The sequence below is a fragment of the Bidens hawaiensis genome, unplaced genomic scaffold (assembly GCF_021521415.1).
Source record: "Bidens hawaiensis isolate Kalapana, Puna unplaced genomic scaffold, B.hawaiensis_p1.1 tig00007858_1, whole genome shotgun sequence".
NCBI lineage: Eukaryota > Viridiplantae > Streptophyta > Magnoliopsida > Asterales > Asteraceae > Bidens > Bidens hawaiensis.
In genome coordinates this window covers 929,592-1,001,680 of record NW_027491545.1, presented here as the reverse complement: position 1 = coordinate 1,001,680, position 72,089 = coordinate 929,592, and the positions used below count along the sequence as shown (strand labels likewise).

Here is a 72,089-nt window from a genome sequence, read left to right as displayed (position 1 = left end):
ACTTTTTGATCAGGAGGATCCAGGATCCTTGATTGTCCGAGGATAATGGATCCCAAAGTACAATCTGATTATCCCTTTTGTTATTTCCCCAACTTCTTGCTCTCCTATTGCTGGCGAGAGTATGTGAATAATTGAGATCTTCGTATTTTCTGGTATTTTCAGGGATGAGGCTAAATTTGCTAAGGCGTCTACCCCAGCATTTTCCTCTCTTGGTACATGTACTATACTAAACACTTCGAATGATTTTGCTAATTCCTTCACAATTTCTAAATATTTGATCATATTTTCACCTTTTACGGTATAAGAACAGTTAAAGTGGTTAGTAATGAGTAAATAATCCATATAAACTTTAAGATACCTGATCCTCATATTTATGGCTAAAAGTAAACCTGCTATAAGTGCTTCGTACTCTGCTTCATTGTTGGTAGCTTGGAATGCACATGCAATGGACTGGGGTATTATGTCCCCCTGTGGCGATTTCAGTAGTATGTCCAATCCCGTTCCTCTTACGTTGGATGCTCCATCTGTGAAGAGGATCCAAGGATCCTTGATCTTTTCCAGTTGTTGGACCTCCAAGTCAGCTTCTTTTTGTAGATCACTAGTGAAATCAGCCACAAAGTCCGCCAGTGCTTGAGACTTGATTGCTGTTCTCGGCTCGTACTGGATATCATATGCACTTAACTTCACTGCCCATTTGGCCATTCTTCCTGATAACTCTGGTTTTCTAAGAACATTCTTCACAGGATAATTAGTTCTCAAAATAATAGGATGAGTTTCAAAATAATGTCTCAATTTAGTAGAAGCCATAATTAAAGCAAGAATTAATTTTTCAAGATGAGAGTACCTGGCTTCTGCATCTAACAGACTCTTACTTACATAATATACGGTGTGTTGTTCACCTTCATGATCCTTAACGAGAACAGCACTTACTGCATTACCTGAAACTGCTAAGTATAAATACAAGGATTCTCCATCCACAGGCTTCATTAAGGATGGTGCTGAGGATAAGTAGTCCTTCAACGACTTGAGTGATGCCTCATGTTTTTCTGTCAATTCAAACTTCTTATTCTTTATAAGAATATCGTAGAAGTCTTTACATTTCTCGGAGGATCTTGAGATGAATCGGTTGAGAGCGGCTATTCTTCCTGTGAGCCTTTGGACATCCTTTGTATTTGTAGGAGATTTCAAATTGAGGATAACTTCAATCTGCTCGGGGCTTGCTTCAATTCCTCTCTTAGTCACCATATATCCCAGAAATTTTCCAGCGTTAACACCAAAGTGGCATTTTGACGGATTCAGTTTCATGTTATATTGGTTAAGGATGTTGAATGCTTCCTCGAGGTCTCTAAGGTGATCCTCAGCTTTCTTTGATTTTACCACCATATCATCTATGTAGACCTCCATAGTCTTACCCAACTGATCCTTGAACATCATGTTGACTAATCTTTGGTATGTTGCCCTTGCATTTCTTAGTCCAAACGACATAGCAGTATAACAGTATATGCCGGTAGGAGTCATGAATGGTGTATCCTCTTGATCAGATGGTTCCATCTGAATTTGTTGAAATCCAGAGGAAGCATCCATAAAGGTAAGAATTTCATGTCCTGTCGTTGCATCCACCATGGAATCTATATGTGGTAATGGGAAAGGATCCTTGGGCATGCCTTGTTTAAATCAGTAAAATCGACACACACCCTCCACTTTCCATTCTTTTTTGAAACAACGACCACATTAGCTAGCCATCGAGGATACTGAACCTCTCTTATCATACCGGCCTTAAGAAGTTTTTCAACTTCTTCTTGTATGATCTTGTTCCTCTCAGGAGCGAATTTCCTTCGCTTCTGATGGACGGGTTTAACAGATAAATCAAGGCCGAGTTTATGAGTGATTACCTCTTTTGTAATACCTGTCATGTCCGAGTGATTGAAGGTAAAGGTAGATCTTCTTCGCCCTAAGAAGGATATTATATCCTCCTCAATCTTACTTGGGATACTAGATCCTAGGAACACCTTTATTTCAGGATCCTCGGGGTCCAATGATACTCTTTAAGGTCTTTCTCCCGAGCTTCCATCACGTCCCTAGGATGTTGCTGTAGTTGCTATGCTATGGTCGGCTTGGCTGTTGCCTTCATTGATGATGAATAATAATTCTTGGCCTCCGCTTGGTCACCTACTATCTTTACAACTCCCCAAGGAGTAGGTAACTTGATGCACTGGTGGTAAGTTGAGGCTACAGCCTTCATTCCATGGAGCCACGGCCTACCTAAAATAACATTGCAACAGGAAAGGTTATCTATAACACAAAATTTCTGGTATGAATTTAACCCTTCGATGTAAATTGGGAGGTTGATATCCCCCAATGTCTTCTTGGTTTCGCCACTGAAACCAACTAGCACCGATGTTCTAGGGATGATTTCTGAATCCGGGATGTTCATTTTCTTAAAGACATCATGTTGGATAATGTTGACCGAGCTGCCGCCATCTGCTAGGATCCTGCGTACATAATGGTTAGGATAAATAAAGTAATAATCAAACCGTCATGATGAGGATCATGAATGTTCATTTTGTCTTCCTCATCGAAGAAGATTCTCTTGTCTGTTGTTAGGGTGGTTGACACTATTGGTTGATCTCCGTTATCCATCTTTATCTCTTTAGCGAGTCTTTTTGCTGCAGAGAAAGAAGTTCCACATATGTCTGAACCTCCTGAAATGAAATTGACCGTTCGCACATCCAGCTTGTCCTGGTGAGGATCCTGGATCCTTGAATTGAAGAAGATTCTCTGATCAGTCATTCGAGTAGTGGGGATGAGCGGTCTTCTCTCGTCGTCCAGTTCGAATTCTGCTACGGGATCTTCTCTTATGGCACAAGAATCTTGAAATAATTCATAGTTTCTGGAGACAAAGTTGATCACATGAGCATCTGGTGGTGGCGGTGTTTCTTTCTGTGGAAGGTCTTCAGGATCTTGGATCTTGGATTTCTTCCTTCCCAAGAGTTCTTTAAAGTGACCCTTGCTTAGGAGGTAACCAATTTCCCTCCTTAAGCCGATGCATTCGTCTGTTGCGTGGCCAAAATTTTCATGGAAAGCGCACCACTTAGACTTGTCCTTGAAGCCGACAACCTTCTCATTTTTTCTGGGCCACCTTGCTTTTTCTCCCAGATCCTTCATGGCACAGATCAAGCCATGAGTATCCACAGAGAAACAATAATCAGAGATGCAAGGATAGTCTTCATCGTCATCTCCTTCTTCAACTGCCCGCACGTTGTGATTATTGGGCTTGGCGAACGGCTTTGAATTGTTGTTTCTATTCCAGGATCCTTTATTTTTCTCGGGAGTTTCTTGTTTCATTTGTCCTCCAATACGATCTTGGATCCTTTTGTCTTCTTCCAATCGGATGTATCTTAACGCCCTGTTTCTGACTTCGTCTAATGTCCTGCATGGAGTCATCATTAAATCATCATAAAAGGGGGAGCTCTTCTGAATTCCCATCTTGAATGCTTCAACAGCAGTAGTCATGTCAAGATTTGGGATTTCTAGAGCTTCCTTGCCAAATCTGGTGACGAAGTCCCTAAGGGATTCATCACTAGGTTGGACAACATGGTATAAATCACTGGTTAACCTCTCAAATTTCCGACTACAGGAAAATTGAGTGTTAAACAAGTTAACTAAGTGAGAGAAATAAGTAATTGAAAAGGGAAGAAGACTTAGCAGTCATTTCAGAGCGGCTCCCGTTAGTGTGGATCCAAAGCCCTTGCATAGGCAAGCTTCTTTGAGTCTCTCAGGAATAGGATTGATCTCCATCCTTTCCCTATACTGTGCTACATGTTCTTCATGATCAGTGGTTCCGGCGTAAGTCTTCATATTCGGAGTCTGGAACCGCTTCGGGATTTCAGCATCACAGATAGGCGGAGCGAATCTGGATACTCTGTGACTTCCCTCAGGTATCTCGGGAATTGGTCTTATGACCCCGGGAACACTGGATATCATATATTTGAGCTTCTGCAGCTCCTTGGCCATAGCTTGGTTGATACCTACATCCTGAATGGAACCACGGTTAGCATCTAAGGATAAAGGATCGTACAAGTTACCTCTTTGATGAGTGAAAGTTGGCATCTCGGATGAGTAGATGCGATAGGAGGAGTCTGCGATAAGAGTTGGTCCTCCAAAGGCTATAGTCTGCATGGGGATTATGTCTCCTTCATGGACTTCGGAGGATCGTTGATGTTGGACGCCTGAGGATCCTTGATTCAGAAAGAAGGATCCTTGATTCGGGATGAAAGATCCTTGAGGTTGGGTACCATAGGATCCTTGTGGAAGGATGACTGATCCTTGCTGATAATATAAGGATCCTTGATTCTGCTGACCCATGGATCCCTGTTGAAGGATAGATGATCCTGGCTGAAATAGCGAGGATCCTTGAGTCTGTTGACCCATGGACCCCTGTTGAAGGATAGATGATCCTGGCTGAATTAGCGAGGATCCTCGAGTCTGTTGACCCATGGACCCCTGTTGAAGGATGGATGATCCTGGCTGAAATAGCGAGGATCCTTGAGTCTGTTGACTCATGAACCCCTGTTGAAGGATGGATGATCCTTGAGAGAACTGAGCCATGGATTCTGGACTGGTGAAATCTAGCATCCTTGGCATCAGGGGGGGTGAGATCCTCTGCTGGCCTCTTGTTCTTCTTGAGATCCTATATCTCACGGAGGATCCTCTGATTAGTCTTGTTCTGCTGCTCCATGTATGCTTTAACCTGCGAAAACATAGATGAAACATCACTGTTAGTATTAATCATCGGGGAAGCAGCAACGGTCCTTGAGCTATGGAAGACTGGTAGTTGCGTCTTGCTCCCAGCAGCAGCAGGCCGTTGCGTTCCCGTGATTGGCGGAGGAATCTGTGGCAAAGTCCTCGATGAGAGAGGAGCCGTGGCCGGCATGGTTGATGAAGCAGAGGTTGATTGAGAGGCCATTGATAGTGATATGGGTATGAAAATGTTGAGAATGATAAGAATAATATGGATTACAGCACCAATTGCCCCACGGTGGGCGCCAAATTGTTTTGGATAAAAATCTGCTAAGGATAATGTATCCAAATATGTTATGTGAGGTTTTAGTGCTAAAATGATAACAACGAATGTATATATGAAATCTTTATGAACACAGCGATTATATGAACGAAATGGCGATAAACACCGTGATATGATTACGAGGGAAAAAACCCTTGAATACGATAATCTCACTTCGGTCAAAACTTAACAAGGTAATCTTTGATCGAATCACTTCAGTCAAGGATCAAAGAGGTAACCTTTGGTCAGATAGTGCGTGATTATAGTAATCTCCGGCACAAAAAAACACCGGACGGTGAAAACTATCACTGTCGATTATATTGATAATATAAGGTGGTTACAAGTGTTGTGGAGTTGTTGATCAACGATTACAAACGAGCTAAGTTTGTGTGAGATTACAGAGAATTTGTGAGCTAAAATCTGCAGTAGTAAAGCTAGTGAACCGTGTGTGTCCTAGGGTTGATCGCAACTCAAATATTTATAAAGAAAAAGTAAAATAACTAACTAACAATAACTCCTAAAAATCCGCAAGTCCTCCACTAGCCACTTCCATCACTTTGACCACATGCCATAGAAGTCCAGCAGCCAAATAAGTGGACGAATAAGTCTAGGAGCCGTTGTACTTATTAAATAACAGCCTGCACACAAGAAACAATTGTTGATAATACCAATTACTGAGGATCCTTGATCCTGACAGGATTTGTCTAAGGATAACTGATTTTAGAACATATGTCAGGATAACGTATTCACACTGTCAAATTTCCGTGCCCTAACAATAATAGATCAAAATAATTAATTATACCTTATTATATATTAGCTTAGTAATTGTTGATGGACCATATTACTCTTAATAGCTAATAAAGGGTTTCCCCTTGGGTGTATATATAGAGAGAATAAATTAACATCATAACCTAATCTCACACACATAAGAAAAATCATGTGTCTCCTCTCTCTTCTAAACCGGGTTCCTCTCAAGAACCCTAACCATCCTTAACTATACATCCTAAAGGGGAACTCGATCAAGATGACATGCATGTCGACTGCATCATACCCTGCTGCATGCGGTTACTACTCTCCCTGCTGTTACAGGTTCATAAGTTTAATATTTATTATGTTTTCTATTACTTACATGAAGAACTGATCAACATGTGGTATCAGAGCGATGTTGTTTAATCAGTTCTTCATGTTTTCCATAAATCCGGAATTAAAGTTGGAAAAGTGTTTTGATTAAAAGCCTGATTCAAATTCACATAGAAAAATGATTATAAGCTTTAGTGTTTTGGTTCATACGGTGTTTTATATTAATAAAACAAGTTTTCATCTCATTATATTCGAGATCATATAAAAATTGTTCTTTAAAATTTCAATTAAAAAAAAAATCAATCTGTTCATCAAAGTTTTTCGACCTGTTCCATCATTTGATGCTAATTAGTTTTGGATGCATGTGATCTATTTTCTAAACTTGTGTAATGTCGACTAAATTTGTTTTATTAATTTTTTATTTAAACTTTGAAAATTAGATAACATATTTAGAAATTAGATTTTAAATCCCTTGATAATAGGATTTGATTATATTTCTTAAAAGTGTGTATCTTCATAGGTAAGTTTTGATTATTATTATTATTATTATTATTATTATTATTATTATTATTAGGTTATTGACCCGCGAATGTCGCGGGTGTAAATATAAAAATGATATAATAAACATATTAAAATTTAAAACGCCAACATATTTGATAATATGGTTATTTGGATAACAATATGGTATGTAATTGCAATTCATATTGGTACGAAAACAAAATACTAAAAAAATTACAAAACATTGATACGGAAACAAAGTACTGAAAAACACAGAGTTGCAAAAAAATAAACTATCAAATGTTTCCTTGAAAACCATATTTATTGTATTGTTTGTAACTTTTCTTAGTTATCCAAAATAAGCATTTTAATACCGTCTCTACTATTTACTTTTGATAAAACCACATATAGTTGACTTTGTGTAAAAACCAGGTCTCTCAAATATATTTCAACCCTTGCTAGAGATTAACTTGACTTTTATTCATGGTCATTTTGTTATTTGAAGGTGTTACACCACTATGTGTAAAAGTTAAAATAAGAGTCACTTGCTCACATGTCATATGTTGGGGTTGAAAAATCCAATAAATAATACAATACATATATAAATGTTGTAGGACGACTTTTGAACAAATATAATTTAATGTTTAAACAAAATACCTAAAAAGTATTTGACTTGGTAGAATTGAAATCTGAGTTTGAAGCACCGATTAAAGACTCATTTTCATCAGGCTTAGCATGAAACATAACATCCCACATTTATTACCAAATAGATGCAATAAACAATATGAAGATATATAATGTGTTGTATATTAAATATGAACACCTGACCAAGTGCAGCTTTCTTCTTGAGTTCATAAACAACAACCTCATCATTTGTTAGCTTAGTTACACCATAAACCTCATAGAAATTTTTCATGTTGTAATCACTAACATCTATTATGAATGCAAACTTCCTATCCAGTATGACCCTGAGTTCTTTATGAGAACTTTGCATAAGATCAAACTACATTGAAATGTAAATGTGAATGGTTAGTAATTAATATAGATAGATAAATCAGAATTTGAGATTTTTATATTTAATTTAATATAATAATTAAATGAGTATTACCTCCTCATCACCAAAAACTAAGTCGACTACAGACTTATTCAACAATTGTTTGGCATCACGATCAAAAAAAGTGAGAGATGCAACACCTGTTGTGTCTTGAAAGCGAATTGAAATCTTGAATCTAAGTAAACATTATTTATCAAAGTTATAACATGTCATTATCAACACTAAATTTTAATATTTAGAAACATAACAACAGATTACCTAGGACCAATGGTTACTCTTTGATAATTATAGTTAAAGTTTTTGCATTGATAAACTTTATATCCAATGATTATGGAAGATACCTTACGACTACAACGTTTGCAACCAATGTAATATCATTCTTTGTTACTCATTATTTCTTTGACAGTTTCAAGTACTATCACATTCTTTGGCTATATATGTATACTAAAAGTTTATTACACTTTTATCATTGAATCATATTTTTTTATAATTTAGGGAATATAGAAATTTGTTACTACTATACTTATAAAGTTAAACTTACTTCTAGAATAGAATGGTACAAAGTTCTCCAATGGTATAGAATGGAACGTTCTTCAAATTCTCATCATTAACTGTCAACACCATAGACGCTGTCACACCCCAATCAACGGCGGAAATGTCGGGGCGCGAACTGATTGTCACAGCTCTTAAGGTTACTATCATGCACAATATAAGTTTCAATATCTATTTAATAATTTCAAATAATTCAAGTACAAAAATACAACTTATTAAACAAACAACAATTACAAATTAAATTCTTGATTGTATCATTTCTAACATAAATTCTTCACTAAGTCTTCACCAACCTGCATTAAATTTCTACGATAACCTGCATATACGTTTAAAATAGAATTTTGTCAACAACACATGTTGAGTGAGCAACACACCAGTTTAGTTGTACATATAGTATATATAACAAAATACGTAGCTGCAATAAGTCATATGAGAATAACAAATTAACCAAATGAGCATGTATAACTGAGATGTCAAGAAGCACAAATGCTATAACGACTGACGTATGATCATACTATTATGAGATTATGTTGGACCTCTCCAAATGCGGTTCACGTAAAGCATGTAAGCACATAAACAAGTAAGGTATAAGTTGTTAACACATAAGACAATAGTTGCAGTTTTTGAGTATAAATATATACAAGAAATATTATTTACGCATATGTCCCCAAAACATGAGAAAAACAAGTAAAATAGGGGAATGTGGTACTCACCTGATCAAATAAGCAAGGCGGATGAATACGACAAGAAAGCCGTAAACCACGTTCGGCGAGGTATATCAACAAACGAATTTCCTAAGTAATAATAATTACGGAAATTAAATAAGAATTCAACAACGAAACTAAAACTAGATAGAGATTCGAGATTTGATGATGATCGGGTGAAATCTTACAAAAGTTATTTATCACTTAAATTTGTCAAGTTTATTAACTAATATCTTTAAATATAATAAATTACATTAATAAATAAAATACTTAAATTCATAATTTTCAAATCGATTATATAAAGAGATTGTTTTAACATATTTATTTAGACTAATATACTTTCAATACATACTTTCGTTATTAATAAAATTTCCCTTAAATTAATCGTGTAAATATAAATTAATTGATAATAAATGATAATAATGAATAAACGAGATAGATTTTAGATATCTTACAAATTAAACTTTTTAGCAAATTTTAATAACTAAAATATATACGTATATATTTGGTTAAACCAATGTTTCGAAAGACTAGTTATGGTGTCGGTTTTTCTTTAGTTAAAACACAAATTAATTATGAGTTTTTAAATATTTATAAGATTAGTATTAATATATATGTATAACCCTTTAAGTAAAAAGGCGAGAACGCAAACAAGAGTTAAACGGGTATTACAAACCGGTTTTTATTAAATTAATCTTTATTAGTTATTAATATTATTATTATACTTGTTTAATTATTTAAAAAGAATAAACAAGAAAAAATCCAAGAAAAACGGGGTGCAGAGAGTCGAACCCGCGACCTTAAGTCAAGTGAAATAACCAGCTGGCCTAACCAGTTACATGCAAACTAGGATCAAAAGAAAATAGATATAAACAGAGGCAAGGTATGCAGCGTTTGATTATGAACCCTAACAATACAATCAGGTTAAATTCGATTTCGATAATCAATTAAGCCTTAGGGATTTTGTTCAGCATAGGAACGCGATCATAAACATGTATTCAATTACCTTGAAAGATGACCAGAAGTGGGTGAACAAGAGAAGAACAGGGCCGGCGATGTTAGTTGATGAACGGGCTACCAAACGGCTACTATAGATCAATTGAGTAGAGGTTTAAGGTTCGCTAGGATTAGGAGATTGTACAGGTGCGTTTAATTGATTTACAATGATCGAAATAAGGTATATTCATGAACGGCTTAGGGCGGTTATACCAAATAACAATACGCGTTAATTGATCTTGTTTCCCAAATACGATTGTCGGTGAAGGTCGTTTATACTTAAGGAATGATTCGCACAACTAAATTCCAATAATAGGATGAGAATTAAGCCTCAAGAAGTCAAAACGGGTATACGGGGTTGGGTATTCGGGTCTGATAGATGGGTAATTGGGTTAAAGGGTTACAATATAATAGATATTGCAGTTTAGTCCTTATAGATTAGATATGGAAACATTTAGAGGTAAAAGTATAGATAAGGGTACAAATTGCATATCCTTGAAAGTTATTTATATGTATATTTTAATATTAAATAAATATGATAAAAATTAATAATAGAAAATAATTATTCGATAAACGCGATATTTTATTGGTAAAATTTATCGAACGTAAAAACAGGTCGGGTAACATAAATTGGAAAAATCCGAGTTGTTACAGACATCATAGACGTAACACTGGTTTAGATATTTCAGTAGGTTGTTAAGATGAGCTTTCAATGAGCCTAATAAAAACAAAAATTAAACAATAGTCAAATCAAAGAGACAAACTGAAGATATTAAATAAATATAAGGTTCATGAGAAGTAGATTAACATACTTATTTTGGTAGTCAACAATTCGTATATGTAGTCATTAATAAGTAGCATCGCTACAATGTTACCAAACAAATTATTAATGTACGCCTTTTCTGTGTCGCCATACATTAGTTTTACTTTATTAACCGTACAATAACCTCAGTTAACTATTAATGTTATTACTGAATATAAATTAATCTGGATAATAAAAATTACCTCCCACTAAGTAAGGAACACAGTCTTACCCTTATAAATGAAAATATTGTTAGTAATACATTTTAACTACGAAAAAGACTGTGTTCAAACTCCTTGTTCAAACGCCACATATTTAAATACGAACCTTCATAATACAATCTTACTTAAGAACACCCAAGTCATTCAACATGGTTATGTTTTGTGGCTCCATTGTACTGTTTGTAAAATCAGAAATATGCATAAACAATTAATATTATTCATATTGATGAAAACGTATGCATATTAACAATAATAGATATGATTGAAACAATTTAATAAAAAAAAAACCCTTACAATCAAGGTGAATTCACTTCTTGAATGGATTGCATAGATGTTCTTCTGAAAAGACAATGGTGAAACTGTAATTATATGTAGGGAGGTAAGAAAATAGATTATTATGGTTAGTTGATTAAACATGGAATGTTAGCTGAAATTTATCCATTTTGTAGGAAACTTTGAAATGAAATAGTTGAAAGCATTATAAGAAAGTATTTAAATTTTGAATGGTAAGAATAACGATCACATTTAAATGTTAATGAAGACAAAAGATTGAAAACTTAATGCGTATTCTAAAAATATTTACAATAATAAAAGGAATTGTCAAACAAAGAATTGACCAACTTAAATATTTTAAATACTCATAATCGAACACTAACTGAATAACCGTTTTTTTATAACAATAATGCACACACAATGGTTATAGATGAGAATTATTTGTGGGTTATGGGTTATACTATATTCGGAATTAGTCCTTATAACAGGAGGTCGTTTTTTATTTAATTTTGAATTATTAAAATATAAAGAAATTTTTATGGATGATTTGTATTTTTAGAAAATAATCAATAGAACCAATAAAAATGAGCCATGTGAACATAGAAAGTATTGCTTTAATAGTATAAGTAGATTTCAATTTAAATCCGTAATAACATCTTAGGTTGTTATGATATATCTCAATTGTTCCAATCAATTACAATACATCTAAAAATAAACCCAATTATGATTAATTTAAAATTCAAATTGTAATCACTATGTAGGATCTTTTAAATTAAATATATCAAACATATAATTAAACATTAAACATATTAAACATAAAATTAAACATAACATTAAACATATTAAACATATAATTGACATTTGGAATCAATTAAACATACTAACCTAAGTTACTAATTTAAATTACTTATCAACAAAACATACGGACATCTGGTGTAACACCTGGTGTGCGGCAAAAACAAATTATGAAACCCTAAAAAAAATTAGTTTGTTGTCAAACCTGATTGTTTAGTGAACCGAGGTAACGTGATAGACGGTTGAAGACATGCATGAATAGGACGACATGAGTAACTGTAAAGTTCCAGATGGTGAACTGGTACATCGATGTTGAAGTTTGATTCGCCGGATCTAATGAAATAAACAGCCAAATCGGTGTAAAATAATGGAAGATGGCAAATAGGAAAAGTTTAATTCGACGATACGGACGGATCTAATGGAACCCTTGAATTGGGTGATTAATGAAGCTTGATTCGCCAGATCTAATAAAATCAACAGCAAAATCGGTGTAAAATAATGGACGATGGCAAATACGAAAAGCTTGATTCGACGATACGGACGGATCTAATGGAATCCTTGAATTAGGTGATTAGGTTAAAAGGGTGTAAATATTAGAGAGATACATAATAATGGAATACTGATGAGGAAACCGTCCATATTTCAAATTTTATCTTAATATTAATAATACATTAATTAATAATACATTAATTATTAGTAATTGATTTTCTTTTTGATTTATTTTATTGTTAAGAAAATCAAAAAAGTGAATGATAAATTTGAAAACATAGGAAATAGACCAATAGGAAAGGGTCTTGTGGACTCAATCTCAATTGTTTTAATAGTGTAGATATCAATCAATCAATCAATCATGCCCAGTAAAATCCCACCGACAGCAAAACTATAAGTAGGGTCTGGGGAGGGTGGGATGTAGGCACACCGTACCTCTATCCAAAGGAATAAAGAGGTGGCTTCCAGAGAGACCCTCGGCTCTAAGTACATGTGTATGAAGCAAAATAAAGGAAATCAAAGTTTAACAGTTATATAAAAACTACTACTAATTATAATAATATTAATAATAAGATCACAGTTTTAATAGTGTAGATAGATTATTATTATTATTATTATTATTATTATTATTATTATTATTGATTGATTGATTGATTGCATCAATCTTGTAGGATTAGGTTAATGGTTTCACGGTTTGTTTACGCGTTATTTATTGTTTATGGGTTAATTAAATTTACGGGTTTTCCAATTAATTTATGGGATTCTAACTATTTACGAGCTAAAGCGTAAACCTTACTCAACCGTAAATCGTTTACTACATGTTTTGTAAATAATAAAATCTTATAAAATTTTACAAAACATAAAAATGCTTAACTTGAATGATTTTTTTATGTATCACTTCTGCCCAAAGGTGATGTGTTACATCTACCCTATCATTCAAGTCTAACTAAAGCTTTTGTTAGTTTTGCCTAACGTGATCAAAATGTATCACTTCTGCCCAAAGGTGATGTGTTACATTTTAATATAGCAAAACTAGCCCGTGCATAATTAAAATAGTTGTCTCAGTTCTGCCCAAAGGTGATTTGTTACAATTGTTTTGCACACATACTTAAATAAATTTTAATTCTGCCCAAAGGTGATTTATTTTTTGTTTAAGTAGAACTTTTAGTTATAGTCTATTAGTTTGATGTTAATAATAGACATATCACATCTTCAATAAAATATAATGATCCTCACATTAATGATCCTTCATTAATCTAATGATTACAAATTTTAATCTGTATTATTTTAATATCCCATAATATTACTCACTATAACATTCTTCTACAAATAACGATCGCATCCAAATCATCCACTCTGATATTAAAACATAATATAAGTTTTACATCATAAAGAGTTTCAATAACATTTAACTCTTCTTAGTTTTAATTATCCGTTAAGACATGATATGACTATCCTATTGCTCTTTCTAATAACAATCATTCCATTGAAAACTGGAGCATAACAAATACAATGAGTCAATCATAATGTCTCTTAAGATAATGATAATCAAGAACTTATATAAATAAATGCTATCACTAGAGTTATTCTAGATTTAGTTTTTCCTAAGACTAATCAAAATAACTCTAAGATTCATGCACTCATTAAAAGTTCTAACTATAAGGTTAAATGACATTACTGAATACATCATAATGTACAATACCATGACCCATAAAGTTAAGGGCTTACACATGGAAATAAGTACACTTTTCTAATGCATTACATACAAAAAATTTCTATTATTATAATTTGTTGCCTTAAGTATCAACTATAACACTCATAAGTACAAAAGGAAAATGAGTATGTTGATTAGCAACACATGTAAAAGAAAAGAATATGGCAGTGGAACATAAGATGTTATTCAACTCACCACCATTAAAACCTTAAAGGGGATAATTTTAAGGTTCATAGACAAAATACAAGTATTACTTCCAGCTTTAAGTTCTATAAGGAGAAGTCTCGTTGTAAAAATATGTCATTATATTAGGCATAAGTAACAAAGCTACCCATAATTCAAAAGAATATCTGGCTAAAACAGTAGGCGTATATTAATAATATTTAAGTCTACTAATCCTAATATTTCAATTAACACATGATAGGTTGAGTTTAGTTCTATAAGTTTCTTTACTCATATCAACAAATAACTAACATGAGTGTTGGCGACAAAATTTAAATGTTAAGGCTATTATAACCATGAAAAACTGTCTTCTAATTACGTTTTATGATACCTTAAATATTCTGGAGATTAATCAGAATTTAGTATCAATACTTAAGCTACATTATAACAGTTGTGAGGTTTGCATAGCCAACATAAAGTCACTCTAACTCTCATATTATTTGTTATCAATATCTTGATTGAAACATTTATAAAATAGAATTAGATGATACTACATACTTTCACAACTTTTGTTATCATGCAAATAAGAATTTAACAAAAGACAAATGAGACTTATAAAATCCATCCATTAAAACCAAATTTCATGAGAAATCGTGACATGGTTTATGAGAGTGATATTTCATCTAATCTCATTCTTAGTAATTTTAATCATGTGTTAGATGCCCTAAACATCACTTGGCTTAATGAATAAGTATGGGTCCACCATAAGTTATATTTTATTGACATTCGTGGAACTTATTCAAAACGGAATATTCAGACATAATTCCTTTATCATTTAAAAGGTTGTTTACTTGTATCTAATCTGACTTCTATGGTCCATGGTTTTAAAGAGATCCATTCATATATACCTAATACGATTTCTTCTAAATATGTCCCTAAGTTTATTATGATATCTGGACGTTAATGAAATCAAATCAAGTCTAACGTTAGTATGAGAAATTACCACATCACGTACATCAATGAAACTCCTTATGTAGTTTTTCTAGAGATATTAAAGATCAGTGGGAGCCTTAAGTGTCTCAATCATAACTTACAAGATTTGCAAGAGGTGGAGGAGTGAAAACTTGTTATTATCTCAAATACACCTCTTGTGCAAGACACTGCTCCATCATAACACTATTCCATCAAAACTCATCTCTTTAGAATTTACTACTACTCTTACAAAAGTTTCATTGTGATTAAACGTGAACAAATTCAGATTTCTTACTAAATTAATCCTCACCAAGAGAAACTGCAACAACTTATATTATTAACTTGTTTCTCTGTTAGAATCTATTTGTCTTTAAATATTGACCCTAAGTATGCTAATTTCCTAAAGATTTCTAAGGTTAGTGGGAGCAGTAAAAGTCCTTTTAATGACTTGTTAAAAGTACAAGAGGCGGGGGGGGGGGGGGGGAGTCATTAAATTTTACTCCAAATTTAACTCTAGTTACACCTCTTGTACACCATACCGCATCAACTCTTACACACTTAGAATACTGAAAATGATAGCAACCTAACCAAGAGCTAATCTATAAAACCGAGACTTTTAAAATTACCCAATAATCAACTCAGGAGGCCATCTAGGTTTTAAAACCTACTAACATTGATGATTATGTAACCTCCATAATTAAAGTTAAAATGGATGTTGGAAAGCTTACTAATCAGACTTCTTCTAATTAAACCATTAATATCAATCAACATTCTAAATGGAATAAAGCTATTATTAGCAAAATTGACTCCATAAGTCATAATAACATTTGAGGTTTTGTTGAAACACATAAGAGTGTTCATAACTAAACTAAATCCTAACACCAATGTTAAGACACTAAGAAGAATGATTGATTATTAAAAGTTATATTCAAGAGGGAATAAATCATCAAAGAATTTTCTTACCTACATTACAAAATATTTCTTTGAGGATCGTCATTGTTCAAGTAGCTTATAATAGTTAAGAGCTACATTAGATGAACATTAAAACAACTTTCTCTAACAATCGGCTTACATATTTATATGTTCATAAAACAACCTAAAAGTTTTAAACTGAAGGTCAAAGAACATTTAGTCTATAAGACAATATAATCCATATATGGGTTAATGCAAATGTAACATCCCCAAAATTTCGATCCAAATTTAACAACTAAGGAAAGTTGAGAGATCAAAAATAATTTCAAGATAAGTAATGGGAAAATTAAATAAAGAATTATAAGAAAAATAAGGAAATAAAAATATTTCATAAGTTAAGTATTCTTATATGAAGGAAAATAATAAAACTCCATCCCACATTGGAAGTGGTAAAGAAATAGAAGCTCTTTACAAGAGATAGAATTTCCATAGTTATATTCTTTTATGAATATCATGAACCAAGTGGTCCTAGCGGAGGGTGCGAAGCAATGGGCATTGGGCGCAATGTGGCGCTTTGATGGTGCACTTTGCACTTCGCACGCTCGCGTCGCCAAGAGCCGCCTTAGTATTTTTGGACAACGAGAATTAGCCTAGAAATGACAAGCTATCAAAGACAAGGGGCTAAAAGTGAAAAATAATATTCAGGGACCCATCGCGCTACGCGATGAGTCCAAGAAGACGGCCATCGCGTATCGCGATGGGCCGTGATGACTCATCAACACGTGTCACACTCTTGTGACACGTGGCAGCAGGGCATGACACGTGGCAGACATGTCAGGCCACGTGGCGGGCATGCAGAAAGGTACCCGTCGCGATACGCGACGGTGTTGAAAATGGAACCCATCGCGTATCGCGATAGGATCCAAAATGGGCTATAAATAGGGCAGGTCACGGCATTTCTCATGCACACCTCCCACTCTCTACCTCGGTTTGTGTGCCGAACATCGTTTTGCGTGCCACCGACCCGACAATCAATACATCATAATCCGTACCATAAACTCGGCATTTTCCTCGAAGTTCGTGCCACTCGAAAGTAACCCAACATTCTGTCTCGAAGTACGTCCACGACCCGGCGACCGAACGTTTCCTCGATTTGTGTGCCAAGAATAGGTGGATCAAGGACGCCTCGATAAACGTGCATAGAGTAGAAGTGCTGCCCATATAAACTTAGGAATATCTAACTCCGAATACCCGTGTGAGGTAAGGGGTTCTGCCTAAGTTATTATTTTAATTATAAACGGCTTAGACCATAGTCGAAGTTATAGCTAAACCTTGATTACGATTAAGAATAATATAACTTTTCTTGAGCAAAGGTTAAAGTCAAAATAGTATTTCTTTATGACTAAGAAATATAATACAAGAGATTATAGTATGAAATTAATGTTTATTCTTGAAGAAGAAACTCAGTATAGACGTTTATTCTTGAAGAAGAACGTAGAATATAATTGGTAAATGAAGCAAAGGACTAAAGGGCCAAATGTTTTAAAGAAACAAATGCTTTTATCAAGGTTAAAGCTATACAAAACAGACTAACGGTCTGAAGCTAGATCGTTGATCTAGTTATTTATACAAAGGTTATTCTCGTACTATAGGTCCGAGGTAACATAACAAGAAGAAGAGAATCAGAAAACAGGAATCAGTAAAAGAAACTGATTACAAACAGACAAGGTGAATACGCCCCAAACCTTTTATAATGAGTCTGAATGTTTGCGTAGGATTGACGAATCCTTAAAACTTTGTGTACAATAATAAGAAACGGACACTCTGATTAAGAGTATACATGTGTCTGGATCCAAACATACATGGTGACTCGGACTTTCCCCGAGGCCATGCATATCATCAACATGCCTCTGAAGGTCTACGGGACTGTTCAGAGAAATGATATTGTGTATATAATTAATTGTACATGGTACTTAGGGTAATTTGATCCCAATTTAGTTGGGTGTTTAATGAGTAGTCACAAAGGTATTATTGTTGGTTTCACAAAGGTATTGAAAAAGAGATTTTAGAGTCAGCGTTATTCACCAGGTTTGTGCTGACGTATTTTTCCCCCATGTTACAGGGAAACAAGAAAGGTTAGACTATACAAGCAAAGATGAATAGAAGATTGGAGTTATAGTCATTAGATGCTATCTGATGGCTCAAATATTTTATTTCAAAATATTATAAAAGAAATATGTTTTTGAAAGAAATGTATTTGAAACATTGAACGAGTATTTAAACCCGACCTTTTAATAAGTTTTCAAAGTAATAAAATTTTATTAAAGACTTCCGCTGAAATAAAACCCGCAACTCTGATTTATTTACAAAACAGGTACCAACTTGTGGTCACACGCCTAGGCCCTAAAATGGGGGTGTGACATGTTGGTATCAGAGCCATCAATCTTAGCGAATTAGGTACTTAATTATACCTAGGCTTTGATTAAGGATAAGTTTTGAAACTTATTTTATTGATTTTGATTCAAGCAACATAGATACTTAGTTGAAAAGTATCTAGAAATCATTCAAAACTAAATATGGATAAGATATAACAAATAAGATAGGAGCGTCTTCCTATCCTTAAAATCTAACTTCACGCAGATGTCCGATTGTCAATCTAGCCAAGGATCATGTCAGCCTCGATTTGGAAAAGGAAAAGGATTTATGGGAACGTCTTTTCTCCCAATTCCTATATCTAGCGATGAAAGTACATGCCAAACAAAAATGGAGGAAATTTCAGATTCATTTGATTCCAACATTCCACTAGCTCGGATTATTCAAGATCAAAATACGTATAGAGACGTATCAAGTAGATCCAAGAAACCAATGATGCCAAAGGAAAAAGAAGTAATGACTTATCCGGAAGAATATTCTCACGAACAAGAATATTTTAATTTTCCGACAACTCAAGATCCTTACTTTGTTAACATTCAAAATGAAGAAACAATGAAGGAAATAGAGGTGGAAGAAAAAGAAAAGGAGACTATCAAGAAAGATAGCAAGATTAAGAAATTTATCATCCTTTGGAAGAAATAGAACCTTAGTAAATGTAGAGAGTATAATTGTAACAAATAATATGCACTCTTGTAACTATAATAAGATGAATAAAAGATATGTTCTAAGTTCTTCGAATATTGGACTTATCTTTTAAAATTTATTGTAGTATGTCAAGAGAAGAAAGTGCAAACTCTCACAACAGTCCTCCCAAGAAATCGGGAAACGAAGAAAACATTAATAATAAGATAATAAAATTCCCGCCCAATATAAAGAAGAAATTCAAAAGATGATTAAGGAAGCTATGAAGGACTTTTCTACAAGTCAAAGTCAACCAAAATCTAACAAAAGGAGTCGAAGTAAATCTGTTTCTTCAAGAAAGGAAGAAACTTGTGATAGCTCTACAGCTAATAATAACCCAAGGAACAAGAAAAGAAAGAAGCGAAAAATTCAAAAAGGATGTAACTTTAAGAACTTTAAAGTTTACAATCCTAAAGAATTTCATGGAGACTCGAATGGTATAGCCGCTATGAGATGGCTAGAAGAACAAAAATCAATCGTCACCATAAGCAAATGTATTGGTGTATCCAGTATTCTTCACAAATGTTCAAGGGAGAAGCTCTTAAATGGTGGAACACCCTAATTCAAAACAAGGGTCGAGAAACAATGTATAACTTAAGTTGGGAAACATTCAAAGGTCTCATATTAAAGAAATTTTTCCCAACTCATGAGATGGATCGAATTCAAATCGAGTTATGGAATCACAAGGTTATTGGCACAAATCTTAGGGAATATAGCACTAAATTCCTAGAGTACTGCCGATTGGTTTCACATCTAGTAACTCCGGAATATAATAAAGTAACTCGTTATATATATGGGTTACCAAGAGAAATAAGAGACATGGTACAATCCCATATGCCAGAAACAGTTGATTCAGCTATGGAATTGGCCGGATACTTAATCAACAGTATGATAAGGAATCAAGAAGAAGAAAAGAAGGAAAACCAAGAAACCAAGAAAGCTAAAGATTCCGAGAAGTTAGGAAAAGAAGAAAGTACTCCCAAGTCAGCTTGTAAGACTTGTGGAAGGAAACATACTGGGAAGTGTCGACTAGAAAATTCAAACAATTGTGCATACTGCAAGAGAGTAGGACACACAATAGATGAATGTCGTAAGAAGCTAGGAGTATGTTTCACATGTGGAGAAACGGGTCACTTTAAGACTGAATGCCCGAAAAGAAAAGCTAATCAAGATTAATGAATGACATGATCATATCAAAGAAATGTCAAGATATATTAGCTAACTTTTGTATATTTGTAACTCGTTCTTAAACGAGAAGTTTTGTAATCAAAGAAGGGTATTTAATTCTCTAAGTTATAAATGAAATATTAGCATATAGATCGTGTTAATACACAAGAATGCTTATATTTGTTACCTCTAGAGAAAAATCAAGAGGTTCAATTATTGAAAAGTTCATGCGAAACTTAGAACAAGAAAACGTTGAGAAAAGTTATCATCTAGGAGGATGATATACCAAACGTTACAAGATATTTAAGCAATACAACTGATGGAATATTATTACCTACCTAGAAAGGTTGATCAAAAAGTCAAAGAAAAAGAGCTCGAAGATATTCAAGAAATACGATCGCTAAGTATAGCAAATAAGTCAAAGTACAAAAGTACTGTTACAATATAGAGAACGTCATTGATCAAGATCAAGGATAGAATGGATTCGATAGACTGAATCAAAACAACAACTTAGTGGAATAGATTCAACAGATTGAATCAAAACAACAATGTAGTTAACATCAGTAAATGTTTAGAATACATAACGGTAAGGTAAATAGTTAAACACAACTGATCAATGTGTTTAGCAATTTATATTTACTAATGATATTCTGAACTATTGACTGGTTACATCATTCAAGGATGTAAGTTAGCAACAAAATAAAGACCCTAGTCATTCTACATACAGATTGTAACAATAACGACCGGATTAGATAAAATCTAATCGACAATCAAAGGTAAGAACCATTCACTCTTAAACCAACGAATCTCGAGGACGAGATTCATTTTAAGGTGGGGAGGATGTAACATCCCAAAATTTTCGATCCATATTTAACAACTTAGGAAAGTTGAGAGATCAAAAATAATTTCAAGATAAGTAATGAGAAAATTAAATAAAGAATTATAAAAAAAATAAGGAAATAAAAATATTTCCTAAGTTAAGTATTCTTATATGAAGGAAAATAATAAAACTCCATCCCACATTGGAAGTGGTAAAGAAATGGAAGCTCTTTATAAGAGATAGAATTTCCATAGTTATATTCTTTTATGAAAATCATGCATCAAGTGGTCCTAGCGGAGGGTGCATAGCACCCGACGCGCACGGGCACGGGCTCGGGCGAGGACGATGGCGATGGCGATGGGCACAATGTGGCGCTTTGATGGCGCACTTTGCACTTCGCACGCTCGCATCGCCGCGAGCCGCTTTAAGAGCCGCCTTAGTATTTTTGGACAACGAGAATTAGCCTAGAAATTACAAGCTATCAAAGACAAGGGGCTAAAAGTGAAAAATAATATTTAGGGACCCATCGCGCTACGCGATGAGTCCAAGATAACGGCCATCGCGTATCGCGATGGGCCGTGATGACTCATCAACACGTGTCACACTCTGGTGACATGTGGCAGCAGGGCATGACACGTGTCAGGCCACGTGGCGGGCATGCAGAAAGGTACCTGTCGCGATACGCGATGGTGTTGAAAATGGAACCCATCGCGTATCGCGATAGGATCCAAAATGGGCTATAAATAGGGCAGGTCACGACATTTCTCATGCACACCTCCCACTCTCTCTACCTCGGTTTGCGTGCCGAACATCGTTTTGCGTGCCACCGACCCGGCAATCAATACATCGTAATCCGTACCATAAACCCGGCGTTTTCCTTGAAGTTCGTGCCACTCAAAAGTAACCCGACATTCTGTCTCGAAGTACGTGCACGACCCGGCGACCGAACGTTTCCTCGATTTGCGTGCCAAGAATAGGTGGATCAAGGACGCCTCGATAAACGTGTATAGAGTAGAAGTTCTGCCCATATAAACTTAGGAATATCTAACTCCGAATACCGTGTGAGGTAAGGGGTTCTGCCGAAGTTATTATTTTAATTATAAACGGCTTAGACCATAGTCGAAATTAAAGCTAAACCTTGATTACGATTAAGAATAATATAACTTTTCTTGAGCAAAGGTTATAGTCAAAATACTATTTCTTTATGACTAAGAAATATAATACAGGAGATTATAGTTATGAAATTAATGTTTCTTCTTGAAGAAGAAACTCAGTATAGACGTTTCTTCTTGAAGAAGAAACGTAGCATATAATTGGTAAATGAAGCAAAGGACTAAAGGTCCAAATGTTTTAAAGAAACAAATGCTTTTATCAAGGTTAAAGCTATACAAAACAGACTAAAGGTCTGAAGCTAGATCGTTGATCTAGTTATTTATACAAAGGTTATTCTCGTACTATAGGTACGAGGTAACATAACAAGAGGAAGAGAATCAGAAAACAGGAATCAGTAAAAGAAACTGATTACAAACAGACAAGGTGAATACGCCCCAAACCTTTTATAATGAGTCTGAATGTTTGCATAGGATTTACGAATCCTTAAAACTTTGTGTACAATAATAAGAAACGGACACTCTGATTAAGAGTATACATGTGTCTGGATCCAAACATACATGGTGACTCGGCATTTCCCCGAGGCCATGCATATCATCAACATGCCTCTGAAGGTCTACGGGACTGTTCAGAGAAATGATATTGTGTATATAATTAATTGTACATGGTACTTAGGGTAATTTGATCCCAATTTAGTTGGGTGCCTAATGAGTAGTCACAAAGATATTATTGTTGGTTTCACAAAGGTATTGAAAAAGAGATTTTAGAGTCAGCGTTATTTACCAGCTTTGTGCTGACGTATTTTTCCCCCATGTTACAAGGAAACAAGAAAGGTTAGACTATACAAGCAAAGAGGAATAGAAGATTGGAGTTATAGTCATTAGATGCTATCTGATGGCTCAGATATTTTATTTCAAAATATTATAAAATAAATATGTTTTCGAAAGAAATGTATTTGAAACATTAAACGGGTATTTAAACCCGACTTTTTAATAAGTTTTCAAAGTAATAAAATTTTATTAAAGACTTCCGCTGAAATAAAACTCGCAACTCTGGTTTATTTACAAAACATGTACCAACTTGTGGTCACACGCCTAGGCCCTAAAATGGGGGTGTGACAGCAAACATCAAAATGTGATGAAATCTTTATTCAATTATTTTCATTAAATACCAAGTGGATTAATGTACCTACCTCAAGATGAGTTGGAGCAACTAAAAAGAAACTTGTTTTAATATAGATGGCATTCTTCTGACTAGTATATGTTACATATGTCAAAGCATTGTTCACACATACTTTGATATTATAGATCTCAGAGATATTCCTTACACGTGTAACATACAATACTGCTCTACTTTAGAGGATAATAGGATCACATAGAATATATCCTTATGCTTCATTAAGTAGAATCCTTATATAAGTTCAAGTCTATACTCGTTTAGATATTACTCAAAATTGCAACACACTAGATATGTCTAGTTAATGTGAAGCATCTAAAAGAGTACTAAGATATCTTTAAAGGAAACGAAAGACTATAATTTAAAAGAAGAAGTGAGAATTCAAACCGGTAGATTACTCTAAACTTTGTCATATTCAGAGATAAGAAAATGTAATTTTCGGGATATATTTTTATGGCAGTAGATAAATCTATCTCATGAAGGAGTCATAATGAACTGATAATAACAACCTAAGTCATAACGACATAATATGTTGATTAATTACAACATTGTTGTCAGTTGTTGAAAATTTATCAGTGGACTCATAAGTTTATTAACTCCAAATAAATTATATATTGAAGACTTACTGTGATAAAGTCAGCTACCATGTTTTCTCAAATAGTAACACTTTGAGAGGTGCTGCATTAAATTTCAATATGAAACTAATTAATTATTCGTTTATGAACGAATTAAGGAATCTAAATTTTCATATCGAATGCATTCATGATATGATTAAGGATCCTATAACTAAAGGTCTACCCGTAAGTATTATGAAAGCGCTTATAATCATGAGGGGTTTATTGATGACCATTTACAACTCGATATCGTACTATGAATGACTAACTATTAATATTTCCTCACTAGTTTTGATTTTGTATGTCTCTTAATATGTTCTGCATGCATAATGACATATAGGCAAATTATTATACAAATCAAACTTTTGAAGGGCTTACTTGAAAATTTTGATCATAACTACTTGGGTTTTAAATAAGGATTGCAGTATGATTAATGGGGTTCTTGAGCTGATGTTCAATTCAATGACTGTATTTCTCTGATCCAGTTTGAGTTTAAAACTAAAATGAGTGTTAACTCCTGATCAGGCTTATCTAATACTCATAATAAATGATTATTCGGCCAAGTGGAAGAATGTAAGAATAAATATATTTTATATATTTATTTATATGGCCATCATTATCATTTATATAATAATAGATCAAAATAATTAATTATACCTTATTATATATTAGCTTAGTAATTGTTGATGGACCATATTACTCTTAATAGCTAATAAAGGGTTTCCCCTTGGGTGTATATATAGAGAGAATAAATTAACATCATAACCTAATATCACACACATAAGAAAATCATGTGTCTCCTCTCTCTTCTAAACCGGGTTCCTCTCAAGAACCCTAACCATCCTTAACTATACATCCTAAAGGGGAACTCGATCAAGATGACATGCATGTCGACTACATCATACCCTGCTGCATGCGATTACTACTCTCCCTGCTGTAACAGGTTCATAAGTTTAATATTTATCATGTTTTCTAATTACTTACATGAAGAACTGATCAACATGACTTTCTTTAGGAAATGTCATTCGTTTGAACCTTGTTCTTGTCAAAATGTAACGCGAGCCGTAAGTTTTACCATAATGGGTCTACGGGCGACGAGTTTCCCCTTGAATTGGTGATGGGCCGGGTCCACCATTACTGTCTGCGATTGTGCGCGTGGATGACCTTTTCCTAATGGATGCCCGTGTACCCAGTAGCGAAAACCGGAAAGCTTGAATTTTCGGATAAAAACAGATACATTTACATTACTGCACAAATATGAGAGTGGGGGAGGAAGATCATCACTATCCCTTACCCTTTTATGTATCTAGTTGGTCGGACATTGTTTGTCGTAAAAAAGAAAAAGAAAAAGAAAAAGAAAAAAGTAATGCAATTTAAAGGGTATCATTTCTTATATCTACCATACGCCCCCAACCAAAGTAAAATCGTAGAACAAAAATGGCGACGTCTCTCCGTCGTCTGGGAACCCATACAACTGCCAATCGATCTGTTCTTCCTCAATTACTCAATCGATTCGCGACAGATGCTTTGTCCGTCGAGTACAAACCAGGTGAAATCGGCATCGTCTCCGGTATCCCTGAAGAACATCTTCGTAGAAGGGTAACATCCGATCCATCCTTCATTTCCTTCGATTCCCACTTACTATTTCCAACTAAAACATAAATTTGTGTTTGTTAATTGACGGATTTTGAATCTATGGTTTTCTTCGTTACGATGTCGTTTTGTATCCGATAATTAATTTGATGCTTGATTGATAAAATTAGGCATAAGTTACAATAACACTAAGTTACCCGAATTAGGGTTTGCGTTGATACCGTAATAATAATAATATAATTTTTATTAATGTCAGGTTATTATCTATTCGCCTGCGCGAACAGCTTCTCAGCAAGGTGCTGGTAAAGTTGGAAAATGGAAGATTAATTTCATGTCCACACAAAAGTATGGTTTTTTGTTATCTACTTTACGGTTATTATTTCATAAAATCACAATGTGAGCAAGTATAGCGGGCTTAATGTTGCTCTGTTTTATGTAGATGGGAAAATCCATTGATGGGTTGGACATCAACAGGGGACCCGTATGCGAATGTTGGTGACTCAGCACTTAGTTTTAAAACTGAAGAAGATGCAAAAGCGTTTGCAGAAAGGCACGGTTGGGACTATACGGTGAGAATTATATATCATGATGTATTGTAATAATTATAACTTTGTGTTTGCTGTATATTGTTCTTCATTTTGTTTGTGCTTAGCTGTTTAAGTGATTTGTTATTTGCAGGTGAAGAAGCACCAGACACCCTTGTTGAAGGTTTGTCACTCGTCTTTAATCTATGTACTTGTTTAATTATTTTACACCTAAGAGGGTAGATTTGTTTCGTAGTGCATAATCATATGGTATGCTTTATGCAAAATGGTTAAATAGAAATTAAAAACTTGACTAGAAAAATATCATTAATTTTTAAAGATTAGACTAGAATATTTATTGATACATCTTTATATTCACACATAGTACATCAATTAGTTATAGCCTGTTTTGACCTGCTACCGAATCTGCATGGCTTGCCACCTTTGTACTAGCCCAAAGGATAGAGACTATATGCACTGCTGTCACATAGGCCTGCAAACGAGTCGAACGAAAACGAACGGAGCAGTTTTGCATTCGTTCGTTTAGCTTTAACTGCACAAATAAATGAACCGAGTTTTCTTGTTCGTGCTCAATTGTTAATTAAATGGACATGCTCGTGTCCGTTTTTATTCATTAAAAGTTCAAATGAATAGTTCATGTTCATGAATGTAATAGAACGTGCATGATTCAACATAGATAAACCAACATAACTGATCTAAAACCAATTAAAGGAATATGAATAATGTGTTGGGCTTAAGATGTTATAAAAGTTATACTAAATAGTTAAAACTACACTACGTTAGTAATGGGTCTAAATATTAAATAAATATATAAATGACCATAAAAGATTGAACTGAAACAAACATAGCCTGACAAACATAAATGAACGAACGGGACGTATGTTCACGTCTATGCAGTTTATGCGGTAAAAATCTCGGATATCGGTCAAGGACCGATATTTGAGATATAGGTTATTTCGGTGGATTATCGGTTATTTTAGTATCATGTAGAATTTATATATATAGCAATTTAACACTAACAATTCAGCATACTCTCCCATCATTAACAAATTAACCTTTTGCAACTTGCAAAACACATTGTAGCAAGCAGGATCTGATTAAGACTTAAAACACTAACATTAAATACTAACAATTGAAAATTAAGACTTAAAACACTAATAGCTTCAATAAGAAGAAAGACAAATGGATGAACTAAGAAGGTACTGACATAGGGAGAATCAGTGCTATATGGGTCAAATGTTGGTCAAATATATGTCTAGCGCCGATATTACCGGTACCGATATTTTACACGGGGACCGATTTCCAAACTAAAGAATTTTTTCACTGATATTGACTGCGTAGGTTCATGTTCGTTCATTTAAATAAACAAAATAAAGAATTTTTTCACGCACATTCATTTTTTAAATAAACGAACTTTCCGTCGCACAGCGCACTAAACATCTGGTTTGTTTGCGGGTCTACTGTCACACCTTGTTGCTCAAAACGTTGTCTCTATACTGTTTGGTTCTAAACACTAATTACCAATCCACTGCATAATTGCATAATTTATCTTCTTTGTTCTTGAAAGTTTTTATCTTATTGGCAAATGCAGGCAAAAGCATATGCAGATAACTTCAAATGGAAGGGACTCCCGAAATCAGCCTGAGAATTAATGGATAAATCAAGTCTGAGGTTGCCGCTTGTTTCATTTGAATAAGTCAGACTGTCTGGTGTACTTTCTCTCAATTTTTTTCCGCTGCTTTGTGTGATTAATGAAGATGATTCTAGTGCTGGTTGAAACATTTGATTTACATTACAACCCCCCCGAGTCAAATATATATTTGAACCTACAACAAATAAATCAACTCAAAAAGACGTTTCATATTGTGTTTTAAGAAGCATGTCTATGCATGACGAGATAGTGGCTGTAATATAATCTCGAGCTCATCTAAGCTCAACTTGATTTGAGTTTGAAGTAAGCCAATCTTGAGTAGCTTAGAAACAACTTTACACCACATTTCATGTTAATGTAACAGAGAACACCAGAACAAGTAGAACGAAACCGATTTAATCACACCCTTAGGTTTCCTAGCTTCGAAGTAGGCTAGCCTTAAAAAGGGCCTGAGTTTCTCTAATATTAGATTATAAGCAGTATGTTATAAACGGTATGTGTTTAGTACGTGTTTGACGAATTCATACATCAAAAAGAAAAAATAGACTTGTTACATGTTAGTGTAACATGTATTTGGGCAAAGCCTAATTATTAGATGATAAGTTTGTTAATGAGCCTTCTCATGTGTTAATAAGTTCGCCAATGAGCCTTCTCATATGTTAATGACTTGTTTTAACTTATAATTGTAATAAATGGCCATAACAAGTCATTTGGGTGTTAATGATTTATATGATAGCTCCGCCAATGGGCCCTAACGAGCCTTGTTAAGAGACATGAGTTAGCTAACGAGTTGTTTTGGCTTATATATAGTCAAACTAGCTCATGACGAGTTATTTATGTGTAATGATGTATGTTAGGTGATAAGTCCATTAGTGGCCCTTAATGAGCCCAACCATGTAGGGGGTATAAAGAGCCTACCATGAAAACATCAAAAGTGATGAGCCCAAGCTTTAGAAATAAAGCTCAAAACGAGTCGAGTTTGACCTCTTTGTAGGTTAAACGAGTCGAGTTGGAGCTTAGTCAAGCTTGGGGATGGCTTGAGTCATTAGGCTTACACTTGGTCACCTTAGGTAAAAGTCATTTATGTGTTAATGACCTATCTTACAAGACATGTCCATTAATTGGTCTTGTCATGCGTTATCGAGTGTTTTTAACCTACACAGTCACATGCTGTTTGGTCATTGCAAGTTCTACTGTTCTACATGTGTTAAATGACTTAATGACACTTGTATGATACTAAGTACGACACTGGCCTTAACAGGCCAGATTATGTTTTATGGAGTTTTTTTCACCTACACCTGGTTGCATTAGGATATGACATAATCTGATATTTAGGTGTTAATGACCTGCTATATGGCCTTACTTGCGACCAATGTGGAAGTTGAAACCTTAATAACTTGTAGCAATTGTTTTGAATGATACACAGAGGTAAAATATAATCCTAGTATACAATATAAATAATAAAACTAATAACAATGAGATTATAAAAATTTTGTTAGTTTTTTCGAATGGCAAGTTACTTTTCACTAAATCATTTGCCTTGTCTTAAACCCGTGTGCACACTATCCAGCTATACACCGACGTGTTCCCATGCACTCAACAGTCAGCCCCCTAAAAACAGTATCAAGACTGGAAACCAAGGACTAGCCGAAAGCTTTATAATTACATGCAGCTCCACAACCAGAAAACTTTATCATCATCACCGTCACCATTAAGACCATCAACCACTGTATCCAGCCTATCAATCCTTAATATAGCAAACCCATCTGGAATTACCCAAATTTAGCACCCACTTGTTCAATGCTGACATAATAATCCTCATCACTTCCATGCAGTATTTAAAATGGCTTCTAGTCACAACTCTCAATTCAAACAACCACCATGCCTTATCACCGGAGATCAGGCTCATCGTCCTTTGTCTCCACTGGTATCCCCATCGTCGGTGGAGCCATCGTAGGCCTGTCGCTCCTCTGGGCCTTCTGGCCGATCCTCAGCTTCAGTTTCAACTCCCTTAACCCGAACTTCAAGTTCCGAACCGGAGTTAACACACTCCGGATGAGTGATAATGGTCGTGGGTGGGGTAACCTCACCCATGACCCCCCAGAGTCAACATTCTACGACGACCCGGAACTTACATACACCCTTGAAAAACCAATAAAAAACTGGGACGCTAAAAGGCGGGAGTGGCTATGGCTACACCCGTCTTTCATACCCGGTTTAGAAAACCGGGTATTACTGGTCACGGGGTCACAGTCTACCCCGTGCCAGAACCCAGTCGGGGACCACTTGTTATTACGCTTCTTCAAAAACAAAGTTGACTATTGTCGGATCCATGGGTATGATATCTTCTACAACAACGTACTCCTCCATCCGAAAATGTTCACCTACTGGGCCAAAATCCCGTCGGTTCGGGCCGCAATGCTGGCCCACCCGGAAGCCGAGTGGATTTGGTGGGTGGACTCGGATGCTGCCTTCACTGACATGGATTTCAAGCTGCCTTTACACCGTTACAAAAACCATAATTTCGTGGTCCACGGGTGGCCCGAGTTGATATACAAAAAGAAAAGCTGGACGAGCTTAAACGCAGGCGTGTTCTTGATCCGAAACAATCAATGGGCGCTTGATTTCATGGATGTTTGGTCGGGTATGGGGCCCCAAACTCCGAATTATGAGAAATGGGCCAAGTTATTAAGGGAGACTTGTAAAGACAAGTTTTTCCCCGAATCCGATGATCAAACGGGTTTGGTTTATTTATTACTAAAAGAAAAAGAAAAATGGGGGAATAAGATATATGTGGAAGATGGTTATTATTTCGAAGGGTATTGGATGGAAATAATTGGGAAGTTGGAGAACATAACGGAGAAATACAAAGGCGTTGAGAGGCGGGTGCGTAAGTTAAGGAGGAGGCATGCGGAGAAGGTGAGGGAGGCGTATATTAGTACGTGGGACGAGCATTTGAGAGGCGCGGGCTATGGTCAGGAGGGGTGGAGACGGCCCTTCATGACGCATTTCACGGGGTGTCAGCCGTGTAGTGGTACGCATAACGAGTTGTACTCTAGGCAGAGTTGTTGGGACGCAATGCAGAAGGTGTTGAACTTTGGGGATAATCAGGTGTTGCGTAGCTATGGTTTTGTGCACCCGAGTTTAGGGGATTCTGGCTCCGTGCGGCCTCTGCCGTTTGATTATCCTGCATAGTAGTAATTGGTAAAATTTTACTATGTGCTTTTAAAAATGATTATTAGTTAAGAGTGAAGAAAGTTAATTGTAAAAGAAAACTATGGTATATGATATGTGTCAAAATATTTGTTTATGAAATGAATATAATAAATGATTTGAATGCAAGGTTGAGCGCTACATATTTCGACCCAGTTTTCTGTATCATTATATGGTGCAAAGTTTTATTATGTTTGAATATAGGAGGCCTTTCTGTAAGGACTAATGGTCTTTTTTAGTTTTGGTTTGAGAATATAGAATCGATTACCTATTGTTAAACGTCATTGATAGTTGTCTGGGGGCTATATAAGCGACATGTCTGATTCGATTATTATTTATGACGAAACAGATGTACGAGTAAGAATGTCTGATTCAATTATTATTTTACGAAACGGATGTACGAGTAAGAAGAGATGCTGTGTTCGGTACCGTTATAGTTTATAATACTTCGTGATCCAAGTAATTAAAAACAATATAAAAGTTACCTCAAATAGATTAATTTTCTAAGATAAAGCTAAGATAATTTTATAAAAAGCCTTTAAAAGCTACCCTTAGAGGGTTTTTGGGTTACTCATTTTATGCAACTTATGACTTATTAACTTTTAAAAAAAGGTAAAAGATTTTTAGAAATATGAGTTATTATGAGGGAATAAGTTAATAAGTTACTATATACTAACTTATTAACTTATGTAAAAAGTTATACTAAGGTAAAATAAGAAATTCCAAACAAAAACCAAACTAGCTAAAAATCACAATCTTCTAACTTCACTCATTTTTTTTCAAAACCTTCACTATCTCATTACTTGTGTATTTTATTAAACTTTAGAGTTAAGTGTCATTTTAGTACCTATGATTTGTTCGATTACGCAACTTTAATACTATTTTTGAATTTATTGCAAATGGCTACTCCAGTTTTATAAAACTTGCAATTTTAGTACTTTTTTCTAACTACGTTAATTTTTGTCGGTTAAGTTAGGGGTACTTTGATAATTTTGTAATTTCTTTATTTTCTCTATTCCTGTAAACAAATTCCCCTCTTTACATCTTTAAAAAAACCCTAAATCTATATACCCCCTCTATTTCCTTAAATCACAATTGCTCATTGTGTAACCTCAATTTCAGTTTGTATTGGATCAACCATTTTAAGTTGCATGTGGCTATAGTTAATTAATAAGGATTGCAGGTGGCGGTGGCCACTGATGGCGAAAGTAACTCGCCTTTTCCGGTGATGGAGATGACGAGGATGGTGCAGCGAGCAACAGTTGGCTGCGTTTTTCCGGCCAGGAGGAGGTGCATTTTCCGGCAACCAGAAGGTGTGGTTTTCCGGCGAATAAGAGGTGCGTTTTTCCAGCGAACAAGAGGTATGCTTTTCCGGTTAGCAGAAGGTGGACGCGACAGTGGTTGGGACGCCGGGTACGTTTTTCCGGCGATGACGAGGTGCGTTTTTCTGGCGAACAAGAGGCGCGTTTTTCAGGCGAGTAGAAGGGGGTGCGACGGTGGTTGGGTGCGTTTTTCCGGTGAGGATCGATGAGGAGAAAGGGGCTTTTGATTTGGGGATTTAGAGTTTGGATTGATTGATGTTATGGATTAGGGATTTAGGGTTTACTGGTATATTTGGAGGGGAGGGGATGTTAAAAGAAAATAAATAAAGAAAATAATGAAATTACCAAGGTATCCTCTATTTAACGGACAAAAATTGACGGAGTTAGTAAAAAGTACTAAAATTGCAAGTTTTAGAAAACTGAAGTAGTCATTTGCAAAAAATTCAAAAATGATCCCTTTCTTCTCTATCTCAGATATTATTAAGGTCTGATCCCTTACTTCTTAATCTTCGTACGTACTATCTTTACATACCCGTAACATACATATACTTTCTTTAATCATATATTCATACTCATATGTTGTACATATATCTATCATACACATTCAACTATCTTATACATACCTCCCTTGTAAGCACGTGCAATATCCGAAGATCGTTCACGTCCCAACATGCCTTAATTCACATTTAAGATATACATAAATAACATACAAATCATACATGGCATACACTAACCAGTTAAGGTAAGTGTATAAACTATCACATCGAGTATGCACACAGCCCCGAAAACATAACAAGGAAATGGGGCTATAAACTCACCTGAATGCGGTTACGTTCACCATTAATGGTTATTCGTTTCTTTAGCTGTGCACGACTAACTGTATAACAATTACACGTATCAATTAACTATCGCTACCCATATCGTGTTTCTAGTTTAATTATAACCCTCAACGACCGGGGGTCCGGGGGAAGCGCCCCTGGCAGCAAGGTTCTAGGGGCGGCGGCCCCTAGCGGGGGTCCAAGTGGCAGAGCCCCTGGCTGGAGTCGAGCTTCCAGGTCAGCTTGGAAAAATATTATTTCCATTAACTGTCTTAACACATTTTCCATTAGAAATCTTAAATTATCATTTTATTCTCTAACTCATTCGCAATAGCGAATTGCCTCTGATTCGTTATGTAGTCTTCCTTAATTCGTTATCTGGTTCGTTACCTTGACATAGCGAATGATGAGTAAAGAACCACCTGATTCGTTATCTTAATATAACGAATTGGTAAGTAACGAATCCCCTGATTCGTTATCTTAACATAGCAAATTGGTGAGTAACGAATCACCTGATTCGTTATCTTATCATAGCGAATTGGTGAGTAACGAATCACCTGATTCATTTGTCATAACGAATTAGCATATGTTCTTATCTAGACTTTGACTCAGGGTCAAAGTCAAAGTTAGTAAGAACACAGTTAAGTCAACAGGTGCAGGATTTTCAATTAAATCCTCATTTCGTGATGGAATAACACGATTCTGGTATCTATGGAATCGTAATACCAACGCCAACAAACCCTAACCATTCATTCATCCAAATATTGGTCTTTATATTGTGCGATTACCCAGTACACGAACCCGGTTGTTCACATTAACAATTAACCCATTTATTGTTAACGAATTTCAGTTAGGTTTGTAGCGTTGGATTCGTTTTTACCATACTCAAACAGATCTATGATTTCCAAACGAATCCGAACCTAAATGAACAAGTTATCGTTATAAACGTACCTTAAACGAGTCAATTTACGAACACGGTCTAGTCTTGATGTTGTTTAGGTTTGTCACAACGTTCTAGCACCGACGGGTTCGGGTTTTCACCTTCGGATCTTGGCTCAGGATATAGGATGGTGTTTGTGTGTGTTTTTGATGGTGTAGGCTATGGTGTAGAGATGGATAAAAATGGAAAGGTTTAGGGTTTAGGGGTATTTATACTCCCTTATGCCCATAGACCTAAGGCCCATTCTATCCTTTATTCCATCTTTAAAGTCCAAGCCCACCCTCTTATAGTTTATTATCCAAACCGATACACGACACATTATTGAACAAACGAAATTCTGTTTTATTATTATAACCGAAAGTAGGATGTTACATTATTTTACAATTTAAGCCGACCCGACGTATCGTAACGACTCTCGCTTTAGTGGAAAATTTTTAACAAAGACATTGTGTGATTCACAAACTTGAATTTCAAAAAAAAATTTATAAAAACTTTACGTTTCAAACATTTGTAGGAACCTTCTAGATAACTTTCTCTAACTATTATAACAACCTTTTTTACGAACATGAGTTTGCTAAAACGCGAACAATTCATGGTGGTTCACGAAAGTTCGGTTTTCCCGCAAAAATATTAACTTGCAACTTTATTATCAAAAGTTTCATGATTGTTGCAAAAGTTTCATGAATGTTGCAATCATTATTTATAAATTATGATATTTTCAATTTAAAAATTTTTATTAGTCAAAATTTCCCTAAACGCAACCACAAGTTTCCAAACACTCGTATTCCATCTCAAACTACCACATTAAATCAAACCATCATTCCACTTCAAAAGTTTTCCCACACAATCAAATCTTTCCTCAAGATGAACGAAACCTAACATACCAAAATTATACCCTCACCAACTTAAACCCCATGCAAATCCAAGATGTACAAAGTCAACCCAACAAAAATCCCTAAATACCGACACTTTTACGTCATGAAAACCTATCAAACTCGCTATCCTGATACTTCGAAGACACCAACAAACACAACCACAAACGCCTTGAACATATACAAACCAAAGTTTTCCCAACTATGACTCAAATCCTTCAACCCATGCTATGTAAAATCACAAACCATATCGCCACACCGTTACCATCCAACCATAGAGTTTGATATCAAAATAGTAACCCAAACACTCCTTGCAAAATACATGTATAAACCTAATCTCAATCCAAACTAGTCAAGGTTGATTTATCCAACTGATCAACTTAACCCGAAGTCAAATAAGCAAACCTCATCCAAATAGCCCAACCACTACTCACACAAGTCATCTAAGCCTAACCCACTCAAACGACCTAAACTCAACAAACCCCATCAATCCAACGCAAAAAAAACCCAACTACGCAAGACACCAGAAACACACTCACCCTTCAACAAATTTCCAAACCACTCACCATTCGGAGCCTAAACCTCTCCATACACACGCAAGCTTCATTTTTCCCCAATTTATACATACATACATACATACATACATACATACATACATACATACATACATACATACATACATACATATATATATATATATATATACTAGTGTATTTATAACGACCTCATGTACCCAAATATTCATTTTTTTAACTCTTCCAAGAATAACGATTTACGTATTATGCTCATATTTTATAAATCATCTTTGTACAATATAATATTGTCATGACAACAAAATTCTATTATGGGGATTTGTTTTCAAAGATTATTAACCAATTATATACTTGTTTTCAAGATTATAAATATTATCATCTAAGATGATAATTCTATAATAACTTTATAAATACGAGGTTCATTTTAAATGTTGAATTTGAGATTTATTCAATAACAAATTACTTTCATTATTTTACATAAACTCAATGATCATGGCTTTACAAATCATTTTTGGGACACATTCATAAATGCTTCATACACTAAATATTGTGACATGAGTTTTGTTCAATAACGATTTATGCGAATTATTACTTCTTATTATCGCAAGCATCAATTCTTTCATGATTTATTATCATCACAACAGCTTTACGTATGAAAAATTCCTTTAACAATTTAACTTACAAGATTTTCGTTTGATAACAATTTAGATGTTTCTCTAACGACGCGTTACCGCGATGCTTTGTTATTATATACATTCCCTTAGAAACGATAGAACGGTTTTACTTGAGACTTCATTTTCGATTTTATTTTTATATTTTCAAAAGAGTATATGATACGCTATTTACATATTTCGTCATTGCTCCGAGTCTCAATGTTATTACCATATTCTTTTCAATTGATGAGATATTTTGATGGTAATTTTATGCACATAAGATTTCATTTTGTGTTTTGATTATTCATAACCGAATTCAAGTTATTCAATGACAATTTGTGTACTACTTTTAAAACCTCATATTCGCTAAAAATTTCGTTTACATTTTAAATGATATTTTCATAACTATGTTGTTCATGTATGAGTATTATGTTTTTCAGTCAAAACACAATTTTATGCATTTTTTCAGATGATTTCATTTACTCAATCAATGGCCTATGTGTGTGTAACATCCCGTTTTCTCGTTTTGGTTAATAAAATGAAAATATGAGTTATTATGAGTCGGGCTAGTGTTGGGTTAAATGTATATGGGTTATGGACATGTGCTATGAAGGAAAGAAGAAAAACATCATGAGCTTAAGCTCTCTCTCTAGTTTCTCTCTTTTCTCTAGCCGAACCAAGAAGGAAAACCGATCCCGATAAAAGGTAATGATAATATGATATTGTATAAACTCAAATCCGCTAGATCTAGTTGCGAAACGACGAGCTGACACCCTTAAACCGTTAGAGTCTTGAGATCTGGGTGGAATCGGGTATAAACCGAACCAAAGATGAGCTTAGGGATCATCCTAGCTCAGATCTGGATCAAACAAGACGAAAAACGGTGAAAACGGTGGTGAAATAGCGAGGTCTCGCTTTTCCGGCGAGATCCCGATTTTCCGTCGATGACGGCGCCGGAAAAACGTATCCTAGGACGTCAGAGAAAGTTCTGACACTCTAACCAAACCCTAATTCTTTAGCGGCGATTTAACGAACTAGAGTTAATTCGTCAGGGTGGTTCGTTAACGGAAGCTTAATGAACTAGCCTTATTTCGTATCCAAATTCGTTAAGGAAAAGATAATGAATTAACCCCAATTCGTTATGTCCATTCGTAAAAAGGAGATAAAGAATTAGAAGGTTCAATTCATTACAGAGGGGTCATTCGCTATGAAGTTCAATTCGTTAAAGGATCATTTCTTTATAAGGTCCAATTCGTCAAAGGATCAGTTTGTTATAAGGTCCAATTCGTTACACAGTGACGAATGGGTCATTCATCATGAACCTAATTCGTTAAAAACCAAGTAACGAACTAGAAGTTTGATAAATGGCAGGGCAGTCCCTGACTTAGAAAAGAATTATTTAATTACAAAATAGCCCTTGAACTTTATCAATTTATAGAAGATACCTTAAAGGATTAAGAGGTTAACAATAAAATATTATTATAAAATCATAATTGAAAATGTGTTAAGACAGTTAATAAAAATATTTTTTTTCCAAGCTGACCTTGCAGTCGTACATTTAGCCGTGCACAGCTCAAGAAAGGAATAACCATAAATGGTGAACGTAACCGATTTCAGGTGAGTTTCTAGCCCCACTTCCTTGTAATGTTTTCGGGGCTGTGTGCATACTCGATGTGATAGTTAATACACTTACATTAAATGGTAAGTGTATGCCTTGTATGATTTATGTATGATAATTGCTTTACGGTGCATGAACTATCTTCGGATATTGCATGTACCGCCAGGTGGTAGTTAAAGATATGATTACTATATATATGATGTATGAATTTGTATGTTACTTATGTATGTCTTAAACGTGAAAGAAAGCTTGTCGGTGTGTGAACGATCTTCAGATATTGCACGCACTGCCAGGTGATGGTTCGATGATATGATTGTGTATAAGATGGATGGACGATGTGAGTACGTATGAAACTTACAAACATACATATGATAAGGTATGGTATAATAATAGGAAGAAAGGGTGGCCAGACCCTAATAATATCTGAGGATGTAGGGTGACCGGACCCTAATAGTATTCGAGGATGGAGGGTGACCGGACCCTAATAATATCCGAAGATGGAGGGTGACCGGACCCTAATAATATCCGAGGATGGAGGGTGACCGGACCCTAATAATATCCGAGGTATGTAGGGTGAAATGCTATTTATAATGTAAGATTAGTTATGAGTATATATGAAAGAATGACGAGCAGGTTAAGTATGTAATGCGTACCTACGGGCACGTATATGTGTATGTAAAGTAAGTTATTTATTTAACTAGAACTCACTCAGCGTAGCTGACTTTTAGTATGTACGCATGTGAGTAGAATGAGGCAGCTCGCTTGAGGGGAACACATGCCATGGAATTGAAGATACTGGCATCTCAAGGAAGTGTTATGTTATTCAAAAGACAATGTTTTATATTTAAACAATTTGAATGCTCGTTAAAACAAGAATTGATGATTATGTAATATATTGGTTTGAAGTTTTTGTATTCCGCGTAAACTTCTAATTAACTCTGATATTTAGAACTATGTTTATGAGTAAATCCAACGTCCAAAGTATGGGCACCGGTAACGGGGCCTTACAAGTTGGTATCAGAGCAAAGTTTGAGAGATTTAAGCATCCTACATGCTTAGACTCGAACAGAGAATGGGATTTAAGAAAGAAAAGAAAGAAGACGCCAGTTCAAGATAGCCAGGTGTCACTCAAGCAAGCTAAGTAAATGTAAAGTATGTGATTAATTTCACAAGTAAAGTAGAATAATGTATGAATGCTAACTTAATTGCTAGGGATAGGAGTATATGATGATATGAACTGCTTGATTGTCTAACTGTTAGAAGTAGAACTAGCACAAGTGGACTCACAAGAGGAAGTTTATAGGACACAGAGAGTAACGTGATCAGCTAATTACAGTTGGCCACTATTATTACCTGTTAGCCTTACTATCCTTATACTAAATGGGTCCTAAAGTGATGACATTCGTGTTTCCTTATAGAATACGAATGGATGGAGCTAAGAAGATTGCTGGAAGGGGGGACGCACAGGACGTCGTGTTAGGCCACGCATTGTCCGAGAACCGTCGATAGAATCAGCTACTAACACAGAGGGAGAATGAAGTGCAGCTGGTCGAAATCCAAACAACAACGAAGGGGTTCAACTGGATCCCGCAATTCAAGCTGCCATTGCTCAAGCGGTAGAAACTGCTGTGAAGAACATGAATCCCGAAAAGTCTGCTGGAAGTCAGGCTAGACCTGCTGAGAAGTCTGGGGAAAAGAGTAAGAAGGAGGATGAGAAAGAGAATGAGGAATCAAGTGTGGTTAAGTCGGTGAAAGTCGATGATAGGAAAAGAGGCCGAGGTGGGTGTAACTATAAGTCTTTCAATGGCTGTGACCCACCGAAGCTATCTGGCTTGGGAGACGCAATCGCTACTCTCCAATGGATAACCGAGATGGACAAGGTTATCCGAATTAACGAATGCCATCCCGACCAAGTTGTGGGTTACGCTACCCAATCTTTTGGTGATGAAGCCATGTACTGGTGGGAATCTGTTGAACAGAGGAAGACCCGGGAGGGGATCAAAGCTATGAGGTGGGATGATCTGAAGGAATTGGTTATGAAGAAGTTTTGTGCGGATGCAGAGGTTGAAAGGGTTGAAATGAAATCCTTGAGTCTAAAGGCGGGTAAGATAACACACCGCGATTACACCACTGAATTCAACCGCATGTCAAGGTTGGCGCCAGACATGGTGAACACTGAGTCCAAGCGGATCAAGTGTTACCTTAGGGGACTGCCGCAGAATGTTCGTGTCTTGGTTAAGGATGGTAGACCGGGTACTTTTGATTTTGCTGTAGGGCTCGCAGAAATGGTTTACGATGACTTGTCGGCAGATGATGTAGTGGTGGAAGAGAAGAAAGATAAGAAATTGGTCGCTTCTGTCAAGCGCCCAGGAACACAGTTATGGAACCCTAAGAACAAGAAGCAAAAGTTGTGGAGGAGAAAGACATGCAAGACATGTGGAAAGGTACACGGTGGAGAGTGCAGGATTGGGACAAATGGCTGCTATAAGTGTGGGAAGGTGGGGAACTATGCTAATGAATGCAATGCAAAGCCCGCATATTATAAGTGTGGTAAGACGGGTCATTTTGCAAGGGAGTGCACTGAGGGTGGAGCTGGAGAAAGTAGGAAGAAGGACACTAAACAAGCTAGGCCTAGGACTATGGCCTACATGCTGACTCATAAACAAGCCAAGCAAATTCCAGATGTTATGACTGGTACGTTCCAAGTAAACGGTATTTATGCTTCAGTATTATTTGATTCGGGTGCGAATAGAAGTTTTGTAGCTATGGCATTTAGTAAACTGGCTAAAATGAAGTGCTACCAAGTGTCTGAAACCTTTATAGTAGAAACTGCTAGTGACACTTCAGTTAAAATAACGAATATGGTTAAGGGATGTAAGGTAGAGTTAGAGAGACATGAGTTCCCTGTTACTTTGTACGTTATGACCTTAGGAGGGTTTGATGTAGTTCTGGGAATGGATTGGTTGTCTGACTATGAAGCTCAGATAGTGTGTAAGAGTAGGATAATAAAGCTAAAGTCCTTGGATGGTAATGCGGTGACGGTTTATGGTGATAAGGAAAGTTCCGGGCTTAAGGTCATTTCGATGATAAAAGCCTAGGGTTTGTTAAGGCGGGGGTGCAGTGCCTACCTGGCGTATGTCATCAACGCTACGGCCAAGACGAAAGAAATAAAAGATGTACCTTTCGTGTGCAACTACCCAGAAGTATTCCCTGAGGATCTTCCTGGGTTGCCACCGGAGCGAGAGATAGAATTCCAGATAGATTTAATACCAGGAGCCCAACCCGTCGTGAAAGCGCCTTACCGTCTAGCGCCGTTCGAGATGAAATAATTGATGTCCCAACTGCAGTAACTCCACGACAAAGGTTTCATTAGACCAAATGTTTTCCCGTGGGGCGCACCGGTGTTATTTGTAAAGAAGAAGGATGGAAGTATGAGAATGTGCATAGACTATCGCGAGTTGAACAAGCATACGGTAAAGAATAGATATCCTTTTCCAAGGATTGATGATCTATTTGACCAACTGCAAGGTTTGAGTTGGTTCTCAAGAATATATCTCAGATCAGGCTGCCATCAGTTGAAAGTGAAAGAGGCAGACATCCCTAAAATAGCGTTTCAGACGCTGTATGGACACTACGAGTTCCTCGTGATGTCATTCGGTCTAACAAATGCTCCTATAGCATTTATGGATATGACGAATAAGGTGTGTCGGCCGATGTTAGATAAGTCAGTTATCGTCTTCATCGTTGATATATTGATTTATTCAAAGAGCAGGTCTGATCATGATGAGCATCTGAGAGAAGTATTGGAGACCCTAAAGAAAGAGAAGTTGTATTCTAAGTTTTTGAAGTGCGCGTTCTGGTTGCTAGAAGTGAAATTTATAGATCACGTGATAAATCCTGAAGGGATTACCGTGGACCCAATTAAGATTGAAGCGATAACAAATTGGAAGACTCCGCAAACCCGACTGATATACGAATTTTCTTAGGGTTAGCTTGCTACAATAGGAGATTCATCAAAGGTTTCTCCAAGATAGCCACGCCATTGACCGGTATGACCCGAAAGTCGGTAGTATTCAGTTGGGGTAAGTTCCAAGAAGAGGCTTTTGAGGAATTAAAGAGAAGACTCACGCAAGCTCCAATCCTTGCTTTACCCGATGGCGACGAGGACTTGGTTGTTTCAACTGATGCTTCGCATCGTGGGTTAGGTTGTGTGTTGATGCAACGAGGAAGAGTGATCGCCTACACGTCTAGACAGTTGAAAGTCCATGAGAGTACTTATCCGACGCATGATCTAGAGCTAGCGGTAGTGGTGCATGATCTTAAGATATTGAGGCATTATCTGTATGGTACTAAGTGTACCATTTACACAGATCATAAAAGTTTAGAGTACTTTTTCGAGCAGAAGGAACTGAACATGAGGCAGAGAAGGTGGTTAGAATTGATAAAGGATTACGACTGCGACATTAAGTACTACCCTGGCAATGCTAATGTGGTCGCCGATGCGCTAAGTCGTAAGAATGAGGAAGTAATATCAAAAGTGAAGTCGTACCTGTTGATTATGAATTCAAGTCTGTTTGAAGAAATTATCAAAGTGTAGTCAGAAGTGCTGGTAGATGAAGGACTAGTGAAGAAAGAAAGGATTTTCAGTCAGCAGGACGAGTTGATGGAAAACACGCATGGTGTTAAGACTAGATTTTACCATATGTGGATTTCACGTCATGGAGGTCTTAGAGGTCGAATCTTAGATGAAGCTCATAAGTCAAGGTATTCGATCCATCCAGGATCCAATAAAATGTACCAAGACTTGAAGAGATACTATTGGTGGCCAGATATGAAGAATGATGTGGTAGATTATGTCAATAAGTGCTTAACTTGTTTGCAAGTCAAAGCTGAACACCAAAAGCCTTATGGGAAGATGCAGCCTTGGAGATACCTGAATGGAAGTGGGAACACATCACCATGGATTTCATAACTAAGCTACCCCGTACAGCTAAGCATCATGATACTATTTGGGTGATTGTGGACCGTTTGACTAAGAGTGCTCACTTTCTGCCTATACGAGAGGCCATCTCGTCAGAAACGTTAGCAAGTTTGTTCATTAAAGAGGTTGTATCTAAGCATGGAGTACCGTTATCGATCGTGTCTGATAGAGATACTCATTTACTTCGAGATTTTGGAAGTAGTTCCATGAAGCCATGGGAACAAGATTGAACATCAGTACAACGTATAATCTTCAAACAGATGGACAGTCTGAAAGGACGATCCAAACCTTGAGGATATTCTACGTGCTTGTGTTTTAGACTTTGGAGGAAGTTGGGATGATCATCTGCATCTGGCAGATTTCTCTTATAACAACAGCTATCATTCAAGTATTGGTATTCCACCGTTTGAGATGCTTTATGGTAGACGATGTAGAAGTCATATGTTAGGGAGAGATTGGTCAGAAAGAGATTGGAAGTTTAGAAGTTGTGTAAGAAACTTCTTCAAAGTTCGATCAGATTAAGGCAAGAATGAAAGCAGCTCAAAATCGTCAGAAGTCATATGCTGATAAGCGGCGACGACCGATTGAGTTCAACGTTAGCGACAATGTGATGCTCAAGGTCTCACCTTGGAAAGGAATTATCCGTTTTAGAAAGAGAGGGAAGTTGAGTCCGAGGTACATTGGACCGTTTAAGATTATGGATCGTGTTGGTGAAGTAGCTTACAGGATGGATTTTCTGAAGAGTTGGAAGGAATTCATTCTACCTTTCATGTTTCTCACCCGAGGAATGTTTAGCCGATGATACGTCTCATGTGCCGTTATTGGACATTGAGGTTGACGAACAGTTGAACTACGTTGAGCAACCCATAGGGATCGTTGATCATAAAGAAAAGCGACTTCGTCACAAGGTTATACCGTTAGTAAAGGTGATATGGAAGCACTGTAAAGGATCAGATGCTACTTGGGAAGTTGAAGAAGAGATGCGCAAGTTTTATCCAGATTTGTTTTAGTAATAGTTAGGTTTCGGGGACAAAACCTCTTTAAGGAGGGAAGACTAGTAAGATCCCATTTTCTCGTTTCGGTTAATAAAATGAAAATGTGAGTTATTATGAATCGGGCTAGTGCTGGGTTCAATGGATATGGGTAATGGACTTGGGTTACGAAGGAAAGAAGAAAAAGACCATAAGCTTAAGCTCTCTCTCTAGTTTCTCTCTTTTCTCTAGCCGAACCAAGAATGAAAACCGATCCCGATCCAAGGTAATGATAATATGATATTGTATGAACTCAAACCCGCTAGATCTAGTTGCGAAACGATGATCCGACACCCTTAAACCGTGAAAATCTTGAGATCCGGGTGGAATCGGATATAAACCGAACCAAAGATGAGCTTAGAGGTCATCCTAGCTCAGATCTGGATCAAACGGGACGAAAAACGGTGAAAATGGTGGTGAAATAAGCAAGATCTCGCTTTTCCGGCGAGATCCCGGTTTTCCGCCGATGACGACGCCGAAAAAACGTATCTAGGACGTCAGAGAATGTTCTGACATTCGGACCTAACCCTAATTCGTTAACGGCGATTTAACGAACTAGAGTTAATTCTTCAGGGTGATTCGTTAACGGAAGCTTAACGAACTAGCCTTAGTTCGTATCCAAATTCGTTAAGGAAAAGATAATGAATTAACCCCAATTCGTTATGCCATTCATAAAAAGGAGATAACGAATTAGAAAGTTCAATTCATTACAGAGGGGTCATTCGCTATGAAGTTCAATTCGTCAAAGGACCATTTCTTTATAAGGTCCATTTCGTTACAAAGTGACGAATGGGTCATTCATCATGAACCTAATTCGTTAAGAACCAAGTAACGAACTAGAAGTTTGATAAATGACAGAGCAGTCCCTGGACTTAGAAAAGAATTATTTAATTACAAAATAGCCCTTGAACTTTATCAATTTATAGAAGATACCTTATGGGATTAAGAGGTTAACAATAAAATATTATTATAAAATCCTAATGGAAAATGTGTTAAGACAGTTAATAAAAATAATTTTTTTCCAAGCTGAACTTGCAGCTTAACCCCAGCCAGGGCTCTGCCCCTTGGACCCCACTAGGGGCTGCCGCACCTAGAACCCCGCTGCCAGGGGCGCTGCCCCCGGACCCCTGTTCGTTGAGGGTTATAATTAAACTAGAAACATGAAATGGGTATAGTTAAATTGATACATGTAATTGTTATACATTTAGTCGTGCACAGCTCAAGAAAGGAATAACCATAAACGGTGAACGTAACCGAGTTCAGGTGAGTTTCTAGCCCACTTCCTTGTAATGTTTTTGGGGCTGTGTTCATACTCGATGTGATAGTTAATACACTTACCTTAAATGGTAAGTGTATGCCTTGTATGATTTATGTATGATGATTGCTTTACGGTGCATGAACTATCTTCGGATATTGCATGTACCGCCAGGTGATAGTTAAAGATATGATTGCTATATATATGATGTATGAATTTGTATGTTATTTATGTATATATTAAACATGAAAGAAAGTTTTTCGGTGTGTGAACGATCTTCGGATATTGCATGCACTGCCAGGTGACGGTTCGATGATATGATTGTGTATAAGATGAATGGACGATGTAAGTATGTACGAAACTTACAAACATACGTACAAGGATGGAGGGTGACCGGACCCAAATAATATCCGAGGATGGAGGGTGACCGGACCCTAATAATATCCGAGGATGGAAGGTGACCGAACCCAAATAATATCCGAGGATGGAGGGTGACCGGACCCTAATAATATCCGAGGTATGTAGGGAGAAATGCTCTTTATAATGTAAGATTAGTTATGAGTATATATAAAGAATTACGAGCAGGTTAAGTATGTAATGTGTACCTACGGGCACGCATATGTGTATCTAAAGTAATTTATTTGTTTAACTATAACTCACTCAGTGTAGCTGACTTTTAGTATGCACGCAGGTGAGTAGAATGAGGCAGCTCGCTTGAGGGGAACACATGCCATGGAATTGAAGATACTGGCATCTCAAGGAAGTTTTATGTTATTCAAAAGGCAATGTTTTATATTTAAACGATTTGAATGCTCGTTAAAACAAGAATTGATGGTTATGTAATATATTGGTTTGAAGTTTTATATTCCGCGTAAAGTTCTAATTAACTCTGATTTTTAGAACTATGTTAATGAGTAAATCCAACGTCTAAAGTAGGTCACCAGTAATGGGGCCTTACAGTGTGGTTGTCCGCAAGTTTTTGCGCTATTGGAAACCGTTACTATAATCATGATTTTGTAAATGGTTTCACAATAGAAGCCGTGTTCACATTTTATTACATTTCTTCACTGATTTTGCCAGACTACCCAAAAGTTTTATTGTGATTTTCTGTTTGAAACATGCTTATGTCACCCCCATAGAACTCAACTCATTCTCATGTTATCACATTTCACGCAATCATACTCACAAATGTTTATTTTAACCTCAAGTTTGTATTCATCAAATTCTCATTTCACATGTTTTGTTTTATCATGCCTCATTTAGTCCCTCAATGTTAGACCTCCATATTCCTTTTGATAACTTCCGACTTCGATTCACACCTTACTATTGTTTACACGATCATCTATAGCTAATTAATCGAATAATTAAGATTTTCAAAATTCTCTTTAAAAAAGCGTCCTTTGAAAACCACACAACGAAATGAACCATGGGGACCGAACGACGACCTAGATAATTATGGGTGCACACTTAATTATCGAAATCCTCATATGAAAGCCATAGCAAGTGCAGTTGTGTGTAATAACTCATAACCAAGCATGATTTCGAACAACGATATGAATGTGATAAAATAAGGACATGGTGGATACGCCACTGGTACATCCTATATATAAGTGTCCTTATTATGTTCACATTTATGGCGTTTTTCTGATCATTTAAGGATTGATGTTATTCTTTTTACTCATAAACTTCTAGTACATTTTCCTCTTTTCAAACTACACCGATGGCAGTTTTCTTCTTTTTCGTTAGCTTATTTTAATTTCGGGGCGAAATTTCCAAAAAGTTGGGGATACCGTGACATTCGTCATTTTCGGTTTAACTTGTATTTGTTTTTGTACGATAAAACCGACCCGTTTTGTATCTCGAACCTTTCAATAATATAAAAATGATGAATTTTATGTTACATATTTTTGTTATGGTTTTCGGATCTCAAAAACATCTTTTACAACCCTTAAAATGCCCCTAAAACGCTCAAAACGAACTTTAGGGACTAAAGCTGCGAAAATTAAAAATCAGATTTTTCCCTCCACAACCTTAGCGCCGCACTAAAGTCAAGGTCAGAGACCTTAGAGCCGCGCTAAGGAGCCTGCAGCAACTAGTTCGTTTTTGGCTTGTTATAACACATGTTTGACCCTTTAAACTAATGAGAAAGCTAGAAAATTTCTAAAGCAACCTTATGGATAACCCTAACACCTTATCCTTCATAAAACCAAGCCACACCACTCATTTGAACCTACTCTTTCACATCAAACTCTCTCAAACAAAGTTCTAAGCTTCAACCTTCAAGTTCCTTCTTGTTTGACTTCTAAGAGTCAAACAAGAACCATTCTTTGATTCTAACTAACCCCATATGATTAAAGCTTGTTTTGCAACATATATATAATATAGGGTCAAGTTATTCTACAAAGGGTAATAAAAATAAGAAGTGTGAGAAGCCATAAATAATTGACATGTGTCAAGTGGGGACCAAAGAAAAAAGGGTATAAAGGTAATTGTACACATTTTCTCTCCCACATGCAAGGCACATGTTAATACCCCCATCATTTTAGAACGTTTATAACTTTTTCAGATGATATTTTGTTTTTAAAAAAAATTCATCATAATAACAAACGTTTTTTATCTTTAATATGAGTAAGATTTTTGTTATATAAAATTTAAAACAAAAATCACGTCATTGTGTCTTTTCACACACCATTATGTCTTTTCGCTTATCATTGTGTCTTTTTTCGCCATTGTGTTTTTTCGCACACCATTGTGTATTTTCGCTTATAATTGTGTCTTTTTTCGTCATTGTGTCTTTCGCACACCATTGTGTCTTTTTTCGTCATTGTGTCTTTTCGCACACCATTGTGTCTTTTCGATTATCATTGTGTCTTTTTCGTCATTGTGTCTTTTCGCACATCATTGTGTCTTTTCACTTATAATTGTGTCTTTTTTCGCCATTGTGTCTTTTCGCACACCATTGTTTCTTTTCGCTTATCATTGTGTCTTTTTTCGTCGTTGTGTCTTTTCGCACACCATTGTGTCTTTTCGCTTATCATTGTGTATTTTTTCGTCATTGTGTCTTTTCGCACCCCATTGTGTCTTTTCGCTTATAATTGCGTCTTTTCGCACACCATTGTGTCTTTTCACTTATCATTGTGTCTTTTTTCTTCATTGTGTATTTTTTCGTCATTGTGTCTTTTGGCACACCATTGTGTATTTTCGCTTATCATTGTGTCTTTTTTCGTCATTGTGTCTTTTCCCACACCATTGCGTCTTTTTTCGCCATTGTGTCTTTTCTCACACCATTGTGTCTTTTCGCTTATCATTGTGTCTTTTCGCACAACATTATGTCTTTTTCGCACACCATTGTGTCTTTTCGCACACCATTGTGTCTTTTCGCTTATCATTGTGTCTTTTTTCGTCATTGTGTTTTTTCGTCATTGTGTCTTTCAACTCATCATTATGTTTTTTTAAATACTAATAACACCATTGTGTAATAATAATATATGTAAAAATAATGATAAAATTACAACAAAATATCAAATACATAAAACACAATGATTAATACATGTTACACAATAACTTGAAACGTAAAACACAATGATGAATACATATAACACAATGACCTAAAACGTAAGACACAATGGTGAATACGTATAACACAATGGCCTAAAACGTAAGACACAGTGGTGAATATATATAACACAATGACTTGAAACGTAAAAACACAATGGAAACAACATATTACACAATGACACAACGAACAACAAAAAAACACAATTAGAAAACCCATTAAATTTTTTTTATTTTTATATAACAATATGATACTCGTTTTAAAGATAAAAAACACTTTATTATGGTAAATTTTTTTTTTAAAATAATGTCGTATGAAAAAGTTATGGATATTTTAAAATGATGGGGGAATTGGCATGTGCCTTGCATGTGGAGAGAGAAAATCAACAAAGGTGGGTTATTACCTTCATGCCCTTTCCATCAATTTTTATTTATTAAATTAACCTCAGTCATTCAAATCTAAGATCAATGGACAAGATTCCTTCTCACCCTTCTCATTTTGTTGTCCTTTGTATTTTAACTTTACCTATATAATATATACCCCTTGTTTCCTTCGGTTTTCACTTCTTCCGGTCATTGGTCGGCTGTGCTGTGATACTATAAGGCAAGGCTACATGGAGTACTATTATAGTCCTAATTTATATATAATTCGTTTAAGCTTACTAATCTTGTTTAGTTTCTGTTTATTTTAGTTTGTAAACTCATTTTTGTAAGTTCCATGGCATTGGGTATGTGTCCACCATTTTCGGTTTCATCCAGAGTCAAGAGTCGAACCAAAACCGAACTCTTTGTTTAATACTTTATTGTTAACATATTTTATGAAAGATTTAAGTATTATTATTGTTAAGTTTATATTAATGAGTTTTATGGTATTGGATATGTGGCAACCCTCTTCCGTTTTATTCCGAGTTAGGGACCGAACGAAAATCGAACTCTTGTTTAAATGCTTTATATTTAAAAAGATTTATTAATATGTTACAAGCAAGAATTGTGTATTATAATTTCTAAGTTCATTTTAATAAGTTCTATGGTATTGGGTATGTGGCAACCATCCTCAGTCTTATACCGAATCAAGGACCGAACCAAGAACGAACTAAACCGAGTTCACTCGCTTAAGACACACTAGTGTGTTTTGAGCCACCGAATCTCACATTTTCTCTAAAACTATTTTAAAAACTAATTTTAAATGTTTTCTTAAAATACTTGGTATGTCAGATCCAACTTGATCTTATGACAAGGTTGGACCGACAAAGCCAAACACTCGCTTAACGGACGTTGAGGTTCTTCCTAATAGAACTACACACTTGGTTAAGTTTCTTTTAATTTTATTGAGTTATCTCATGACATGTATCACTTTGGAATGTCGGGTTCGGACTTGACTACTTATCAAGACCTGTTTTGGTATATCTAACAAGGGGTCGTGCACCATTTCATTAACTCAATCCCCACATATTTACTTAACAAAGGTTAAGTAAAACTAATGAGTAGAATACCGAGACCCTATTTCGAGCAAACTTACTTTTCAAAATCCGTTATTTCAAGTTCTTAAATATTTACGATTTAAACCTCAAACTTTGATTAATTATTTAACTTGTCATTTTATTTTACTTTAAAGTTTTTCAAGACCATCTTCTTAACCAAAACCCCTTTAACCTAGACCTCACTCGTTTTCATCTTTACGTTTTGGGGGTGACATTGCATACGTATTCAAACAAAAGTGATTGATACATTGTGTCTCAAACCGCAAAACTCTATAGTGTATGTTTACTTAAATAAATGTTCAATTTGGTGTTATATGCTCTATATGATTACTTGCTAATGTGTTTATTGATGTGTTGTAAAACACATAGCGTTTTTATCCCGTTTTTGGGTTGTTTTGTGCGTAAAACGTTAACGAATATAAATTTTTCTTGCATGAAATTACATGTTTGTGTATGTGATAGGTTCCATGTTGAAGAGAGCGAGAAAACGAGTCAAATGGAAAAAGAATCAGCTAAAACGGAGCTCGGATGAAGCCGGTACGCAAAAACGAAGATAAACGAACTAAAAGTCGAAAAACGTCAGAAAATGTCATGTTCGAGCTACGCGACCAGGTCATACCATTCAAGAAGCATGTGGTAGAGTCCAACATGTCCCAAGGCTGCCAAGAATGTTCAAGAATCAGCTACCACGTCTATTTTGTCTTCTAGTGGGCCTAGTGGGCTTGCTTTAACCTATTTTATATTAGGAAGGAGGTGTTTAAACATATATATAAACCCTAAAACCCTATGAACAAAATTATTCAAGTTTCCAGCCATCCCACACCTGCTCTAGAGGAGAAACCAAGGAGGACAAGCTTACGGTTACATCTTTTATCCTTCGGTTGTCGGTTTTGACTATTTTAACGTTTGTGAGTTCGTTTTTGGTTTTTAAGCATTCAAACCTTTTGTAATCAGATTTATATGAACATGTTTATCATTTATATCTATTTCATCTATTGTTCATTGATTATGATTGGCTAAACGTGTTAGTTCTACCTAGGTTAGATGAATATTGTTAGGTTTTAATGAGTTTTATGGATTCTTGATCATCATGGCTTGAATTGTTAATGAAAAGTTTGGTTTAACATTGAATTAGGTTGTGTTTAGTGGCTGTGAATTTATTAGTTATACTCATATACCTCTTGCTTTGATTAATTGAATAGGTTTTGATTGATTTTAGCTTGTTTGAACTCTTTACTTTGTGTCTAGAGATTGTTTGCGGGGTGATCAACCGTAGGGATAAGTGGGTAAATTAATTAGATAAAATCAGTTGTGAAACACCTTCTTAGAGACCGAGAGGTGATAAGAAGTAAACTCGTCTCATTACTTTTACTTGTTAGAATTAAGATCGCGCGAGAGCGGGTTTTGTTCTTGTCGGGTTTGGGTTTTTGAGCGATTAGTTGATCTAGTTTAAGTTAAGCTGAATTGTTCCTCTATCCTTGGGTGCGTAGTATTCGTCTCCATTAGGGTAGTGTGTCGGTGAGACCGAGAGGAGAGTCGACATTAGAGCACTTTAACAATTCGTTTCCCGGTTTGTTCTTAAAATCAACTAAGTGTAAGTTAGAGTTTGTTAGTGAGACTGAGAGGTGATCTAGCCTTCTTGAGAGAACCTTAGTTGTGTCATCCTTTAGAACCGGTGTCTTGAGAGTCTTCAATCCATTATCTTATTATACCTTCAATATGATTCTTACCTAGGTAGACGTTTTTCCGACTGCAGTAAAGTTTCCAAGTTTCGTCAAGAGTTTCATTTAATTAAGTTAAGTTTAGTTAACTAATTTAGTTAAGGTAAGTTAGGTTAAGTAGTTAATTATATTAAAAATCATTTAAATATTATTAGGTGAGTCTTGGTTAGGGTTAGGTATCATATACGTTTTCAAGTGTCCTTATGTTCGATACTCGAACTTCCTTAGTGCTATACTATTAGTGATCGGTACACTTGCCGGTTTTGTGTGGCTTCTTTAGGAATTTCGTTTAATAAATTTAAAGCTTAGTTGTGAGAGCATCGTTAGACACACATCAAGTTTTTGGCGCCGTTGCCGGGGACACGGTTAGAGGCGTATTGAGAACGACCAGAGTTGGGATTTACCTATTTTATTTTCGTATATTTAGATTTGATTAGTTATTTTAATTAGTTTAGTTTTAGTTTAATTTTATTTTTAGTATTTTATTCTATTTTTATTTGGTGCCCGTGATCCTTTTCTTTTGAGTGTTCTTTACAGGAAATATGTTCGGACGACAGGTTGGAATGCCATGGTGCAAAGTGTGTGGCGGAGATCACTGGGTACATGATGCTTATGAGCGAAGGAGGATAGAAGTCGAGGCACGAAAAGCTCCATGGGAATCACTTGTGGCAAAGCCTCCTCCATACCAATTTGCATATGATCAAATGGGGAACTTTTTAGGGTATAAAGACTTATCGGGAAATATATTAGAGCCAACCCCAGAATTGGAATCAATAATGGACGATGTATTGTTTGCCATTAGAAATGATTTGGAATATATTCCACCTTTGTATCCACCTTTGTTTGAAACCCTGAGTGAGATTGAAGATACCGGAATGGAGGAGCATAGAGTAGAGGAGTATGTTCCCTCTTGGGAGGAAGAATTTAAGGATGAGTTTGGTGAAGAGTTGATGGACTTTGCCACTACGGATGAAGGCAAGTTTGACCCACTTGGTGATCTAAAGCTGCTTGAAGAATTAATATATAACGAGCCAAGTGTGGGGATCGAGAAGGAGCTTTGTAAGGAGATCCATGAAGTAGTTAGTGATTTGGTCCTTCCGACACTTCACCTCGATTGTGAAAAACCAAAACACGAACCGTACTCAATCTCCATTCGGGACGTGTTAAGGTTTAAAAGTTTGGCTAAAAGAACTAGAAGGAGGATTTCTGGGCAAAGAAATCGTAGTGTGATGAAGAGATTGACTTCCCCGTTTCACTTCATTGAACCATTTTTGGGGGAATTCAAGAGTTGGTGGGCCGAGTTTAATTCATATGGTCGGGCCAATGAGAGTTGTGCAATTGGTTTCTTCCCGACCAATTGTAAGAGGAGAGTATTGAGGAGCATCGATGGGAAGAGGATAAAGGAGAAGCCTCCTGATTGAGATTTCAGGAGCGAGTCCGGCTGAAGACTATTCAATAAACTTAGCGCTTCCCGGGAGGCAACCCGGTAATATCTTTCCTTATTATTTTATTTTCATTTTTATTTTTATTTCCGAGTTTTGCCAGGTGTTTCTTCCCTTACTTGCAGGTTATTCCTTGGTTGGTTGATGACTGTTGATGAGCTGGAGTTTTAAACAAGTGTGGGGATGCAATATGCTTAAGGATTGCCGCTTTCGTTCGTTAGTGATAGCTTGATAGAGAGCACTGGAGTTTTAAGCTTGCGTTCGAATAGGAGAGCGAGGAACATGATTCACCGCACACTTGCATGATCATATATACCAGGGGAGTCTGTTCCACTTTATTTTTCTTTGTGTTTAGTTTTGTCTTTTCCTTGTCTCACATTGAGGACAATGTGAAATTTAAGTGTGGGGATGGGGAACAAACGTTTTCATTTTTAAGAAAAATAAAAGAATATTGAAAATCTTGGGAGTTAATACTTAAAAAAAAAAGTTTCAAAGAAAAATGTCCCTTAAAAATTGTTTTTGTTCTACGTTAAGCAGGAAATGATATTATTACCGTTGTGTTAACGAACTCTCGGAACTTTTGAAAAATATATAATATAATAATAAAAGAAGGGATGGTTTGCATATCTGATTTGGGATGTGTCGGTAGGCCCAACTAGTTTTGATAGTCCTCTTTAGCAGTTTTTATATATATAATAATCTGAAAAACGGTGAAACCGAATTTCGATGCTTAGGGAGGATTACCATAATCTGAAAACTTTGAGATGGTTACACTTAGATGCACTCAAAACCAGCACACACCACATGTCCATCTTTCTACGAGCTTAGAAATAGTTATATATTTTAGGGTGATATAAAAGATTGAAAAAAAAAAGAAAAAAAAAGAAGAAAAAAGAAAGAAAAAGAAAAGAAAAAAAAATTATGTATTGAAAGTTATGTTTGTGTATTCTCAAAAGTTATTCAAGAAAAGCAAAATGCTTGTGAAGAAAGTTATGTATTGCAAAATGCCAAAGAAGCATTCTTTAAAGTTAGTAAAAGAGGCCAAAGATGCACATACTAGACGGGACTTAGAGTTTACGTGTTACCAAGGGGATAGTGACTCTAGGGATACACTATTGGGGCTCGAAGGTTTTTAGTCAATAAATATTTTTTTAGGGAATATATAGGACAAAGTCCAATAATATTTAGGAATAGCTCGTATGACCTCCACATGACCATTCATCCATCAAAAATTTCACCGAGTGCATCTAATTAGTACTATCAACGAGTCCTTGGCTTATGGTGATTTGTCGAACCAGTTTGCTTCGACTCTAGTTTTTCTAGCTCTCTTTGTCTGAGATGGGGTAGGTGTAGCCTTAATTTTTGGACTTAAAAAGTTTAATGCAAAAGGGGGGCTTGATTAGCTGGTGGCTGGGTTTAAGTGGACAACAATATCGGCAATTGCGGTCAATATGTCGAGTTGTTTCTTATGCTTTAGTAATGTTAAATAATTTGGGAGTTTGTTGTTTTTCACTTGCTTAAGATCCTGTGTAGATTTCTTTTTCAGGGACGAAAAAGGTTCAAGTGTGGGGATATTTGATGTGTTGTAAAACACATAGCGTTTTTATCCCGTTTTTGGGTTGTTTTGTGCGTAAAACGTTAACGAATATAAATTTTTCTTGCATGAAATTACATGTTTGTGTATGTGATAGGTTCCATGTTGAAGAGAGCGAGAAAACGAGTCAAATGGAAAAAGAATCAGCTAAAACGGAGCTCGGATGAAGCCGGTACGCAAAAACGAAGATAAACGAGCTAAAAGTCGAAAAACGTCAGAAAATGTCATGTTCGAGCTACGCGACCAGGTCATACCATTCAAGAAGCATGTGGTAGAGTCCAACATGTCCCAAGGCTGCCAAGAATGTTCAAGAATCAGCTACCACGTCTATTTTGTCTTCTAGTGGGCCTAGTGGGCTTGTTTTAACCTATTTTATATTAGGAAGGAGGTGTTTAAACATATATATAAACCCTAAAACCCTATGAACGAAATTATTCAAGTTTCCAGCCATCCCACACCTGCTCTAGAGGAGAAACCAAGGAGGACAAGCTTACGGTTACATCTTTTATCCTTCGGTTGTCGGTTTTGACTATTTTAACGTTTGTGAGTTCGTTTTTGGTTTTTAAGCATTCAAACCTTTTGTAATCAGATTTATATGAACATGTTTATCATTTATATCTATTTCATCTATTGTTCATTGATTATGATTGGCTAAACGTGTTAGTTCTACCTAGGTTAGATGAATATTGTTAGGGTTTAATGAGTTTTATGGATTCTTGATCATCATGGCTTGAATTGTTAATGAAAAGTTTGGTTTAACATTGAATTAGGTTGTGTTTAGTGGCTGTGAATTTATTAGTTATACTCATATACCTCTTGCTTTGATTAATTGAATAGGTTTTGATTGATTTTAGCTTGTTTGAACTCTTTACTTTGTGTCTAGAGATTGTTTGCGGGGTGATCAACCGTAGGGATAAGTGGGTAAATTAATTAGATAAAATCAGTTGTGAAACACCTTCTTAGAGACCGAGAGGTGATAAGAAGTAAACTCGTCTCATTACTTTTACTTGTTAGAATTAAGATCGCGCGAGAGCGGGTTTTGTTCTTGTCGGGTTTGGGTTTTTGAGCGATTAGTTGATCTAGTTTAAGTTAAGCTGAATTGTTCCTCTCTCCTTGGTTGCGTAGTATTCATCTCCATTAGGGTAGTGTGTCGGTGAGACCGAGAGGAGAGTCGACATTAGAGCACTTTAACAATTCGTTTCCCGGTTTGTTCTTAAAATCAACTAAGTGTAAGTTAGAGTTTGTTAGTGAGACTGAGAGGTGATCTAGCCTTCTTGAGCGAACCTTAGTTGTGTCATCCTTTAGAACCGGTGTCGTGAGAGTCTTCAATCCATTATCTTATTATACCTTCAATATGATTCTTACCTAGGTAGACGTTTTTTCCAACTGCAGTAAAGTTTCCAAGTTTCGTCAAGAGTTTCATTTAATTAAGTTAAGTTTAGTTAACTAATTTAGTTAAAGTAAGTTAGGTTAAGTAGTTAATTATATTAAAAATCATTTAAATATTATTAGGTGAGTCTTGGTTAGGGTTAGGTATCATATACGTTTTCAAGTGTCCTTGTGTTCGATACTCAGACTTCCTTAGTGCTATACTATTAGTGATCGGTACACTTGACGGTTTTGTGTGGCTTCTTTAGGAATTTCGTTTAATTAATTTAAAGCTTAGTTGTGAGAGCATCGTTAGACACACATCATTTATCACTTTCAGTTGGTTTGCCTCAATGAGTATGATCATACGATCCCCTAACTATTTTAGCTTAAGTGCTAATAGAATCGGGCCTCATTTTCCGAGTATATTTTGTTGTTACCATATAGAAAGGTGCCTCATTTCTCCGAGTATGATTGGTTGTTACCGATTCGAAAAGAGCCACATTTATGTATTTTTAAGTTGTTTATCCAAGTTGTGTGCTATTATTTATTGTCGCATATACGAGTTTGTTGATTTCATTCTATATTTATTATACTCAAAAACTATGAAAATTGCTCACCAACATTCGTGTTGAAAAAGTTTATTTTATGCAATGTTACAGGTTTGATAATTGCTTGAACGAAGAATTGAGGAACACAGCTTGTTTTGAGACCACTAAGTAATTAGTCGAATAAACAATTTATATTTGTTTACTTGTATTCAAATTTGTTTTGTACGAACAAGATGTGTTGTGTATTGATTTATTAAATTAATGAGTTGACTAAATATTGTCATTTTAATAGTGTCTTGTATTCTTGGGCAATCCGTTGTACCCCGGCATGTTCCGCCGCCTTTGGTCGGGGTGTGACAAATTTGTATCAGAGCCATGATTATAAGATAGGTGGTTAGACGTAACGACCTAGTATTGTTTATGTTTTAAGGTCCTTATACGTGTTGCCTATACGTGTTTACCCTACTCGATTGGTCATTACACTTATTTATTTATATACTTATTTATTTCATAAAAATCGTAAATATACACACACACACTCTCATAATAATCTAAGGTATCCTTACCTTACCGCAAAAACATTAGTTTTTTTAATTGTGTTTTGTGGATCACGAGCTTAACTTGGATCTCGTTGTTTCAAATCTCCTTAAAGATTGTCCCATATGAGGCAACCACTTTAAGTTGTCGAATGCCAGTGTTCCGGTTGCCTCCTTATATTTTGATGTTAAGACATAAAAGCCATGGTGATACGTGGACTAGTGTTATTAACATCTCGTTGTAACTCAAATTTTATTGGTTGTTATTATCGTGATTTGAGTCGCAACATGAAAGACGCGGTGATACGTGCACATGTTCGACTCCACATTTTATCTCCTTTTTATTTAAGATTTATCGTCGGGACGTCAAGTCATGGTGATTCATGCACGATTTTTCCACCTTTAAATCTTAAGACATAATTTACAAATTTCAAGGATTTAAACAATTATCCATTTTGTCATATTAATTTGTAACATCCCGTTTTCTCGTTTCGGTTAATAAAATTAAAATATGAGTTATTATGAGTCGGGCTAGTGTTGGGTTAAATGGATATGGGATTATGGACTTGGGTTATGTAGGAAAGAAGGAAAAGACCATGGGCTTAATCCCATGATCCATAATTATATAAACCTTAATTACCAAATAATCCATTCATTTACACATATTCCATACACCACCCAAAACACACACTTAAGCTCTCTCTTTAGTTTCTCTCTTTTATCTAGCCGAACCAAGAAGGAAAACCGATCCCGATCCAAGGTAATGATACTATGATATTGTATGAACTAAAACCCGTTAGATTTGGTCACAAAACGACGGGCGGACACCTTTAAACAGTTAAAGTCACGAGATCCGGGTGGAATCGGGTATAAACCGAACCTAAGATGAGCTTAGGGGTCACCCTAGCTCAGATCTGGATCGAACGGGACAAAAAATGGTGGTGAAATAAGCGAGATCCCGGTTTTCCGGCAAAGGCGGTGCCGAAAAGTGAGTACGAGGTTCAGAGAATGTTTCTGACATTCTCTGACCTAACCCTAATTCGTTAACGGGGGGGAGTTAACGAACTAGAGGTAATTTGTCAAGCTAATTCGTTAAAGGAAGCTTAACGAACTAGCCTTAGTTCGTATTCAAATTCGTTAAGGAAAAGATAACGAATTAACCCCAATTCGTTATAATCATTCGCTAAAAGGAGATCACGAATTAGAAGGTTCAATTCGTTACAGAAGGGTCATTCGCTATGAAGGTCCAATTCGTCAAAGGACCAGTTCATTATAAGGTCCAATTCGTCAATGGACCAGTTCGTTATAGGGTCCAAATCGTTACAGAGACCGGTTCGTTATAATAGCCAATTCGTTATGAAGTAACGAATGGGACATTCGTTATTAACCCAGTTCGTTAAGAACCCAGAGACGAACTAGAAGTTTGAAAGAATGACAGAAAGGTCCCTGGACTTAGAATTAATGATTTAATTACTAAATGGCCCTTGGACTTTGTTAATTTATTGAAGATGCCTTAAAGGATTAAGAGGTTAACAATAAAATATTATCATGAAATCCTAAAGGAAAATGTGTGAAGACAGTAATTGAAAATAAATTTTTTCCAAGCTGACCTGGCAGCATAACCCCAGCCAGGGGCTCTGCCCCTTGGACCCCGCTAGGGGCTACCGCCCTAGAACCCCGCTGCCAGGAGCACTGCCCCTGGACCCCCGTTCGTTGAGGGTAATAATTAAACTAGAAACGCGACATGGGTAGTGATAGTTAAATTGATATGTGTAATTGTTATACAGTTAGTCGTGCACAGCTCAAGAAGGAAATAACCATAAACGGTGAACGTAACCGCATTCAGGTGAGTTTATAGCCCCACTTCCTTGTTATATTTTCGGGGCTGTGTGCATACTCGATGTGATAGTTAATACACTTACCTTAAGTGGTAAGTGTATACCTTGTATGATTCATGTATGATGATTGCTTGACGGTGCGTGAACGATCTTCGGATATTGCAAGTACCGCCAGGTGGTAGTTAAGATATGATTGATATATATGATGTATGAATGATGTATGTATGTTATGTTGATAGTACGTGAATGATCTTCGGATATTGCACGTATTGTTAAGAAAAGTATGTAAAGACTGGTACGGTACAGTTGCACGAAACAAATGGACCAAACCCTAATAATATATGTGAGGATAGGGACCGGACCCTAATAATATATGTGAGTATAGGGACTAGACCCTAATAATATCTCTGAGGATAGGGACTAGACCCTAATAATATCTATAAGGTTAGGGACCAGACCCTAATAATATATGTGGGGATAGAGACCAGACCCTAATAATATTTATGAGGGTAGGGACCAGACCCTAATAGTATCTGTGATGTTGGGGACCAGACTCTTATAATATATGTGAGGTTATAGGGCGGAAGGCTCTTTAAGTAATATGGATAGGTATGTATGTAAAGTAAAGAATGAATTATGTACACACCTTCGGGCATGTGTGCAAGTATGTGAATTGATTGTATGTTGTATGATTAACTAGAACTCACCCAGCGTAACTGACTTTTAGTATGCACGCATGTGAGTAGAATGAGGCAGCTCGCTTGAGGCGAAACACATGGCATGGTATTGAAGATACTGGCATCTCAAGGAAATGTTATGTTATTTAAAAGACAATGTTATATGCTTAAACGATTTGAATGCTCGTTATGACAAGAATTGATTGTTATGTAATATATTGATTTGAACTTTTATATTCTGCGTAAAGTTTTAAATAACTCTAATATTTAGAACTATGTTAATGAGTAAATCCAACGTCCAAGGTAGGGCATCGGTAACGGGGCCTTACATAATTCTCGTCACAAGTTCTCATTTATAAATTTTATTTCTTTTTCATTGTGAATAATTCTTTTATATATTGATTTCACATGGTAAAGTTTCTACACAAATTTTCTTATTTTGATTTCACACCACGATTCTTATTACAAATTTCGTTTATTGTGATCTCTTCAATGTAAGTTAAAAATATTTTGAACTATTCATAATGATTTTTAATATGCCACTTTTGCTCATTGCGACTTTTTATAAATCCAACGACTTTTTGTACGAACAAGATGTGTTGTGTATTGATTTATGAAATAAATGAGTTGATTAAATATTGTCACTTTAATAGTGTCTTGTGTTCTTGGGCAATCAGTTGTACCCCGACATGTTCCGTCGTCTTTGTTCGGGGTGTGACAACAACCTTGGGAGAATAGTTCCAAAACGCCATCCAGAGTTATCATGCGGAAAGATATAACCTGTACTGAGCAAAATCGCTCGCATATAGCAGCGTACACAACTAAAAAAAAGATAAGTAATAAATTTTTTTTGTATTTTTATGATATTTATGGATTTTTTATATTATTATATTTAAAATGTCAATTCCCTATCCCCACACTTCAATTTCACATTGTCCTCAATGTGAGACAAGAAAAGACAAACAGAATAAATAAAAGAAAATGGAACAGGCTCCCCTGATAAATAGGAGTGGTCGCATGTCCTAGGTCATGTTCTGTGCCCTCCAATTCGATCGCAAGCTTCAAACTTAAGTGATCTATTTCAAGCTGTCACTCACGAACGAACGCGACTCTCAACCAATCAACAATTCTAAATGTAATGGCAAATTATGTAGCAATTGGCCTCCCCACACTTGCTTCAAACCCTATATCATCAACCAACCCTGGAACAACCTTCAAACAAGACAAGAAACACCATAAATAGCAACAAAATAAAAGAAAAATAAAATAAAGTAAAAATGAAACATATTACCGAATTGTCACCCGGGAACGCTAAGTTTAAATAAGAGTCTTCAGCCGGACTTGCTTCTAAAACCTCAATCAGGAGGCTTCTCCTTAATTATCCTAAATGCTCCTCACCACTCTCCTTTTACAATTTGCTGGGAAGAAACCAGTTGCAAAACTCATGTAGGCCTGAAAATCTGAATTTAGCTCGATCCACCAATTCTTGAATTCCCCCAAAAATGATTCAGTGAAGTGAGGTGGGGAAGGAAAATTCTTCATCACACTATGATCCTTGAGCCCAAATACCTTCCTTCTTATTCTTTTAGCCAATTTTTTTAACCTCGACACCTCTCGAATAGAGATTGAGTACGGTTCATGTTTTGGGTTTTTCACAATCAAGTTTTAATGTCAGAAGGACTGAATCACCTACTACCCCGTGGCTCTCCTCAAAAGGTTGCTTCTTATCCCCACACTTGGCTCATTATACAGTAGATCTTCAAGCAACTTTAAATAACCAAGTGAGTTAAACTCTCCTTCATCCATAGTGGTAAAATCCATCAACTCTTCACCAAACTCACCTAAGAACTCGTCATCCCAAGAGGGAATATACTCCACCTCTATTTGTTCCTCCAATATAGTGTCCTCTATCTCACTTAGGGGTTCAATAAGCGTTTGACTCAGAGGTGGACGCGAAACACATATTGAATCATTCTCAATAGCAAACAACACATCGTCCATTAATGCATGCAATTATGGGGCCGACTCTAAAATGTTTCCCGACAAGTGTTTATACCCTAAGAAGTTCTCCATTTGATCATATGCAAAACGTCATGGAGGTTCTACACAAAGTGATTCCCAATGAGCTTTTTGTGCCTCGACTTCTATCTTTCTTCTCTCATAACCATCATGAACCCAGTGGTTTCCGCCACAGACTTTGCACCATGGCTCTCCAACTTGTAGTCTGAATATCTTCCTATAAAGAACACTCAAAATAAAAGGATCACGGGCACCAAATAAAAATAGATAGCACGTCTATCACAATCAATCAACATACTCAGTATTAACCGAACTAGCAATTAACAACTACACGAAACAAATTCATGCAATAATCAAGTACCCGGGGTTCATGCAACCTAAGATACATATATGGAAGCAAGGTTTTATAGAATAAAATAACATATTATGAACTTTATAATAGATAAACAATGAAACATGAAAGTCGATGCTCCAAATCATGCATAACATCATGTATGTTTAAAATGTTATGATACGGATCGATTAAAATGTAGTTACTATACTAAATGATATTGCGGAATCATATCATAGAGAATAACAAAACACAATCACTCATAAACTTGATATATTGATATAACAATGTCTGCTCAGAATTTACAAGGGCTGTTTTTTCAAGAACTGTTAAAATATGACAGTGCACGGCTATTTATAAAAGTCCCTATGACAGCATATAAGATCTCCTAGTGTATAAGGGTTATATGATGCGGATAAGTCTAATACGCTGGTAATCTGGTATGACTTATATGTAACTTAAAAATTTCTAATATTAACCTTTTAGCCCTTTAACTATACAAATATGACATATTAAGCCCAAAAGACCTAGAATTAGACATTAATGCTCTAACAAACTCCCCCTTGGATAACGCTTGGTGTTGATATCAAATCAGTTGACATTTACGCTTCAACAGACCCCGCCTCGGATAATGCTTAGACTTGGTTTTCAAAACATTAAGGCCTCTTCAATAATTTTCTCTCTGAAGTCTTGATAGTCTAACAAACTCCTCCTATTTTTATCATTTTCTGAATTTTCAGACATATCTGCTTCATCAAAACTCATGCTATCTGAATTTCCAGAATTGACATGAACAACCGTTGAACTTTCGGATTTGACTAATATTACATTATTATCCGGACTTTCAGAACATGATTCGCTTTCAACACATACTTGATCGGATGAGTCCTTTTTCTTAATGATCCAATGATATAACTTTGAGGTGTATCTTTTCACATAGAATTTCAAACTTTCAAACCTTTTTTCACCATAATCCTTCAAATCAACAACCTCAACAACATTTGGTTTCCTCAAAATATCCTTAACTGTATCGTGTTTTCTTACGAACGTTTGTTTTGGAGGATCCTATGGAATACTAGATTTGACGTTTGAGCTCGTATTTTTAGATTTTGAGATTTGAATTTTTTTTTCTATTTTCAGAACATCTTTGTTGCCCACATCTGATTTTGGAATACAAGCAAACTTAGGGAACCATTCTTTTAATAAGTAGTTTTCTTAGTTTGTTGACGTTTGTCTTTTTGAACAAAGAAATCCGTATTGAACTAATTTCGATACTAGATTTGTTTCTTCCTTTCAAATGTCGTACCATGTATGAATTCAACCTTACTAAGTTGCTCATACTTAACATTTTTAAATTCATGTTTCAGTACAACATTTTCATCAATGTGTCTGTTTATGGTTTTTTCATTTTGATCAATCTTCTCCAAAAGTGTCTTGTCGCATTTTTGAAGTTGATCATAAGCTTCCTTAACACGTTTAAGCTCTTCTAGTAAAGAGTCGGTGTGAGTTTCTAACATTTTGTACTCCACATCTCTTTCTAACCATTTTTTATATAGTAACTCACATTTGTCACACGATTTTTCATGAGCACACTTTTTCGTACTATTCTTTTGGAAGGACAAAACATGATTCTTTATCTTCCCGATGAATTAAGAGAAATTGCATGTGTTGGGGTTTGATTGAATTGACATAACAAATTTACCCCAAACTTAAGGTGACGTTTCAACGAGTGTATCTGTCAACCTGTCAATGTACTCTAACTCTCGTTTCTCAATCCCGACATGCTTCATTTCATTAAGAAGCTTGAAATATCTTTTGATTAAAGAATCAAATGATTCTTTAGACAATATATCAAAATTATCGAATTCTTTCTTCAAAGCTTGCCATTTGTTTCTTCTCAAAACCTCTTCATCATTAAATGAACTCGTAACTTCCATTTTGAAAATTTTCAAAAATTATTCTTTCTTTTTTTTCACTCACACCAGCGTATATGTTATAACCAAAAGTATAAGTCTTCTCCAACTTACACGGTGTATATGTCAAATCAAGTTATATGGACGTGCAACCTTTCAATGTATAACCGTATAACCCACTTATACGGATACATCCACAACGTGTAACCACTTATATGCTTACCAAAATCAGCGTATAACACTCAACGTATAACCAACTTATACGGCCAAAATCACTTATACGTCTTATAACCACTTATACGGACAACTTATACGGATATCAGCAATCTTGTACGCTAATCAATCTACTTATACTTCAAGAATTAAACCTTGATGAAATATGATTGAATTGCAAAATCCACTTGTACAGAACTAATCGACATGTAATAACTACCATATTCACCAAAGTTATTTGAAATTTATCCATAAACAAAAGAATAATTGAAGAATTAGTGTTCGGCTATGACTTTGACATTCATGATCCTAAAATCTTCAAGTAATGTGTTCAATTCAGTAGCAAATACGAGCCTAAATCTCTGATACCACTTGAAAGTCCATGCTCTGAATCATGCATAACATCATGTACATGTAAAACGTTATGTACGGATAGATTAAAATGTATTTACTATACTAAATGATATTGCGGAATCATATCATAAAGGAATAACAAAACACAATCACTTATAAACTTGATATATTTATAACAATGTCTGCTTAAAAATTACAAGGACTATTTTTTCAAGAATTGTTAAAATATGACAATGCACGGCTATTTATACAAGTCCCTATGGTAGCGTATAAGATCTCCTAGCGTATAAGACTTATACGCTGCGTATAAGTTTTATAGGCTGGTATGACTTATACGTACCTTAAAAATTTCTAATATTAACATTTTAGCCCTTTAACTACACAAATGTGACATGTTAAGCCCAAAAGACCTAACATAAGAAATTAATTCTCTAACAAAACACAATATTAGCACCCGAAAGGTGATAAACAACCGTTAAACATCAAACCTTGGCGATTCAAGCAAGTTTAGACAAGTATGATGAAATAACAGTAGTTAATACTAATAATAAAGCTTAAAACATTCATCATAACCTGATTAAAACTTGTCTTAATGCTGAAAACACAAAACAGAACTTACAAACGTTAATAGTAGCAAAAATGCAAATCAAGCAACCAAAACACGAACTAAAAGCTTCTCCTACTTGGTATTTCATCCAAAAAGGATGATGATATATTTCGTGGTTAGGGTTAAAACTCTTTTTCTATATGTTTAAACACCTCATTCCTAATGTAAAATAGGTTAAAACAAGCCCATAAAGCCCTTTTTATAGATGTTTAAACACTTCATTCCTAATGCGAATTATTTGTTGTTTGGGGCATCAATTTTATGGGACCATTTCCAACATCATTTGGTCATCACTGCATCCTAGTTAAAGGCTTGCAGCATATTACGTATCAAAATGGGTCGAAGGCCAAGCCTGACCCACCAATGATGCTAGGATAGTAGTCAAGTTTTTGGAAAAAAATATTTTCTCGTTTTGTAATTCCCAAGGCACTTATAATCGATCGAGGTACACACTTCTACAATGTGCAAATGAAGAAAGTATAGGCTAGATATGGAGTTCATCATCGACTCGCTACACCTTAACACCCGCAAACAAGTGGTCAAGTGGAAGTTATTGGGGTATCAAACAAATCTTTGAGAAAACGGTAAGTCATAATCGCAAAGATTGATCGGAAAAGTTGGATGACACTCTGTGGGTTTTCTGCACTGCATACAAAACTCCTATAGGCAGAACATCATTCAAATTGGTGTACATAAAGGTGTGTCATCTTCCCGTCAAACTCGAGCATAAATCATATTGTGCACTTAAAACTGCCAATCTTCATCTGAAATTCACGGAAGAAAACAGATTCAAGCAACTACACGAGCTTGAAGAATTGAGGATGCAAACTAAAGATTAATCGACTTCATGACGCTTGACTAATAGGTGAAACACATTTTAAAGCAGGTGGCCAGGTACTACTTTATAACTCTCTCCTTCGCTTATTTGCTGGAAAGCTAAAATTTAAATTTTCTGGTCCTTTTACAGTTAAGGTAGTTTTTTTTATTATGGGGCCGTTGAGCTTGCGTAAAAGGATGGGCATAACTTTAAGGTAAACTGTCATAGACTTAAACATTACATAGGAGAACCCGTAGAAATCGTAATGGAGGTACTTCACCTTCGTTCCGTGACCTAAATTGACAAAATAGAGAGTCAAGCTATCGACCCTGAAAAATAGTTAGCATGTATAAGTTAGATTTTACTACTTTGTTGGGATAAGTAAAAAAAAGTTATATATCTATATATTATATCTAGAAAGGCACGACCGTGCCCCACACAAAAAGGTCGTGGCCAGTACAATTTCCTTGCAATGATAGTTTCTGACACTGTTTCCGGCTCAGATTGTCCAGCTTTTGAGAAAACTTTCCAACATGTCCCGTGCCTTGCAAGGAATGATCGTGCTAAGATTTTCCGGCAGATTATAAATTTTCATTACCTCCTTGAGAGTTGTGCACACCATCTAGCCACACTTCTCTAAACTAAACAGCCTTCCAAGATGCCGATGGAACATCCTAATGTCGGAAACCCTGCCACCAGCCTACCTATGAATAAGAACATAAACCTGGAGATGATCCTTCAACTATAGGAAATGGCAAAAGAGCTCACAAACAATATCGTTCTCAGTGAACAACGAATCCTAATTTTGACGAAAACAGCAAGGGAAATGAAAGCTGAGCTTCGTGACATTAACGAGCAAATTTAAATTCATACCATTCGATTGGGGTTCTTTACCCCGCCACCACCACCACCACCTTTCAGTGGAGATGGCGGTTTTGGCGAAAATCTCTCCGGAGGAGATTTTGGAGACCCTTTCTCCATTCTTTTCTAATATGCTAGTTGTTAGGATTTGTCGGGCTTAACCTGATTATTTGTTGTTTTATTTATATTTAGTTTTATGTGATTTTATTTTATGTGTTTTAGGACGAGTAATGTAATTTTAGAAATTTTTATTGAAATGAAGTAAAATTGTGTTTTAGGGATAAGATTTGCACACACTTAACCGACCATCTGAACCACGACTTAGATATGGAAAAAAAAAGGAAAGGGTGCCTATAGATGTACTTAGGGAGTTAATGTGTTTACGCGTGAGAGTTGACGAGTTGGTAAGCATTAACGTGGTGGCGGAGCAAAGAAACCAAGAGATGCATGATAAGGTTGAAACACTACATTTAGAACATTATCATGTGAACCAAAGGATAGTAAAGCTAGAAGACAGCCTCTAGCGGCTAACGGTCGAGCTCGCTCGTTTTAACTGAAACCAAGCCGAGAGGGCAACCCAAACCAACTTCATGTCAGGACTCCCACATGCAGACCTTGTTCTGATGAGGGTCGGGGTTATTCAAGTAGTTTCCAATAAGTTTAAGGTTCTGGTATTCCGATCAATGAAATTTCCTTTGTTTTAACGATTGTGAACTCGTATTCCGATCAATGAAATTTCATTTCTATGTTTTTAAATTGACATACCTAACTCATTTAGTAAAAAAAAATGGGCGTTAAACGAATCACGGGTTTTAAAGAAAGTTAAAAAAATGAAAAAACGAGAACAGACCGGGTCAGCACAGCTGTGCCTCGCTGACCACGACCGTGTCCTGAAGGTCTGTTGGTGTTTATATTTTGAAAATCACCATTTTTCACCTTTTATCGCACCCCTTCAAACCCCAGGCGATTTTCCGGTCATTATTCCCCCAATTTATTGTTTCAATCATCAAGGTATGTCAATTTACTCGTTTCAATCTCGTTCTAGGGCTAGATTAAACCCACTTCACTTTCAAATTAGATATAATCTGAACCCTAGATTCAAGTTCCACCAAATTTGAACCAAAACTTTGACTTTTCAAATCCATCTTCTTGACTCGTTTCCATTATTCAGGATGGCGTGTTTCAACAAACAAAATCCATACCTAATGTTCTCGGATAGAACTCGGGAAGAAAGAATGGTAAAGAAAAGGCTAAAGATCCTCAAAAAAAGAACTGAAAAACCACTTATGTACAAGTGTAGAAGAACATTGAGAGAGGTAAATGAATACCAAAGAATGATCAACAAAGCTACCGCACCTTGGATGAGACTATTCTCAAACACATATTGATCGGTAACTTAGATAACAACGGAATTCTTGGCTTCATTCCACTTAAAAATGAATCCACACCCCCCCGACTTCTATAAAGCAAACACCTTAAGGTTTCAATTATGGGGACACTGGCGAAACTCCGCCCTTGTAGAATTCGGGATCAATATCGGAATATACACAGAAGATGAAATAAGATCAGATTTGTTGTACATCACCTACACGTTCCATGTTGAAGTAGGAAAACCACATGCTTTTGTATTGTCAGGCCCCTCGATTTCAGCTGGATCTTAATTAATCATGTCATAACTCACACAGATTAATGTGTTGACAAGAGAGTTAATGACGGGTTGCTATATTTTGAAAGATATTCGTTTGTTAAAGGCGGAATCAATAAAAAACATACAGTTGCAAATAACAATCAAAGGTAGAAAGCACACACAGGATTCACTCAAAAGATTTCCATCTATATAATTTGCATCATACAAAGTGGATAATCGATTTAGGGTTCTAGGAATCCTAGGACAGCCGTCACTTTCAAGAAATATTTTTTCTTATCCGAAAAGTGTAAAGGCTCAAAATCCGTGTCCTCTCTCTCTTGGCGGCGTGCCCTAAACATTCTATTTATAGGCCTGCCAACCTAGGACAGCTGTCATTCCTTCTAGAAACCCTAAATACAATCATACATATTCAAATTACATATTCAAAATAAACTAAGTGTAAAACAAGTCTTCCGGGTAGGCTTTTCATAAATCTTCATTTTCCGAGTACGCTGTGTACTCTGCCATCCTTCATGACTTGGTAACATAGAAGTGTGCTTGGGATCAGTTTCCGGGTAGACTTTGCTTGAAGAGTATTTCACCAATTAAATACTCACCGAGTAGACTTCAGTCTTCTTGACTTTGCCAGACTTTGCCCGACAACTCCTTACTAGCAACCTTGTTCTTCAATGATCCATTTCAGCTCTTTGCTATAAAATAACTTATTAGCAAAGTGTACTCGGGAGTACTGTTCCTTGCTTGAGCTGAACCTTTCCCGATATTACTTAGAGATATTCCTTTAGATTATCAAGCATACTTGGATCATACTTATTAATGAATACCTTGCCCGGACTTCCAATCACTTGACTTCTTGGACTTGGTCAACCAAACCTTACTCGGAAGAGTAAAATACTTGGTTCTGAAGAACAGACTTGCTTGATAAATTGAACCTTGCCCGGATTTACATAAACTAGTGTACCTTACCCGGCAATGCACTAATTTGCAAACCCTGCTCGGATATCCACTAAAGAAGACTACTTGAAGATAACCTTGCCCGATAGACAAAATATCGTACCCGGCCAAGTAAAACCTTGCTCGGATGTCTAAGGTGTGCCCGGATCCATAATTAGCGAATTCTGAGGAGGTTGAGAAGATTCCAATCTTCCATATACTTCATTCTGATCAAATCTTTGACTCAACAATCTCCCCCTTAGGTCAATTGTTTGACTCAACAAGGGCATATGAGGAGAGAAGAATGGGAGTTATTAACAAAAATCAATTGATAAAACTATAATCCCGGTGTCTCTATAAGCACTGAATTAATTGATCCACTAGAAAGATACATCCTTCTCCTTTTAGGTCACATTCTCACAAAACCATGAACCAATGGGACACTAGTCAATCTACGCGATCTTTGGGCTCTTTATAGCATCAAGACATGAAGGCATTGTAATATTGCCTACCTACTATGCTCCATTATTTCAAATAATGCTTAATCTAAGGTTGGTGCTCCTCTGTTTGGCAGTGGATGGATTGTGAGATTGAGTAGGACATATGGAGTGTAGAGCCAAGGTACACTAGGACTAGTTATCTTGCCTTAAAACCTTGATTTCTGCTCCAGGATGAGAATAGTTTAGGTAATCTCTGACGAACCACGTATAGTGATATTTGTAAACTACTCAACCTTAACTGAGGATACAGAAACTCAGATTATCCTCATCCCATCCTACATATGCCTACCGGTAGGGTCTTCGTCGTTTATTTAGGTATATGATTGTGTGAAAATACTGGTGTGTTTGTATTGATTATGTTTGTGTCGAACAATATTTATTTTTGTTGATGTGTGTACATGTTTCAATACATTATCATCATCATCATCATCATCATCATCATCATCATCATCATCATTATTAGGGGTGGCAAAAGAAACACAAATGCGTTGTTTTGGGTCAATATGGATAATTTTAAAAATTGGAATGGGTTAGGATGGATCAAAAGAATTTTCCAAGGAGGTAAAGATGGGTTGGGGAAATGCTAGTGAAATTTGATTATGGGTTAGAATGGGTTTGTTTATTGGTTAGAATTGACTAAAAAAAGCTCCACCCAATTTTATTTTATACAAAATCCATGAAACCGAATAGAAACCGAGAAATCGAAACCGAAATCATTGAAATCGAACAGATACCAAAACCGACCGAAAAGAAAAAAAACAAAACCGAACCGAAAAAAACCCAAAAAATCGGACCTGAATCAATGCAAAACCGTATTTTTTTTAAATGAACAAGGATGACGACGGAAACATATTAATTTTTTTACATTTTATTATTTATATGATAAATCAAAACCAAATCATTGAAACCGAAAATTGACCAAAACCGACTGAAAAGAAAAAGAAAACAAAACCGAACCGAAAAAAACCCGAAAAATCGGACCTGAGCCAATACAAAACCGGATATTTTTAAAATGAACAAGGATGACGGCGGAAACATTTTAGTTTTTTTTAATTTTGTGTTTTTTATTTATATATTGAGTTTTTGAAACCCTTTGTATTTTAACCTTCACTTGGGTCAAGATGGGTTAACTTTACCCATCTTGACCCATACGCATCCTAACCCTCTATTTAAAAAATTCATCCTAACCCATACCCATAATGATCCATAGCCATACTAATACACCACCCAAATCCACCCAACCCACTCACATTACCACCTCTAATTATTATCATTATTTAGGGTGCCCATTTGTAGGGCAGTATGGTTGATTATATACTCAATCTTATCTTGTGTCTTTATATATTTTGTGTATTATGTTTGTGGTTGTGTTTGAAGATTTTATGCAGGTAGGATTTATTTAGTGCCAGAACTGCCGAACATTATACAAGGAGCCAACGGATGACAAAAATTTCGTCTCGACTCGTAGGGAAGTTAAATTTCTTTTTCGCCTCGTTTTCATTTATTTTAAATCTTTCACATTGAGGACAATGTGAGATTTAAGTGAGTGGAGGGGATTTACACTTAGCCGAACCAAGACTAAAAACCAAAATTTTTAAACAGATTTTTCAAAATTTTGTTTTTGCAACAATAAAACCCTAAGCTTTTTAACTATTTTTGACAAACTAGAAACTAAGAAATAGAGAGAAACATTTGAGCAAAATTAATTTACTTTAAAATGTGATAAAACTAAAAATATGGTTTTTAATATTGAGATTTACTTTATGCAAAATATGTCGTTTTCACCCAATCCTTCTGTTTATGCGAATTAAGCCTTCGGGC

At 35.9% G+C, this 72,089-nt stretch overlaps 1 protein-coding gene and 1 pseudogene across 1 annotated transcript; both read left to right on the top strand.

Moving 5' to 3' along the window:
- Positions 1 to 25,678: 25,678 nt before the first annotated feature.
- Positions 25,679 to 28,237, top strand: LOC143636302 (NADH dehydrogenase [ubiquinone] iron-sulfur protein 4, mitochondrial-like). Its single transcript, XM_077103934.1, has 5 exons — positions 25,679 to 25,886; positions 26,137 to 26,225; positions 26,320 to 26,449; positions 26,559 to 26,588; positions 28,017 to 28,237. Exons 1-5 carry the CDS (start codon positions 25,725 to 25,727, stop codon positions 28,068 to 28,070), a joined length of 465 nt encoding a protein of 154 aa, XP_076960049.1. The 5' UTR covers positions 25,679 to 25,724; the 3' UTR covers positions 28,071 to 28,237.
- Positions 28,238 to 29,918: 1,681 nt separating this feature from the next.
- On the top strand, positions 29,919 to 31,504 carry LOC143636300 (putative glycosyltransferase 7 pseudogene; annotated as a pseudogene).
- Positions 31,505 to 72,089: the final 40,585 nt, after the last annotated feature.

What these genes read in the sequence shown, in the direction of transcription:
- LOC143636302 (XM_077103934.1), top strand. Translation starts at nt 25,725, where the DNA reads ATGGCGACGTCTCTCCGTCGTCTGGGAACCCATACAACTGCCAATCGA. An exon ending in AATTTCATGTCCACACAAAA is followed by an intron (nt 26,226 to 26,319) that starts GTATGGTTTTTT and finishes TGTTTTATGTAG; the next exon opens with ATGGGAAAATCCATTGATGG. An exon ending in GGCACGGTTGGGACTATACG is followed by an intron (nt 26,450 to 26,558) that starts GTGAGAATTATA and finishes TGTTATTTGCAG; the next exon opens with GTGAAGAAGCACCAGACACC.